This window comes from Macadamia integrifolia, unplaced genomic scaffold, assembly GCF_013358625.1.
Source record: "Macadamia integrifolia cultivar HAES 741 unplaced genomic scaffold, SCU_Mint_v3 scaffold530, whole genome shotgun sequence".
NCBI lineage: Eukaryota > Viridiplantae > Streptophyta > Magnoliopsida > Proteales > Proteaceae > Macadamia > Macadamia integrifolia.
The window spans coordinates 126609-179560 of NW_024870474.1; the positions used below are offsets into that span (position 1 = coordinate 126609).

The 52952-nt window shown below is 38.3% G+C and overlaps 2 protein-coding genes and 1 pseudogene across 3 annotated transcripts; 1 reads left to right on the plus strand and 2 right to left on the minus strand.

The window, feature by feature from the left end:
• Window positions 1-605: 605 nt before the first annotated feature.
• LOC122069073 lies at window positions 606-8857 on the minus strand. The gene is made up of 7 exons (XM_042633018.1): window positions 8848-8857; window positions 4869-5301; window positions 4665-4686; window positions 3328-3579; window positions 2307-2385; window positions 1171-1237; window positions 606-1064 (listed from the first exon to the last, which is right to left on the minus strand). Exons 1-5 carry the CDS (start codon window positions 8855-8857, stop codon window positions 2347-2349), a joined length of 756 nt encoding a protein of 251 aa, XP_042488952.1. The 3' UTR covers window positions 606-1064; window positions 1171-1237; window positions 2307-2346.
• Window positions 8858-23801: 14944 nt separating this feature from the next.
• On the plus strand, window positions 23802-26600 carry LOC122069068 (enoyl-CoA delta isomerase 2, peroxisomal-like). 2 transcript variants are annotated; one of them, XM_042633013.1, is made up of 2 exons: window positions 23802-24696; window positions 25142-26600. In XM_042633013.1, the coding sequence occupies exon 1, from the start codon at window positions 23976-23978 to the stop codon at window positions 24678-24680; it is 705 nt and encodes a 234-aa protein (XP_042488947.1). In that variant the 5' UTR covers window positions 23802-23975; the 3' UTR covers window positions 24681-24696; window positions 25142-26600. The 2 variants fall into 2 exon arrangements, with proteins under 2 accessions (XP_042488947.1, XP_042488948.1); XM_042633014.1 differs by having other exon boundaries at window positions 25155-26600.
• Window positions 26601-35141: 8541 nt separating this feature from the next.
• On the minus strand, window positions 35142-35763 carry LOC122069067 (annotated as a pseudogene).
• Window positions 35764-52952: the final 17189 nt, after the last annotated feature.

The window sequence follows — 52952 nt, forward strand, 5'->3', positions numbered from 1 at the left end:
CCCCCCCCCCCCTCTCCCTCTCCCTCTCCCTCTCCCTCTCCCTCTCCCCCTCCCCCTTTTTTCCCAATAGTAAGTCATATCCTATTTGAATACCAACTTTCAAGAAAAAAAAAAAAAGGGGGCCGCTTCTATTATGGGATTAAAAGAAAAATGAGCATCCTCAGATGATTTACAGTCATTTGGCAAATGGAATCGTTGAGAGCAATACTTTTAATAGCAGCCAATGCCCAAAAAAAATGCAGCAGAGGTTTGGCGAACCAGAAGGAGCTTTTATTCAAGGATAACCACTTGTTGCTGATCGTTATATGTGTCTATAACCGATGGTTATAGCTGTTATTGAGGTGCTCGGCAAAGATTTATCCTCTTGTACACCCTCAAGGACCTCAACTAAGCATGATCTAAGTTTTGACTGCAGAAGCATGGAAATACATTCTTCTAGCAAAACCAGATAGGTAGGCACCCTCTTTAAAAATCTAATCGGGAAAAATCATACACAACAATAAGTTAATAAAGGATGATCATAAGGTGAGACTGAATGAACAGATGAGGTGACGCACACCAAAATATATTAAGACGTGAAAAAGTAATGGTAAAAGAAACAAATGTGTTAACAGAGACAGTAAGTTAAACTTTAAATAAAACAATGCAAGTCAATTCAAAGATTAAAATTACATAAATGACAACTAAAAACTCAATTCTCTGCTAGCACCCAAAACAACTTGAGGTGTTTTTTCAGTACAGATTGAAACCATTCCCATTTTATGAATAGAGCACTAAACAGAAACATCAACCACTATGCAATTAGAAACCCCAACACTTCATGATTTTGGGTTAATACAAACCTAAACCCATTGATTGGAGCTTTTCCTTTGACCTTAAGGACAAGCCATGAAAAATAGTTTCTTTTAAAGAGATTAATCATATCTCATAATCTCATATATCATGTCAACATTACATTCCTCAAGGAAAACTTTGATGCTTCATTGGGAACCACAACTGCCTTCAGTAATGAGTGCTCTATCATTTTCTGCCATGTGTGCATTAATCTTGTAAATTATTTCAGTCTGCCACACAAAGACAAAAACAATTAGCTGAATACGATTCTGTAAGCAGATGAAAACCACATGGTATGAATTTTTCATGTGATGTGGCCAAAGGTATCAGACATACTTGTTCATAAGCATGGCAACGATCTGCTCTCTCTCCATGTGTTAATGATCCAATAGATTCATTGCAGCTGAAAACACAAACAACAACAAAGAATCATAAACCAACTTTCCAAGGGCCAAATGGATAAAATTCGTTCATCAGGAGAACACTTCCATCATATTATTTTACTCTTGGACCTTAATAGGACCCTGGCTTCTTGAGATGAGCTATTGAGCATCAGGCACCAGAGGCATGCATTTTTTATTATGGAAAGGGATTTTAAAACAGTGAAACAGTTGAATAAAAAGGTGGAAGAAGAAAAAGGGGAAGAAGGTGGTGGTTGTGCTTAGAGCAGAACCAAGGCTACGAGACTTTGGCCATGTGCTTGTGAATTGTGATGCTACTAACTCTTTCATTATGCAATGGTCAAGCATCCAGGAATTTCTGACTCCGAAAGAACTCCGTTGGCATTCTAGTGATCAGGTATTACAAGTGAACATCAAATTATATCAGTTCTGTGGTAAAAGGGGGCGGCTCAATTTAATTTTTTTTTTTTTCTATACTACACTGATACTATTGCTTTTTTTCACTTTACATTAACAAAACCACCTAGGTGAGGTATGCCTATCACACTATGCATAACTATGATGATCCCATTGTTCTTTCCAAAACTACAGTAATATGCAATTTTTAAAAGTTTGTTTGGTAAGAAAAAGATGAAAATTAAGCTGAAAAAAGTGGGACAACCAAAGACTGATCTAATGCACAAGTCCACCACCCCCCCCCCGCCCCCAATTAACATCTTCCATAGAGTGAATCAGCATCTTTCTTCCCAGCTATAAGCTGATGTCATTCAAAACGCACTTACAAGACCAAAGTTTAAGTCTAATATCAGATAAATTATGCTAGCTACGAGCCAAGACCAACCCAACATAATCATAATAACCATGCGACAGTATTAGACGACCACTCTCAAACACTTGCACTATTTTCCATCTCCTGAATTCTATGTAAATAGGCTTCTCCAAAAGATGAACAGACATTTGATATAATCAAAAAAATTTTGAAAAACAGATTCCGCCCCACCCCCACCCCTCAATTGCTAGCAAAGCATTTGAAATTCTTGTTTACTATAACAAAGGTAGGTGACAAAATACCTAGCCTCATTTAGTACAGTCAAAAACCTCTTCTGAAGTGCTAACACTTCTCCAGCAGCCTTTTTCCCAGCTTCCACACCTGAAATATAGTTATGAACATTAGAACAGGAAAGACTGATTAGAAAAATACATATAGCCTGAGAAATTGCACACTTTGATGCAGTCTAATAAAGATGATGAGACAAAAATGCCAAAAAAAAAAAACTGGTTGGTGATAGGCATTAATATTGATGAAGGATGCATAAAACCCAACAGCTTGTTCATACAATGCTATTAAGCACCCACAGATCTAGGTGTCACTTCTTGCAATATAACGGTAATGGATTCACGGTCACTGGCATAAAGGGTGGATCTTGTTCCCTATTACAAAGTCACAATCAGCATTTGGCAAGGTGTGGTACAAAGAAAAACCTACTTAGTTTTCTGTAGCCAACATTTATATTGAACTATTCATCCATAAAAGCATTCAAATTAGATTTCAACCAGTAGAAAAAAATGCAGTCAAGTAGTGTTGTATGATCAGCTGCACAACAATGCAAATATTCCTTCATGTAACGTGATAAAACCAAATATGGAATTTGGGTTGATTCTACTTCTACATGGACATATACATTCAGGGTAAACAGTTCCATCAAACTTGCACAACCATAGATGGCTGGCAGTGAGAAGTAATAATAATGATTTTTGGGATATTTAAAGTAAAAATGAATGGCAATGTAACTCCCATCTGGTAACTAACTACTTCTACCATGGTACAGGAATCCATAGTTCAGAACAAGATGCCCTGAATGTAGCTATCTAGAATTTTATTGTGTTGATGGCTTATAAATTTATGACTTAAGCAGGAAAATTACTTTAAGAACTTCCAATAATGGAAAACTCTAGCTGACCAATAAAAACTTGAACATAACCAGTCCAAGGGAACATAAATAGTAAAAAAAATAGAAAAAGGGTGTGGAAAAAGCATGTTACAAGACATGTTAAAAAACAGAGCATAAGTCAAATTTATCAAGAACTATACCTCTAATTTTCCAAGGACTTGCAATGATTTTGATTTCAGAACGATTCCTTTAGAAAGCAAACTGACAGCATGCATAGACATGAGAAGGGTAGCATCATTGTTTGAATGACATTTGAATTTTTCAACTCTTCGAGCAATTGAGAGTTTCATCTTGAGAATAACAGCAGCAATGTCTGTTCCCTCAAACACATGAAGAACAGCTTCTATGTTTCCTTTTTGATACTCAAGCCTCTCTAACAATGCTCTAGCCTCCTACAAATAGGAAAACTGTTTGAGCTTCATAAACAAATTCATAGACCAAAAGATATAGAGAAACCAGTTTTTGATTCCATAATGCGTGGAAAGCTACCCATTATTTTAAGAGAATAGGAGTTTAAGAAGACAAACAATTTTGTAACTTTTATTAGGGGAATATAATGTTAAAGGTGCATGATGGCAGGTCCAACTAAACAGATTTGTCGAAGGATGACCAATGCCTCGATTCAACAGCTTAGGATGCCATGATGTATGGTATGTTTTTTTACTCTGGTCAAGGCTAATGAAATGCTCCAGCTTTTTCTCTCAACACTCCATCCTTGTACAATATGTTGGGGTTAAAAGGTGCAGTGAAGTGTATTGTATATAGGGGTGACAATTGTTTTGACCTGAAATACTCTCTAGAGCCTTGGTCATGATTTTTGCTTATTGTTTCAATTAGCAATGCAAATGAGATTGCCCTTATACATGGACCACACTACAATTAGAATTAGTTAACCAGGCCTAAGAAAGTCCTATTGCAGCCTGTTAAAGAGCAGTCAAAGGATGAAGGAACTTTTCTTCTCATTTTTGCTCATATATATGAAATAAAAGGACATCCAAAATGGAGTACATAAACCTTGCCCTGTGTACTATAGAACAATATTATCCAAAATTACAGCAAAAGGATGAGGGAGACAAATCTTCCTTGTAGTATTTATTTATTTATTTTTTTTTGTAAGACTTGTAGTATTCAAGTAAGCTACAAGTAAGAAATCTTACCTAGACCAAGTATTTAAAATACTAATCTAATCAAGAGAAAACAATCTCCGACGCCATTCTGGAAAATTATGCAGTGAAAGAGAAAATGTTCAAAATATCCCAAACGTGTGATCAGTTGGGATATATTTTTTCTCAAGAATGTCCCGAATCTGTAGTCAGTTGACATAAGGGTACAATATTCTATATTAATGAAACAAAAATTAAAATAATAAAAGCATTGTCATCCTAATACACTTTAAAAATAAGAATAAGGTGAAAAGATGCAAGACACCTTCGTAAGAATTAGAATCGGAACTAATAATTCGGTGAACCATACATACCGAGTCCAGCGCGAAGAGATGCCTGAAGTAAAAAAATTCCAGAGAAATCCTAATTAAAACATAAGAATCAGACAGGGGTAGGGAGTGAAAATGCAGTCTACAAAACCTAATTCCGAGAAAGACTATAGAAAGAGAAGGTTAAGGGGAGGAAGAGAGAGATAGAGAAATACAAAGAAGATTGAATGTGGAGGGGATTAGACTCACAACTTGCTCAACTTTCTTTGATCCAAAGCTTGGAGTAGGGAGTCAGCAATGAAGAACGACAGAAGTAGCAGAGTCGTGCGTAAGCGATTTGGATCGTTTGATCCATGCCTGTATAAATAAACATTTAGGGAAGTACAATATAAACAAGTGCTCGAGGTAATGGTCGCTCCTGGCTTCTCTGATGGTGAAGGTGGCGTTCTCGCTCCAACAATCCTCAAGGAAGGGTAGGGATTGTGGAGGTGACGGTAGAGACGCCGACAAGGTTGAGGCCTCCAATCCACAAATGTAAGAAGCGAGGGAGTGGAGTAGAAGGGAAGGAAGTGGGGGTGAAGATTAGAAGAGAAGTAGCAGAATAAGGACGGAGATTGGAAGGGGAGAGAGACGTCCTTTGAAGATATTAATCTCCTACGACATATAATAGGAAAGCCACAAACTTACATAAGTCATGCAGTTATATGTATGATAGCATGATATTGATGAAAAATTCTACCAGTCTGATGTTGCTTACGCACAGACATAGTAAGACATAGTAAGACGCGAAAATAAAACTTTGTCCCACTGCCCCATGCGCTAAAGATGTTCCACGCATCCTCCCATTAGTCCTATATATTGGTGTTGCCTACACAAAACTAACAAAACTAGCAGAGTTCTTTTTCCCATATTTTTAATAAAGGTAAATCCTGTCAGTTTTTCTTTTATGGGTAAACAAAAAACTATTAAAAAAAAAGAGAAAGAGAAATACAAAGCCAAACCACTAGGCTAACCAAAGGCCAATGCCCAAATAAATGAACAACCAAGGGGAGGGGACAAACAACCATCAAGGGAATACAAGAAAACTAGGGTAGGGGCAAATTACATGCCAAGAAAATAATGGAACACTAAATAAAGGGAGAGGGGACAAACAAAAGAAAAGATACTACATCAAAATTAGGGGGAAGGAGAGACAAGTGGAAGATCCCAAGCCAAAGCAAGATGCTAATTTCTAAAAGAATCTGGGCACCTGGCACACCTATATAAGATTTTATTTCTCACCTCGAAGGTGATGGCATTTCATATTTGATCAATAGAATGGGAGGAGGATGTCCATTCCTTTTATTTCCCACCAAATATGGTGAATTACTGCACAAAAATTCAACATACCTACAATATCATAGGAAGTTTTGCCACTGAATTTATATAACATACACCTCTATTCCCAATCAAAAGAAATGATAACTCTAAGGACGGGCTAATATTTCTTAAGAATACCATTCCAAACCGACTTGAAAAAGGGATAAGAGAAGAAGGAAAAAAAAAATTGATCCACACTTTTAATGGAGTTCCAACAAAGGCAACAATTGTGAATGAATATATTTCTTTGAAGAAGAAACTCCTGGGTGGGGAGGGATTTAGTCATAGTCCTCCAAGCAATAAATGAATGCCTAGGGATGGAAGAACTAAACCAAATAGACCTAAACATGGAACAACATGAGCTCTAAGGCCCATCAGATTCTAAGCAGCAGAACTAGTGAATTTATTAGTATACTTATCCCATTGAACCAAATCCCCACTATCCCTAGGCCTAAAGCAAATATTAGGGATCTTATTTCAAACCTCTATGAGAGAGAATTACCAAGACCAGAAAGCCAATTTCCATTTCTGAAGATAGAGGAAACCTTAGCATACTTATCCGAACCAGCATCATACCTGATTCTTCACTATATTTTAAAGTAAAGATACCATTAGGATGCCAATTGTCAAGCCAAATAAATATGTCAGAGCCATCATCAATAGCAGATCAAATTTTCTCAGACACAAAATGTCTATATTTGAGTATTTTCCTCCAAACCCAAGAAATATTTAAAGGATAAGGGGCATTCCAAATGGAGTCAACCTTGAGGTATCTATAATACACCCAGTCAATCCAAATGCTCTTCTTTAGAGGTAATATTTCAAATAAGTTTAACAATCTCCGAAATATTACACTCTTTAACTCTACGAAGACCAAGACTACCTTCCATTTTTGGAAGACAAACCTTGCCCCAACTAATGGGATGGAGAAAAATTGCACTATCTTGACCTTTCAAAAGGAAGGAAGGCATAGGACATTCGATCTTTGAAGAGATAGAAGTTGGAAGCCCAGAAATCCTAGACTAGAAAATGTAAGAATTTTGCATAATTTATCTAATGAGCTTAAGGCCACCAGCAAAAGATAAAAGTTTACTTTTTCAAAGTTGAAGTATCTTCCAAAGCCTATCAAGAATAGGAAAACAGTGATGAACAACAAACTTCGAAGAAATCAAAAGCATTTCTAGATTTGTGATAAGAATGTGGCCCTCACGAATGCCCAAACATAGCAGATTTATGAGGATTAATCGAAAACCCAAACATAGCAGAGAAGGAGGTTAAAGTATCAGAAATAGCAAACATAGATGAGAGAGAGGTTTTAGCAATGATCATAAGGTTATCAGCAAACAAAAGGTGGTTGATCTTCATAGCCTTGCATTTAGGGACAAACTAGATGTAAATCCTGTCATTTTATTTCTTCTTCTTCTTCTTTTCCTTTTTCATTTTTTTTTTTTTTGTAAAGCTATTATCATTTGACATAAATACTACATTAAATAAACCTTTTGAAAACCTTTTCTTTTATCAGACCAATTCTGACCTTGCTTAGGGATTTTCTTCTTTAAGTTGATTCCTAAGATTCCGGCATCTCAATTATCTTTTTTATTTCCTGAGCTAATTTGAAGAACATGGAACCTTTCAAAAAGAATCATTTACTCATCTATTGGAGTGGCATTTGAACTATCTAACATGATGTTCTCTAAATACTTTGGTGGCAATATGTGTCTTAAACTTGATATTTGACACGGAGTGGGGGTTCCATTTTTACATTTTACGTAAGTTTGATTTCTTTCTAGTATGGGTATGCTGAATTCACCAGATTTTAGCATCTACCAGATTATCAGTGCTCATCAATTGTAATCTTGTGGGTTTCTTTGGTGTGGAAATGAGTCTTCATCAAGGTGATCCTCTATCTCCTTTGTAATTTATTTTGGCGGATTAGGTTCTATGTTGTGCGCTACGGGAACTTAGAGCTAACGGGTTGGTGGATGGAATTCTTGGCCCTATGAAAGTTTCCACACCCTCTCATATTTTATATGCAAATGATTTGCTCATTTTTATTAATGCTGGGTTGAAAGGGGTAATAAATCTTCGAAAATTCTTAGATATCTGTCAGGCGTATTCAAGTCATAAAATCAACTTGGATGAAATTGAATTTTTTCTAGGTTCGATTCGGCTGCATAGGAAAAAAATGATTAAAGAGGTCCTTAAGAAATCCAAAGTGTGTCAATCAAATATTTAGGAGTGGAGATTTTCGAAAGTGAAGGCATAACATACGAAGAGAGTCTCATATTAATTGGCATCAGAGGACGACATGATCAACTCAACATACAGAGGTGAAACTGTATAGCAGAGAAGAAACGATAGGATGAGAAAATAAGTATGTTACCAACAACAACAGAAGCAAAACTTTTCAGGCGACAAGACAGGAAGAAAAGTGCACCGAAAAGCTGAGAACACTAGTCAGATCACACCACTAGACATGTAAGGTAAGAAAATTGGAAAAGGGAGACGCATGAGAGAGAGCTGGGCCAAAACTAAGGAAGGCCCCAAAAGAAAAAGGAAGATACATTTTTTTTCATTAAAATATCATTTGTATTAAAAAAGAAGATAAAAATATAATACAAGAGGGATAAAATACCCAAGTGAAATACTGAAAATTAAACTGAGAAGAGCGGAGACAGATTTAATCCACCTTCGGCATTGCCATCAGCAAAAAAAACCATCAACCAACTCTCCTCCACTATGAGTTGAAGATTGAATTAGAGGGCTATAGCAGTCTATTTCTTGGACATGAAAGAAAATAAATGCAGAACGATTCATGAAGATCGATAAGCATGCACGATAAATACTACAAAAAAAGTTTTAGGCATACCTGAATCCATGGCTGAAGAATAAGAACTCCTCAATGTCTTATTGTATGCTCCTCGTACAACACGATCAATGTTGGTCTGGTCTACCCTCTTTCCCTTTTGTTTTTGGTCGTTAGTATCACTTAATGGGTCAGTTATAACTATATATAGGGGTGAGGGTAGGGACCAACCCTGCAATAAAATTAGGGTTTCCTCCCCATTAAGGAAACAATACCTTAGGTCCACATATAGTAATAAATATTTCATACCATTAAGGTGTGCTAATAGAATCCAATATCTCCATAGAGATCACTTACCAATAATATTGGATTCTTTCTGCTTACTCCATCTTTAGTCAACACCACTAAATCGGTTTTGGAAACAAATCTTTGACTATGCTAGCCCACCTAATAAAAAATCTTACAATCTCCCACTTAGGCAGCATATGTCACAAGTTTTAGATTTTTAAAATTTATTTAAAACGACTCTCCGATTTAGATAAACTGAATGTGGCCACAAACAAAACAGTGTCGAATGGAGTGCACCTTAAACCAAATGCCTTGGTCCGAATGAGAATTACAAACACCCAACCGTATTGATCATCACATCTAAAGCGGTATGAGACCACACACGTCAAAGTGCTCATAACATCACCGACTTGGGCTGAACAGTATGAAAGTGTGGTATGAAAATAACATGTAATAGTGATCATCATGTCTATTTTCAAATTGGTCCTGGCTCGAAAACCAAATGAGCCTTATGAGACAGATACCGAAGGTCTCATTAACTACAAGCGTCTCCCAAACGCTCAAGCTTCAATAAAGAAGCTCATTGGGACTGGGTCCGGATGTCCCACAACACTAGCACTAGACCTCAATCAAACGAGGCTTTGCTAGCGACTGGATATGTGTGTATTGACTGAAACCTCAGATACCGAATGAGGTAAATACACCACATATAACCTCAATTTTCTGTAGGAGATAAATAAATAAGTGTATACACATAAACAAATGGCCATAAAATGCATATATATTCTTGAGAACAATAATGATGTTTCATAAATATAATAATGTTGAACTCAGATGCAACTGGATATATGAGCAAAGCTCCCACTAATAAAATACATCAAAAGAACTAACAAGTTCCATATTAGTGATATGTTCTTAAAAGACTTTTGGAGTCAAGCCCTTAGTAAGATGATCTGCAATCATGTTTTCTGTAACAATCTGTTCCATTGTAATCTGTGACTCTTGAACTTTCTCTCTGACAAAAAATTACTTAATGTCAATGTGTTTAGAGTCTGAAGTACTTTTACGTTATGAGAGAAACGAACCGCAGCGGAGTTATCACAGAACATCCTCAATGGTTTAGATATAGAGTCAACAATTTGTAATAATATAGTTCTACAGAAATTTATGATTCATGAGCTTACTCCCACTGATCTTTAGATAGACCTATTCGATTCCTCCCATTTTCATAAAGAACCTTAGCTTGAACATAATTAACAATCACTGGCTTAGGAGGCTCATCAATTAAGATTAAAATTTATTATCATAATAGCCAGAGAAATATTAAAGGATTAGTTCCACTCCTTAAAATTGGAACCATTCAAATTTTTTTAACAGAAAATAGCTGAGAAGTCAAAGCTGACAAATATAATCATGCATATTTACCAAAATATACAATATGCAAGAACAGAAAGCATATTAAACTTCTCAACAATATAATTAAATCTGACTAATTGGGCTATTAATCAGATTTATCCCAGTATTGTTTTCAATAACTGTAGGAAAACAGAAACTGGGGAAAGATCCGACGTCATCGGGGTCACACCTGTGGTGGCAAGATCGCCCAATACGTAGTGAAATCTTTCACATGCAAGGCGAGACGCTCAAAACAACACCACTTTGAAGATTCCGTCACCTGTGGTGGCAAGACAAGAACCTCCAAAGCTATGAAGCCCAAAATGTCACCCTCACACTATCAAGCGAAACCGACCAAATGAAGACTCACCTGTGGTGGCAAGAGCACATCATTCGCCATATGGTCTCCTTGACTGCAACCCATCCTGAATAGTCACTAGTAATTTCACAATCACAGTAACTAGCCCACTAAGTGGAAGCGTAATCACTGAAATTATAAAATAACCTATAGACTTGGATTGCTACCAAATGCCCGTGGGTTTAGATTTTGGGTGCAAACAACAAGATGAACTATTTCAGTATTTAATTGATAAAATATTCAACATAAGCCCACAAAAGCAACCCATTATAAACCCTAATAGTCAATATGGTAATATCATAATTTAACAGTTATCAAAGTGAGTACATTCTTAGTATGACAGTTTTGTACTTCCAGCCATTACCATAAATAAATAAAAATCTAAATATGAAAGTTCATATCATTTATAATGATAACAAAAATATGAAAGTTCATATCATTTATTCATGATAACAAAAAACACATGAAATATGTTACTTTATCCATAATTCATTAGATATACAAAGTTGTATACAAATATGAACTTTCAACCCAAATGACTTTAATATCCAACACAAATATTAGCCCATAAACTTTAAAGTCAATCATAATAAAGCCCCATAATTTCTTCAAGTCAAAAGAAAATTATTTAGCTAATAGGGCACATGAACCAAATAACTTATAGGCTAAAAAACAACAATAAGTCTTTAATAAATAAAGATAATGTTGGTTTATATCCATAGTAAGTATAAACAACTTCATAAGCTTTATACCAATAAGTCACTAAAACTTCAATGAGTTCATTTAAATCATTCAAATATAATATATCTGTTTTATCTCGATGAATTTTTAATAAAATTGAACTGTATCACAAGTACAAATATGACATATAAATTCGGAAAAATATTACTTAAACAATGCACTTGTGATATTTTGAATCATAAATGGGTGTCAAAACTCATAATTATGTGTCTCGTGACGAAACCTGATGTCACGGATGATAAATATAACATCGAAGAAATATCAAAATAACCCAGATTGACTTAAAATTCATGAAACGACAAGTGTAGTATACATAATAAAACATGTATAATACATCTATTACCCTCAATAGGATAATAATTTATTCTCCCACTAATATAAGAGAGTGAAAACCAGATGACCCATTAAAAATATCAGTTATATGAGTCAAAATCAGTTCATATTAGAACTAGATCTAATTGTTGGCTTGAATAAACAATGCCAAAATAGTCAACAGTATAAATAGATTTCAGAAGTCATTTCAATAAATTAAAATTAAACAATTTCTAATTCCATTTGCATAAACTATTTATGGTCTATACAATTATTAGACTCAAAAAACTGGATTTCATTAAAACTATGCTGAAAATAGTTAATAAACCATCAACATGTACAAACAACGTAGGATGATCTTGTGTCATAACATCTCAAATGTGTGTATAGGTATCATCATTAATATTAATCTTTAAGATGTCAATTCTAGCACAAGAATCTTCACAAAAAATCGATTTAAATAGACCACACTAATAACAAAGTTTAACTTGGTAAGATTCATATGCATTCACTGTAATGACTATATCACTCAAGAGTTATAGCTGAAACTGTATCCTTATCCTTTAAGACAGGAATACACTGGTCCTCTCATTTTCTTGTATTAATTGTGAAAAGAACAATAACTTTTGAGATCCCCTTACCTTTGGGATCAGAATCCTTAGGTTACTGTCATTTTCTTTAACTTTGGTGACATCATCTTTAGGGAAATGTCACCTACTATGCTGCCCTAGGGAAAACCATGAAAGAACAAGATACGTCACTTTGGTGGAATCCACATCACCCTTTCATGGTTCCCTAAAAATACGTTTTGCAGCTAAACATATGCGAAAGCTTACACCCAACTTAACTCCAATATATCTATTCATCATAGAGTATTCTGAATATGACATGCAAACATAAAATGTCATTAATTTTCTGCCTATGTCATTCATAAATGACTTTTTTTAATATCATAGGAATGATAAACCAGTGCAAAAACATGCATAAATAGAAATACAATTCTGAAGCCACTAGAGAATAAAGACAAAACACTATAGGTGTTCCAAAACAGTTATGGAATACAAAATATAGGTCTCATTTTTTTTTTTAAATTCAACCCAGTATATTGAACATACATCCATTGGTCGAACCATAAACAACATTTCAGAATATATAATTACATCCTCCCACTGGTTTGACCAGTTAAGTAATTATCCACAACATCCCAAGTATATGATAAAGTAACATTATAAAAGACCAATGGTCTTTTATTATTCACAAGGTCTTGGGACTCCCAATATAATTGTTTTAAATCTAAAAACTTCATTAGACATTATGTGAAAATTGACCATTATCATATAAGACCATTTCAAATGATAAAATCCTTCACAATATCAATAACATAGTCAATTTTCAACATATTAATCAATGACCAATTGGTTCTATGACTAAATACAAAAATAATAGATATATATATATATATATATTTTAATAAATACTTTTCCGGTTAACATCGGTCAATGTTGATGACTTTTCTCAGTGGGTTTTTCGACGACCAATTGAAAAGCCCAAATGATTTAATTTTCGGGGTCAATGTGTCGAATATCTGAATTGACCAACCTAATCGGTTCAGTCATAGTACAATTTTGGTAGAACCGATTTATCTTAATTTTGGGTTGGTTTAGGATTTAATCATTTTAAGGGGACTTGATCAAGACATTGGATTTTATTATTATTATTATTTTACCTATGACACAATACCAATGCTAAGTCTCAAATGATCAAGTGTACGATCGATCTCAACCAATGTTGATTCAGATCATTGGATCTAATCAAACAATGCTTGAAACATACGTGTTCAACATTGTAGTGGTCTACAATATAATTTGGCTTACCAAACCGGATTTAATTTGGTTCAATTCAGCCTATTTCAAATTAGGCTCATAAGCTTCAACCCATTACACTTAAATAAACATGGGCAACTTAAAACAAACCATTAAACACCCATAGGTTCAGCCCATTTAACCTTAAAAACAAAATAACTTAAAGGATGGGTCTTTGGATCTATAAGCTTACCCTTCATCACAGACCGACATCAAAGCTGACATTCAGAGAAGTTGTAAACGATCAAAGATGTTTATCTCGGAATGAAGACCATTCTCTTTGATTGAACCATAATAATCGATTTATTAGCCCACAATATTTATGTATAGAAAATGTTGGGCTTGAGCCCATTAGTGTTAAATTAAGTTTTTTTTTTTTTAAACAAACCATTCTTTTATAAAAGACCATGGGCTCAGCCCATTAGTCCCTTTCTAAATTTAACTTAGTTCCTATAATATAAAACATATGGGCTTAGCCCATTAGATTAATTTTAGTTTAAAAAAAAAAAAAACCAAAACAAAAACACATGGGCTTGGCCCAATTCAAGTTTAAGTTTTAAACAAAAAACAAAATTGACTTATATTGTTCAATATCAACTAGATCCGATCGGATGCCAATTCTAATGGATCCGGCAAAGCATAAATGTATATGGTAATAAAATATTTTATTAAAATAAGGGTGAATCTGTCAAATAAAATCTGATCCGATCCAAATTCGAAACCGGACATTTAAGCCAATGGCCCAACGCCTGATTCTTTATTTCACCTTAGCATGTTATATTTAACTTTAAGATTTTAAAAATAAGAAACAGATGAAATACCCTGCAACCCTAGTACCCATATGGGATTGTGGGTCAAATGGCACGGTGCCCTCTTTGCGTCCGAGAGGTACAGGGTTCGATACCCTGCACCCACAATACCCATATCAAGTGAGCTGTGATTATATGCATTCGGTGGACCTTGGGTTTCCACCATCATCTGATAACACAGCATGTATGAACAATGCCCTTAAATGAGCTCACTTTCTCCTTTTTTTCTTTTTTTGTTAAACAAACCGTAAAAGCAAGTACGGACCGTAAAAGCAACTTTGTCACTTTTTTTTTTTTTAAAAATAATTAAACCGTAAACCGTAAAAGCAACCAACTTTTATCACTTTTTTTTTTTAAATTTGTACGGTTCTTAACATTTAGTAATAATATATAATATATTATTTTTCTCGTTTCTCCAAAACAAAATGACTCGAGGAGAAGAAATTGATTTTTATTACTGATGGTACAGCCGATCGATTTTTCATGAACGAGGCTCTGATACCATTGAAAGAAAATAAATGCGGAACGATTCATGAAGATCGATAAGCATGTACGACAAACACTACAAAAACAAGTTTTAGGCATACCTGAATCTATGGCTGAAGAATAAATACTCCTCAATGCTTTCTTTTATGCTCCTCGTACAACACGATCAATGTTGGTCTGGTCTACCCTCTTTCCCTTTTGCTTTTGATGGTTAGCCTCACTTAATGGGTCAGTGATAACTATATATAGGGGTGAGGATAGGGACCAACCCTGCAATAAACTTAGGGTTTCCTCTCCATTAAGGAAACAATATCTTAGGTCCACACATAGTAATAAATATTTCATACCATTAAGGTGTGCTAATAGAATCCAATATCTCCATAGAGATCACTTACCAATAATATTGGATTCTTTCTGCTTATTCCATCTTTAGTTAACACCACTAAATCGGTTTTGGAAACAAATCTTTGACTATGCTAGCCCACCTAATAGGAAATCTTACATGAATTTGATTCCTTCTCATGCGCCAGGAAAAGAGGTAAGAAATCTGAAAAAACTACTCATCAACCCATCCACTCTGCCCAACTCCCTTCTCTGAAATCCTCCCTCGATTCACTGTCTCTCACTCTCCCTCCATCTTCTGTTAGAGAAGCGGTGCTCTGGCTTTCACGCATGAGATCTGCGAAACACCAAGAAACACCCTATGCCCACCAATCGTTTGTTATAATGCTCAGCCCCCCTTCGCCAGGATGCCATTCAGTTAATAGATCACTTTTTAATATTCTTTATGGCTCATCTTCTTTCTCGGCAAAATCTCAATGCATGCAGGTTTAATCTTGTGAGGGTCTGCAGTGCCCTCACACCAAGGGCTATGGTAATTCTAAGGATGAATAAATTACAGCTGACATTACTTCAGCCCATGGGACATCTATTTGAGCATACACACAAGAAGTTGAAAGTTCCCTTCAAAGCTTTTTATGTAGAATTCAGGGTTGTCATTCAACGAGCCATCTAGGTTTCTGTGAGATTTTATACTATGATCCAGGTGAAGAAGGATCAAGTGTAGGTTCTATAGCTACTTCAGCACTAAGCACCCTCACCATTAGTGTTCCAGATACTAAGCTAATCACAACAGCCAGAAATTCACAATCAGTTTGATGTGCTTAAAAAGGGCAGGGGGGGGGTGACCAGAAAATGCTTACCCTGCTGTAAGAGAAAGCTTGAGACAGCCTCTATATTCCCCTGGGTGGTCTATTCTAACTACTCTGCCAAAAGCCATTTCGCATTCTGTCAAAAACAGAATGCAAACAGGCCTTCCTAACCAATTAAGGTGGAGACATTAAGGGCTGCGAGTGATCCCCCTACAAAAATAAACCATAAAATTAGTCCTGAATTATCATGAAGTTTTGTCCTGTTTGCATTTATACAGGTTCTAACCTCATTGTATTATCATCATAAGCTTGTTATAATACAATCTGGTATTTAAGCCAAGGGGAAGGTAAAATTATATGCTCTTTGAATAATCATACATGGTATACAGTTTCCTTCCTATGATTGATGATGTTGTTATCCTAGGTGAAACAAGAGGAGGATATGCATGGGTAACAAAATGTGTGACCTGCTTGACTATTAGGAAAATAATATTTTGATGTTGGAGAAATGTTCCCGGTCTTTCCACTCTACCATGAACGGTTTGGAGACTCTAAACCCTCCTACTTTGTTCCTTTCGGTAGAATCGTCTCTGCTTCCTGTACTGATCTGGTGGAGGTCGTTCTTCTATCTCTGAAGTACTCTAAAACTCTCTCTCTCTCTCTCTCTCTCTCTCTCTCTCTCTCTCTCTCTCTCTCTCTCTCTCTCTCTCTCTCTCTCTCTCATGTGCTCTAAAACCCAACCCTCTCTCAGTAATCGTGCAAGAAAATAAATCCTTCAATGCACTAGAGCACGAAGCAGAAGTTTCCAAAGTGTGAGAGATCATCAATAGGAATGAAACCATGCTTATCCAGCATGATGAGAATGTCGAGCAAGACCACGCCCAAGACGCCGTCGCTATTTTCTTCCCCAAGGTCAGACTATATGTTGTTATTTCTAAATTTTAAGTTCCATGAAATATTTGCTTAAAATCTTCTCTATTTTTGATAGATTTTGTTCTTTGATTTTGTTGGCAGACTGCCCAGACTTCAGCTGAAGAGGGTGTCCCTGTGGGGCTTGCCTGGGATTCTTGCGAGTTTATGTGCACATCTCTACGAAAGCGTTTTCTATGGAAAATAATCTTCTGCTTTTCTCATCCCTGTGTTTTCCTTGTTTTGCTACCTGCAGAACACGATACGTGGACAACTTTAAGACCAACGCACCGGATGTAATAATCCTCACCCAACCTTGACCGTTGATCTTAAAGTTGTCCACGTGTCGTGTTCTGCAGATAGCAAAACAAGAAAAAACAAGGTTGAGAAAAATAGAGGATTTTGATCCGTTTTCTACTTCCATAGGTGCGTCTAGATTCAGACGCCGCTTTGCAGTCTAAGCCAAATCTCAGTGTTAGAAGTAGTGTCGATCCCCATCGGTAGTTGGCGAATCTACAATGTGTATAGCAAGGATTAAAGTATCGGTATCGGTCGCCATATCGATCGGCCAAAATTACGATACGTATCGGAGGGTATCGTATCGTATCGGAGATACACTAAGATACGCTAAAGATACACACATAAATGGATAGGAAACATTTTTTTAAACACTTTTGCATAAAGAATTTGTTAAAAAAAGCTATTGATAACATGTATTATGCATAAACACTAAATTGAGGGTATCGTACTAAGAATTCAAGGTCTATAGTTGTCTCATAAATGTAAAATCCTTGTTCCCAACCTTGATTTCCACTTTAGTTAGAGAGAAATATGGCTGACAGCAACTTTGGAACAAAAACCCTTCAAAAAATCGTTTTTTTTTTCTGAAAAATTACTCATATTGGCCATTATATGACCGTAGCGCCGATACGTATCGATACTCACTGATACGTACCGATATATATATATATATCGATACTCACCGATACGTGCTGATATATATCGATATGTACCGATCGATACATACTGATAGTCGATACTCACCGATACGTACCAATACATACCGAAACGTACATTTTACCTCAATTTTATATTTTTCATAGAGTCGTATCGAGGCATGTCGTATCGTATCGATGTGTATTGATGCATATCGGTATGTATTGTAGGATATATATCGATACGAAATGATTTAAAAAATTCAATATATCGTATCGGTGTGTATCGTATCGACCGACTAAATTTAAGATACGTATCAAAGGGTATCGTATCGGTATCTGAGATACTTAAAACCATGGTGTATAGGTATTTGAGATTCCCCAAGTTATTTCTTCTTTTTGTAATCAAGAAAGAACTATTTATAATTAGTGAGCATTTGACTGAAAAGTGTTTGTTCAACGAGGCTTTTTAACAGACTATAAATAGCATATTTAGGAGCATCTTTTATGGTAGTTTATCTCCCAGTAGCATTCATTGAGGATTGGCTACGTCGTTCATTGAGAGAGAAAGTGCTCTTCAAAGGTAGCAAAAATCTAGAAACTGTTGATAAGTCATTTGCTAATGTTGATTTAGCTGTAAAATTCCATAGGATGCAAATCTTTGAAATGGAAATCCAAAGAAAAGACAACAAAGCAGAGCTCTCTGTATAGGAAGAGGGAAAGTCTTTAGTTTCTAAACACAAAAAGGATGTGAACATGCTAAAACAAGACAAAGTGTTTACCACAAGGAAAGTTCCTATATTTGGATTTTATATTGCGCCTATATGGTTTATAATGGAGGTGAGATCCTGCTTTTGTTGCTGCTAATTTTCCGTTGATTCTTGGATGAGCTTGACAAGCCATAGTTGCTTATTCGGTTGATAGCAACAAGCATAGGCATTACATTCCTTCCTTGTGTCAAGGCTCTACACCTCACGACTTTGGAGTTGTTTGTGTTGCCTTCTATTAGATCTTGCCCTTTTGAATTTCTTGAGTACTTGATAGCTTCATGGTTACTTGTAAATTCCAAACTATACTTTACTGGTCTTTAGCTCAATTGGTAGAGCACTTGGAACATGAACATGTTTAAAAATGTTCCAAGGGGATGGTCGTTCAAATCTACCAAGATCCTTTTTAACTTGGTGTTTATAGCATAGTAAGCTATAGCAATCATCTACATGAAACAATGTCGTTCTTAATGTATACAACAATGGACAAAGCCTGATACCTAAATCAAATTGATTGTATGATGTTCTTTAGTATACAAAATGGGGTTTTCTGATAATTTTTTTTTTTTTTTACTGGAATACCTCAGCTACACTGCACATCTTATTTGATCTAGCCTGCCATCCACTTTGTTCAACAATATGATTTAACTTTGAATTCATGTGCACTTAACACATACAAGGTATTTAGTCGAAACCACCAAACATCTTTGAAACCCTCCTCCCAAAGTCATAGATAATGCTGTCAAACTAAGCATCATTGCTTTTGAATTTTTATACATCATGTACATTGCCACACTATTATAGTGATAGGTGTAGTTCCACTCTTGCCCCTTTTTTTTTTTTAATTGAATTCAATTAAATTTGAATTGTTTTCGTTTCAATCTTGGTTTGCACTTTAACTAAGCTCAAACTTTATCTAATGCAAATGATGGAGACGTCAAGGTGTACAGACGCAAGAAGAAGAAGAAATAGCCATCTTTGTGGTTGGAAGAATAGAAAGAAGAAGAAGAAAAAGGAGGAAGAAAATGAGGCTCAATCCAGCCTTCCCAGCGTTGGATCAAGTCCCTCTCTCTCTTTCCAGATCTCAGCAAATCTTGTGGTCCCCATTAGTTGTTAGTTTAGTGGTTTATTTTTAGAATATTCTTTTCCTTGTTAGTCTTTTAATTAATTAAGAAACTACTTTACTAGTTGTTAGTTTTTAGGAAGTCTTTATTTTACTTTCCAATTGACCTTTTTATTTTTAATAACTAAGTTTATCATTTATGTAGTGGCCTAGGCCAGATGGAATCAATGAAAATTATTGAAAGCAGCCTTTGAGCAAACCTCCCCACCCCTCTCACGATTCTCTCCCTCTCGTTAATCCCTCTCTTTTCCCCTCTCTTTCTTGCCTCCTTTCTTTTTCTCAGTTTCTACACCTCTCCCTCTTTCTCTTGGCTGTCTCAATATTGCAACCTCTCTATTTTTCTTTTTCTAGTATTATTGTTGAAGACAAGTGCTTCTCCCTCAAGCAGCCAAGGATCGATCAAAGTACCATTGTTTTCCTGCACTACTGTTAGGGATACTGCTGCCTCTTCTTCAAGCAATCGAAGACTAGTTGCTGCACTTTATTCTCTGTTCTATTGTCAATAAAGGCTGCCCTCCCTTGAAGCAAACAAGAGCTGCAATAATTCTGGATGGTTTTCTTCTACAACACTCAATCTGGGCAGCAATCCTCAATCTCGATAGACCTCCATTTCTTCTTCTCTTCTCTGTTTGGACAGTAGACAGGTAAGTAATTAAACTAAACCCTCACCCCCATTATTCCCCTGTTATATGTTTGCAGCCCATTATCATTGAAACCAGCACTTGCCCCTTCGTGTATACCTGTTTTAGCTATTGTTTTAAGACATTTCTTCACTATTATATCTCCAAAATCCTTGTTGATTTTTTATTTTAGTTGGTTGCTAGAGGACATTGATTGTTTGCATATCTTGTTTAGTGTCTAGATTGATTTGTGCTGAATCTAACATTCGCATGACGTTTGTTCCCTTCCCCATGTCCCCACTTGAAGCTTTAGTAAGTTATTATGTGTTTTTCCGCTTCGATTGATATTGCTCCTAGCTACATGTTGATTTATCTTTATTTATTGTATGTTGAATCTTGTTTTGTTAAGCATATCTAAATCCCAACCTAATCCCAAGGCCCCCTTAAGTTTGTCTTACCTTAATTGAGTCACTCTTGTAGGGACCTTAGTCTTCTAGGAAATCCCCTACATCAGCAAATCTCATATATTTAATTGCACGTTCACTTTTTGTCCACACACACACACACTAAAAAATATGTTTGGCCACATGGGAAAATAAACCTTCTTATTGAAGGCTTTCATCTTGGACTCTTTTTGACATACTATTGCTCAATAAATACCAACTAATGATCTTGGATACTGGTAGATGTTGGTTTGGGTTTAAGTAGTAGGTTTGTAGGATTTTTTTTTTTTCTTAAACCGTTTCAAGATTAGGAATATTATCACCTAACACTACGTCACATGCATTTACTTGATCATTTCCTTATGAGTCTCATATTTGGCTTTCTCTTTCTTTGATCATGGATTTTATAATTTAAATATGGGTCTTTAACTCAACTAATAGACTGCTTGAGGTGTAGGAAATGGTTCCATACCTTGAGAGAATGATGGTTTGAATCCAGAAAGTCCCTTAACTATATTTTCATTTTAACCTTAATAGTAATGTCATGGGAATTTTTTGGGTTTTAAATAGGAAAAACATAACAATATTTTAAATGGATTCTATATGAGGGGAAGTGGTTGAATTTTTCAAATTCTATAGGAAGGGAAGGGGTTGACAAAGTTTAGTCGAAATAATATTAAGTTTGAGTTTAGTATCCCATGTAAATGGTAACTAATTGAGAGAGAAAGAGGGTGATCCCTCTCTAGAAACTAATTGCTTCATTGGATATCACATATGATTGAAATACACTTCATTTGATATAGACATTTTAGTCCCTCTTTCGTTCTAACGGCCACATATGCATTTGCACGCGCGCATTTGTCCTCATTGTATTATTCAATGTGATCTCTTTCACATTGTATTATCATAAGCATCTTTGCAAGCGCATATATTTGAGGGGTAGTCAATTGTGTTAAAAGTATTAAGTTACTACGCCACAAGTGTTGGCAAGGAAGAAACCTTTGTCCTGCATCCATCGTTGTCAAAACACCGAGGCAAACCACGATAGTTACCAGCAATCATCATGCCTAGGCCATGTCCTGAGAAGGCCTATGTTATATTCCACTAAAAATGTAATGTAACGGTATACCTAATGTAGGGTGAAAGAAATTAGCCAATTTCCAATCAACTACAAATAAGCCGAGCCACTGGAAACCCTTTGGAAAAACTAGAACATCTCAAAATTCCTATGTCGCTTTGTCCCATCTCAATCTTTCAATAATTAGAATCATATTGGGAAAATTTGGAACTTAGTCCTTGAAAATCTGTCTCTGTTCCTATCATTCCAAATATATCCTAATACCATAGAGGATCCATATCCACAAAGCACATGTATTTGGGAATAAATTCAACTTGGGCCGGTTTCAAAAAATCATTTTTTAACTCTAGGGAGGAATACATTTTATGTCAAACATGCCCACAAAGTACCTCCACATAAATCCAATAAATTCAGGGTGATTGGTGGTTTGTAATCTCGAAGTGATGCTACTTCTCTTCATTCAGTATTGCAGATGGACTGTGGCATCATTTCGTTGGCTGTCCCTTTCTTCAGAAGTGAAAAGTTTGGTTCTTCTATCAAGTTCTGTTTCTAGGATATTTTTGAGGCTTGTAAGGGAAGACCTATACAAGTTCCTGTCCTTCTCATTTTATTAGTCATAGATTTAGCCCTTCCAGAGTAATTCACTCAGGCATCCTACCAAAGATTAAGTTCAAAGAGTTATTCTCAGATCAGATGCTCTCGGATGTTTGTCCAGAATGACAAGGCTATTTTAAGTCAATCTAAAGTTTAGAAATGTGAACAAAGAACATGAACTGACTCTAAACGTCAATACAGAAATTGAAGAAGCTGATGCTCATTTAAATGTAGAAAAGTCAAGATATAATTTCGTCAAAATCAATGAATGGAAATGAAACATAGATATGAGCAATGAATTATTAGGTAAGTAGTTATGTTTTCTTTCTTTAACAAGAAAAATGATATCTATCCCAAAACAATTATTATTTTTTATAAAAAAAAATCATGGACCTTATTAAAGAATTTTAAATTTCAAAGTTGTGTAACAAACTTAAGAGACTTACGTACTCTATTTTAAATAATCTCTTTTTATCTCTATAAATTTAACTGGTTACATTCTCTCTCTCTCTATTCTTGATTTCCAAAAAAAACCCATTAAAGTGTTAAAACTGAACTGGGCTATCCGTATTCATTTGTGGAAGTATCAATCGGTTCTATAATACCAACCCACCTATTCACTTTCTTCCTTCTTCTATCTCGATTAAATGACCAAATACACATCTGAAAAGACCCAAATCCAGAGAGAACCCAATTCTAATAATCTCAATCAGTTATTGTATTTTTTGAAAAAAAACAACCAAAATAGATGGAAATTGGAGAAGATGAGCTCTGATAAAAAATGAACATCATTATCTTAAGCTTTCTATACTTTAATTTATATAATTATCAATATTTTAAGATAGGCAACCCACAAATCTTCGGAAGGTTCATTGGAGACGAGCCAAATCCTAATAGAATCATTCTTTTTGTTCATTGTTTGACCATAGTTTTCATACAAAGACTCATCATCATCTTCGTTAAATCATTACTTAAACCTTAATTTCGAATCATTATCCTACTTTTCTTGATTAGAAGGGAAGAAGTTGAAACGATTATGTCTAAGTGAGATTGTCTCTCACACCCATGATGTAACCATCAGAGCAAGTTATAGATAAGAATGATCGAATTTCTCCACCCTAAAAGTTTGGAATCAGTTACAATATAGTAAAAATAATTAACGATTTATATTAATTCTTAATAAATGAATGATTTATATTAAAGGAAAGTGAAAACAAGGTTGCAATACATACGTACTGCAACCATTCGCCCATTATTAAATGAGTCATATCCACTTCCTGAAACGAAAGAGTGTACGAAGATCAGAAGACGACGAAGACGATGTGCACGTTAGAGAAGCGCGGTAACATCTTCGTCCTAACCCTCATCGGCGAAGATGAGCACCGCTTAAACCCCAAACTCATCAAGCAGATCCTTTCGGCTCTCCGCCAAGTCCGCGCGGAATCAACCCGCGGCACCGCACTGGTCACCAAAAGCGAGGGCAAGTTCTTCTCCAACGGCTTCGATCTGGCATGGGCTGCAGCCGCCGGCAACGAATCCGCCTCCCGCATGGTCGATCTCTTCCAACAACTCGTTGCGGAACTGATTTCTTTTCCATTGCCGACCATAGCCGCCGTGATCGGCCACGCCGCCGCCGCCGGGTTCATACTGGCTCTGAGCCACGACTACGTGCTGATGAGGAGAGACAGGGGAGTGATCTACATGAGCGAGCTCGATATTGGACTCACCTTCGCTGATTACTTCATGGCGTTGATGAGGTCGAAGATCAATTCGCCGATCGCCCGACGAAAAGTGGCTTTGGCAGCTGCGAAGGTGAAGGCGGACGAGGCGGTGAAGATGGGGATGATCGATTCGGCGCACGATAGCGCGGAGGAGACGGTGGAGGCTGCGGTGCGCCTGGCGGAGCAGTTGATCGGGAGGAATTGGGATGGGGAGGTGTACGCCGATATAAGGAAGTCTTCGTTTCCGGAGTTGTGTGAGGTTTTAGGATTGATCGATAAAGCCAAAGCTTCCTCGAAGCTCTGAAATTTACTCTCATGAGGTAGAGAATCAAATAATTTCGCATTCCGTTTATCAATTATCACTTCGTAATGTCTTTACTCTGATCTATTAGAAAGGGGGTTGAAAGGTTACTGTTTCTAATTTTCCTTTTGAGATTTATCTCGGGGATGGCGAGTGGAGTGGGTTGAAATCGTCTGCAATTCCGATCTCGTACAATTCCGTGCAATACCACCTTCGCGGTGACACGTGTATTGATACCAATACAATGGTCCAGATCTGATACAACTAATAAAACATTAAATCAGTGAAGAGACATTTAAATCAGATCTAGACCATTGTATTGGTATCAATACACGTGTCACCGCCTGAAGGTGGTATTTCACGGAATTGTACGAGATCGGAATTGCAGACGATTTTTTTCTGAGTGAAGATGGTGGGACCTGTGATTACAATTTACAGATTACTATTTTCTCTCTGTGTGTCAATTACTCGGAGCAGAGGTGATCGGATCGAGGCAAGCGGCGCCGTCATCATAACAGTTTTCTTTGGGAATTTGTGATAAAACCGTGATAAGGACATTCACTTTGGCTCGATTCTTCTTCCAGTTCTTCAATAATGGTAAATTGGTAATGGATCTGTTAAGGGTGTTTGGTTCGGTAAATCAAATGGTGTATGCATCGGATTTTAATGTCTATCTTTTGATAGACATTCTTCTGAATTATGTTTCTTTTTGAAAAATTGTTTAGTTGTCTTACGGTTAGTACATGTTTCTCGCGGGTTGAGATATTGGCTTTCTTAGAGAACGTCTTTTCTCATTCTCCTTTTATACTAGGTGGTAAAAATGTTACTCAAATCTAAGTCTAAGTGTTGAGGTAAACTCAGATTTGGAACACATCCTTTGTAATATGATCATTCATGGGAAGTAGGATGCTCGCTTATGAGGGTCATCCTAGTGGAACCAAACAACTCCAAAAATTAGGAATTATCATTCTAAAGAATGTCATCCCAAAGATTTACTGAACCAAACACCACTTTATGTATTGAGCAAAAGATGCCACATAGGCATGCCCCTATTATTAGTCATAAGTAATTGTAGGTTTTAATTATCATGCCGTGTTTTAGTGAAGGTAGAAAATTATTTTAATTGATACAGTAACAATAGTGTTGTTTCCACCAAAATATATATATATATATATATATATATTTCATCATCTTTATTATTTTTTTAAATTTATTTTCTCCTTCTCTTTCACACACGTAACAAATGGCATCAAAGTTAGGAATGAGAGAAAGGGTGGAGAACTTGGAAAGCATTGTTTGTTTACTTCAGTTGAGGCAACAGGAAATCATGAGGAAACTTATCAATATCATGGAAAAGCTTACCATGATGGCTGAGAAAACCGAAGGCAAGGGAGAAGAACAAGAGTAAGAAGAAGAAGATGAAGAAAAAGATGATGAAGAAAAAGAAAAAGATCATGAAAAAGAAAAAATGAAAAAAGAGAAAAAGGTGAAGGTATCATACATCACTTCCTTCAAGGAAATGCTCGTCTCTACAAGTCCTGACATGTCAATTCAAATTTTTTCTATCAAAATATAGGATCCAGGAGGACAATTATTGTTTTTATTTCTTTCAATTTATTTGTCCTTGAGGACAATGACATTTTTAAGGGGGATAGAATGTTATGTACTGAGCAAAAGATGCCACATAGGCATGCGGCAATCTCTCTCGGGTAGTTATCTTATTATTAGTCCTAAGTAATTGTAGGTTTTAATTATCATGTAGTGTTTAGTGGAGGTATGAAGTTATTTTAATTAATACAGTAATAATTGGTCATCATTGGAAGGGAAGTTATGTAATCATGGATGAGAATGGAAGTTATGTAACTGTGGATGTATGTTATAAATTAGTAGAAGTTTAATAGAAAAAAAGACTTTTGAACCAAACCAAACTCTATGAGTTAAGGTAGGTTTCCTTATCAAAGCCAGATGTCAAGCTTCATTTGTAAAGCCATCACTTTTTCCTTAATTTCTCTCTTGATCCCTATTTTCTCTCCAATTTCATCATCTTTATTATTATTATTTTTTTCTCCCTCCCTTCCAGCACGATCCTTCAAATGCAAGTATGAAACTACTACCTCGAGTGTTCCAAGAGAATTGTTGGATTATGCAAATTGAAACCTTGTATTCGACCTCTCCAAAACATAATTACACCGTAAAATTTGGATTTTTAAGATCTGATAGGGTTGAAATTACAATTCTAAAACCAAACTGTTTCCATCTTTTCTAAATGTTTTCTTTTATTTTTCTTCATAGAAGGTTAATTTTGTTGGAGAAATTAATTCGAAGGATTGTTCCTCACGGTGATTAGAAATTTAGAACATGCACAAAAGCATTGAGAGTAGGTGAACATTGTACCAGATGTGGAGCTCTCTCAAAAATGATAGATCATGTGATTCCTCATTGCCCCATTGCTCGTGCCTCTTGGTTCAGCCTCCCACAGACTCTGACTTCTCAATTCTAGACTAGATGGGATAATGAGTAGTTAGCGAAAATTCAAGCTTGTGCGCTTTCATGGCCTGGTTAATATCGTTGGTGAGAAGCGATTTCATAATTGTGAGGAGGGACTGGTCTCCTGTAGATGTGATTGCCTCATCAAGAGTTTTTTTAGGCCCAAGCACATGGACATCATCCCCTCATCCACCCATTCTAATCAACAAGCCTTGGATGCGGGTAAAGAAGGATAGGATGTGTAGAATAGGTCTGATTAACCGAGATAGTTATGGGACCCCATTCTGGCTAAGTACATGAAGAGTGCTTGTGCCATTAATCAAGCGGGAGAGGCCATTGTAGTGAATCCAGTGCGCTAGTTGCAGCCTATGCTTGTAGAGTAGGCATCAGGTTTGTGGTCTAGGGATCAACTCCTATCACATGTATTCCCCCATTCCCATCCCTTACCCCACCTCCTCCCCCCACCATTTTCCTATCATCCCCCCTCCCCTCTTGTGTGTATGAGTAAAGTCCCCTTGGGCAGTTTCTATAGGATGTAAATAACAAAAAAGAAAAAAAGAGGGAGGCCATTGTAATTTGAGATGGGATGTTATTTGACATCTAGCATCATAGTTTCTTACATGTAATTTTTCTTTTATTCTTAGAAAATTTAACTTTATGGCTGATTTCTTAGCTAGGAAGGCCTTATCATTACTACAGATGATGATCTGGTCCAATTGCACTCTATGACTGAAGGAACCATCTGGCCCTTGACATATGCATACTTCTGGCTTTCTCAATAGATCTCCATTTACTAAAAAAAAAAAATAGATACTAAGAAGTAAGAACCATATTCCTTCGGATCGAGCTCCTCTACAGGGAGAAATCTGGCGAAGAACTCTACAGAGAACACGTGTCACGATCCCAAAGTCTTTCTCTTCATTTTATGCAATCTCCTACTTAGAATAACAACACCCATCATAGCGACAACGATGGACAAAGTGAATGATGTTTTTCCTATTAATAACAACAGATAGGATCTTGCCATACAATCATTGAATCAAAAAATTAAACTATTGATTCCATCAACTGTGAAGAATTTTCCGCCATTATATTCTTCCTGTATCTTTATTCCTGCAATCCCGATCACGAACACAATGGATCTTCTAGGTTTCTCCCACTAGCTTCCTTAATGCTCTCTTGGTGATGGAACCAATAATGAGATTAACGTTAAGGTAGGAGGAGGACCTAGAGTCCTATTATGTAAAGTTTTGCACCCTCCCATTAAGGTGTGCAAATAAGGTAGGACTCTATTCCCTAATTTGACGAGGAGTGGGTTTCCTATTTGGAATCCAATTTTATGAGATTAGTATCGGTTAATAACCTAATTGGTATATGGGACAATAATAGAGAATATTCTTACAATCTCCCACTTGAACCATATGACCACATAATCATAATCTCAAATATAATTTGGATTCTAACATTATACTGCAGTATTTGAAAGTAAACCCATCAACTTTATGTCATCACAATCATAATACCATATTTGAACAAAACTACTAATATGGATCATGGCGGTTATACATCATATAACGACATACTCCCTTCCATAGTCACAACACTAATAACTTCATCCAAACAGGTGCAAAAGTAGGGAATAGACTAGAAAAGTCTATAACTAAATGGTCTAACATAATATCTCACATATATTAAATAAAATGTGTACACACGATAATAAAGTGAGAAATATTCAGAAACAACAAATATCATGATTATTTAAATAAATAAGTAAAAATGTCTAACATAATATGACCATTACATCAAACTTTACATAAACCCATGTCCATTACAAGATCTGTAAAATGTTTAGGCGCTAATGCCTTGGTCATAGGATCAGCAATCATTAGACTTGTCTTGATGTGTGTAATAGACATTTCTTATTTCTAAACTGCTTCCTTCACAAAATTGTATTTTACTCCAATATGCTTCGCTCTACTTGAATGCTTATCATTCTTGGAGTAATATACGGCAGCAACATTGTCACAATACATTTTAACGGCTTCGAAATGGTGTCGACAACCCGAAGTCCTGAGATGAAGTTCCGTAACCAAATTGCCATAGATGTGGCCTCAAAGCATGCCACAAACTTTGCTTCCATAGTAGAAGTAGAGACACAAGTCTGTTTCTTGGACTTCCAAGAAATCGCCCCATCAGCAAGTAGAAAGATGTATCCTGATGTAGATTTTCTACTGTCGAGGCATCTTGCATAATCAGAGTCTGAATATCTGATCACTTCTAACCGATCAGATGCTCTATAAGTAAGCATGTACTCCTTAGTCCCTTTTAAATACCTCATCACCTTCTTTGCTGCATCCCAATGATCCATGCCAGGATTACTCACATATCTGCCTAACATACCGACGATAAAACTGATGTCTGGATGGGTATAAGTCATTGCATACATAAGACTCCCTACTGCAGAAGAATATGGAATATCCTTCATTTTTGCTCTTTCCAGATCATTCTTTGGGCATTGATTTAGACTGAACTTATCTCCTTTGATAATGGGGGAAACACTTGATTTGCAATTCATCATACCATATATTTCCAAAACTTTGTTAATATAGGTTTTCTGTGATAGCCCAAGTATCCAACGAGATCTATCACGAAATATCTCAATACCGATAACGAAAGAAGCTAAACCCATATCTTTCATTTCAAAGTTCTTAGAAAGAAAGGTCTTTGTATCACTCAACAAACCAAAATCATTACTAGTAAGTAAAATATCATCCACAAATAAGACCAGAAATATGAACTTACTCCCACTAAGTTTCAGATATATATACCTATCAAAGGTGTTCTCAACAAATCCGAAAGAAACAATGATATGGTTAAATTTAATATACCACTATCTGGAAGCTTGTTTAAGTCCATATATGGATTTCTTAAGTTTGCACACTAGATTTTCTTTTCCTTGATCACTAAATCCCTCAGATTGGTTTATGTAAACTTCCTCATCTAAATCCCCATTCAAGAATGCAGTTTTCACATCCATTTGGTGAAGCTCTAGATCATAATGAGCTACTAATGCCAATATGATTCTCAGAGAATCCTTATTAGAGATAGGAGAGAAGGTTGCATGGTAATCAATGCCTTCTTTCTAAGTGAATCCCTTTGCAACTAGTCTAGCTTTATGTCTCTCAATATTACCATTCGAGTCGCGTTTGGTTTTAAATACCCATTTACAACCAATCGCCTTAAAGCCCGTTGGTAATTGAACGAGAGCCCAGACATCATTGTCACTCATGGACTTTATCTCATCTTTCATGGCATCTACCCATTTAAGAGAATCATTATCGTTTATGGCCTGTGAAAAGGTTAATGGGTCATTCTTGATTCCAATATCAAACTCTGATTCTTGGAGATATACTATATAGTCATCAGGAATAGCAGACCTTCGAATCCTCTGAGGTCTTCCTTGAATTTTCAGTTGAGAAACATTCATAGTATTATCAGTGGTAACTACATTATGGAGTGATACATCTTCAATAGTTTGTTGTTTTATAGGATCATTTTCAATAGTTACCTGTGGGACGACATCATCATGATGAATATGCACATCTTCTATAGTTTGTTGTTCTACTAGATCATTATAAACAGTCACCCGTGGAACAACAACGTTATCACGATGTACAAAAGTTGGTAAAGAAATTTGATGTTCTTCAAATACCACATTACGTGGTTTCTCACTCTCACTAATGTTACCATCCTCTAAGAATCTAGCAGTTCGAGTTTTCACAATTCTGGTACTATGTGCTGGTGCATAAAACATGTAACCCTTTGACCACTGACAATAACCAATAAAGTAACAACTTATGATTTTAGGGTCAAGTTTTTTTTCATGTGAATTATACAATCTAGCTTCAGCAGGACAGCCCCATACATGTAAATGCCCTAAACTAGGTTTCCTTCTATTCCATTACTCGGAAGGAGTTTTAGGAACTGACTTACTAGGAACCCGGTTCAAGACATACACAGTTGTTTTTAATGCTTCGCTCCACAAGAATTCAGGCAATGAGGAGTTACTCATCATGCTACGTACCATATCTGTGATAGTACGATTGCGTCTTTCTGCAACCCCATTTTGTTCAGGTGTACCAGGAGTTGTGTATTCGGGGGTTATACCCTTCAACTTAAGAAATAGGGCAAATGGTCCTTCATTTTGCCCTACATCAGTATGTCTACCATAATATTCATCCCCTCTATCAAATCTCACAGTTTAAATATTTCTGTCTAACTTATTTTTGACTTCAGCACAGAACACTTCAAAAGCATTTAAAGCATCAGATTTTTCTTTTAATAAGTAGACATAACAATATCGTGAGTAATCATCAATAAAGGTGATGAAATATTTTTTCACCAGTTATACAAGAATCAAAATGGCCACCAATGTCAATGTGTATCAATTCCAAAAGTGAATTGGTCCTTTTGGCAGTAACTTTATTTGTCTTAGATTGCTTACCTTTGATGCAATCTATACAAGTGGTGAAATCAGTGAAGTCTAGATTTGACAATATTTGATGCTTCACTAACCTCTCAATTCTAGGTCTAGAAATATGACATAAACGTCTATGCCATAGGGATGAGGAATCATCATTGTTGGATTTACATTTTGATCCAACATTCACATGCANATGAAATATTTTTCACCAGTTATATAAGGATCAAAATGGCCACAAATGTCAGTGTGTATCAATTCCAGAAGTGAATTGGTCCTTTTGGCAGTAACTTTATTTGTCTTAGATTGCTTACCTTTGATGCAATCTATACAAGTGGTGAAATCAGTGAAGTTTAGATTTGTCAATATTTGATGCTTCACTAACCTCTCCATTCTAGGTCTAGAAATATGACCTAAACGTCTATGCCATAGGGATGAGGAATCATCATTGTTGGATTTACGCTTTGATCCAACATTCACATGCAGTGCAAGAATGGATTTAGAAAAATTAGAATCTAAATAAGACTATCACATAAATATCCAGTGCAAACTAGATTGGTGTCTTTTAAAACGTTTACAACCTTATCACCAAAATTAAACTTAAAACCTTCACAATCAAGTCTCGATAATGAAACTAAATTTCTAGTAATAGAAGGAACATAAAGAGTATCCATAAGGTCCAACTGGAATCCGGTGTCCAAAATGAGTCTATAAGTGCCGATGGATCGAACTTCAGACTCTTGCCGGTTTCCCATGTATACGACGCTCTCACTTTGATTTGGTTTCCGAGTTGTAAAAAAGCCCTGTATAGAATTAGAAATATGAACAGTTGCTCCTGAATCAATCCACCAAGTATTACAAGGAACATCAACAAGATTGGTTTGAAAACATACTAGGATAGAATCATTACCCTTCTTTTCGAACCAAGTCTTGCATTTCTGACAGTCTTTCTGAAGGTGTCCTACTTTCTTACAGAAGAAACACTTTAACTTGTCAGTTTTTTTTTCCTTGTCATCAGACTTTGGATTGGAGGCTTTCTTTGATGCATTGTTCTTTTTAAAATTTCCTCTCTTCCTTTTATTCTGGTTGGATACAAAATTGACCTCTTGGCCTCCCTCGTCATTCAATCTCCTTTCCTCTTGGACGCACATACTCTGAAGTTCATTCAGAGTCCACTTATCTTTATTTGTATTGTAGTGGATCTTGAATGCTCCAAAACGAGGAAGAAGTGAAGTCAGAATGATTTGGACAAGGCAACCTTCATTCATTATCAATTCGAGGGGTTTTAGTTGTGCACAGATACTTGCTATTTCAGAGATATGGTCTCTTATCCCATTAGTACCAGTATACTTCATTGTTACTAGTTTGGTCATCAAAGTCCCAGCCAAAGATTTATCAGCAGTAGCAAAACGATTCTCTACATTGATTAGGTATTCCTTTGCATTTTCAGAAGTTGGTATAGAGCTTTTGATAGTCTTGCTAATCGTCTTCTTGATATATAAAAGGCAAAGACGGTTGGAACATTCCCACCAATTATGTAATGTAACATCAAGAAAAATGTGTACCTATGGATACTCTCATTCAACTTAATCACATAATCATTGATGCCCCAAACGCATTTAAAATTGAGAATTATACACTTTCAATTTAAATTTAACATAAATTGTCATCCAAGCATCATAGGTATTCTAAAATAATGCATAAAGACATAGACAACATCTATTTCTATCTATTTCTACCATAAAAGTATTTAAAAAAAAAATAGAAATTCAGTTGGTAATATAGAGCATAAGTAAAAATAGATGTACAATCCATTAAATACGTACAAAATTAAGTAGAGAGTACAAAGAAACCATATCTATTATGATTAGAATCAGAAATAAGGCACAAAGAGAAGATGGACTCACATAATGGGTTTATTTCATTAAATCCCATAATATGGGCTTTCATAATGGGTTTAGTTTATTAAACCCCTCATATGGGGTTTTTTTTTTTAAGTAGGGTGCCACAAACCCAAAACCCTAAATTACATTATACAAAATAAATCCTTGGATAAAGTATAACAAATAAATCCTAATTTTACAATTAGAGTTTAAATATTTTCAATACTTATGAGTCTCATACAAATAATATAAAGAAGATTTTGCAATTGTTCGTATAATATTGGTCATAAATCATATGGATTAATATCAAAATTAATACAATTCATCCCATTCAAGCTGATCCGATCAATCGGATCATACAAACATAATATGGGTTGAGTACTGCCGTGAACAGTAATCGGCACTGTTCATGAACAGTGCCATGAACAGTGATCGGCACTATTCATGAACAGTAACCTAACCTCACCCATCTTCTTTAACATAAAATGGGAACTATTCATGAACAGTACTAAATACCATTCATAAACAGTACTCTCCATGTGATTCAAGAATGTATTAGCGTAACCATACAACTCTGATACCACTTGAAGGATGTTGTTCATATTAATAACAACAGATAGGATCTTGCCATACAATCATTGAATCACAAAAAATTAAACTATAAGGGTCGACGCATACCGTTCACCATCGACTGTGAAGAATTTACCGCCATTATATTATTCCTGTATCTTTATTCCTGCAATCTCGATCACGAACACAATGGATCTTCTAGGTTTCTCCCACTCGCTCCCTTAATGCTCTCTTGGTGATGGAACCAATAATGAGAATGACGTTAGGGTAGGAAGAGGACCTAGAGTCCTATTATATAAAGTTTTGCACCCTCCCATCAAGGTGTGCAAATTAGGGTAGGACTCTATTCTCTAATTTGACGAAGAGTGGGTTTCCTATTTAGAATCTAATTTTATGAGATTAGTATCAATCAATAACCTAATTGGTATATGGGACAATAATAGAGAATATTCTAGAAAATATTCTTACAATTCGAGCTTTGCTTTTTAAGGGCTTTGATTTTTTCAAAATATCCAAAAGCATCTATGTTCCATTCTTTGAAGACCAACCTGTAATTTTGAATATTCCCCCATAAGTTTCTATATATGCTATTGATCATGAATGTTTAATTGACCATCCATTGCGTGCTACATTTATACAAGGAAAATTTACAACGCCACCCTCTAAAGAATGCCACAATTATAAGAACACCCACTCTGTTTCGCCAAATTAAACTTAAACCTTCTACCATCAGTCATTGTTAAGGAATATACCTTATATACTGATGTCAGCTACTATATTTTATTTTAAATACCAAAATGCCCTTACTAAATATGAAGAACCTAAAATACCCATATAATAAGTTATTATTTCTTATCGGTAGATTTGGACCACCGGAGATCATTCAGTGTATCGGAGATCACGACAGCATCATCATCGACAACCAGCTAGACCATAAGCAAAACAAGTACTTCCATTATAGAATATATTTCTTCCATAAGCAAAACAAAATCTCAATTAACGGTTGTTGGGTAGTAGCCCAAGAAGTCATAGACCTTCACTCGGTCACCAGTGAAGGAAATCATTCTGCCTGTTAATCTTCTTTTGTAGCTGAAGCATCCTATAGAGTAGAGCCTCAGTAGTTAGGGGACAACCAGGAACATAGATATGAACAGGAACAATCCTGTTGTAGCCCCGAACTACAGAGCATGAATAGTGGAAGTACCCGCCACCATTTGTACAACTTCCCATGGAAACGACCTATCGAGGATGGGCATTTGATCATAGAGCTTGCGAAGCGCAAGAGCCATCTTATTGGTAAAGGTGCTCGCAACAATCATACAATCGAACTGCCTAGGGCTTAGGCCTGAAAATAATTCCAAATCAATCGAAATTGTAGCGGGCGGCACCGTTGTGCATCATCTCGACCGCACAGCAAGCAAGGCCGAAGGTCATAGGCCAGATGGATCTATATGGCCTAGTTCATCAGATCATCCACCTTTGAGATCACATACTACGCTACCTTCGACAACCCCGTGATCGAAGCTGGTGAGGCCGGGCAGGTATATGGGGCTGGCAATGTAGACGAAGATTCTGACGCTGACAACACAGGAAGCGTTGTGTGGATCGATGCCGCCCTTTGCAATCAAACTAGGGCAAGACGTGCCACTTTAGGGAGGAGCGCCATAGCCTCGTTTTTCGTTGCATAGCATAAGAAATCGCTAGAGTTGCAGCTTTATTTTATTTTATTTTATTTTTTGAATTAAAACATGAGTTTTAATGACTAGGGTATAATGGTCATTTTAACTCTTCACTCAATAATGACTGACGATGAGGGGTCTAAGTCTAATTTGGTGAAATAGATGAGGTATTCTTATAATTGTGGCATTCTCTAGGGGGTGACACTATAAATTTCCCTTTGTACAATCATAGTGTTGTAACCATATAGATTCAAATCTAAATGGTCTATGTCATTTGGCCTTGCTCCCTATCAACCAAAATTGGGGAATGGTCAGACCCCATTGTTGGCAGAACAAATACACAAGCTTCATTAAATTCTTGCCTCCAAGCCGGGTTACATAAGGCTCTGTTTAACCTTCTTCTAATATTGGCATCGCCCGCCCAATGGTCTGTGGTATCCCATATTAATAAAATTACATGAGTTTAGGAAAATCTGAAAAGTATTAGTGTCTTTGGATGTGGATTGAGACCCACCGGATTTCTCATACCATGATAAAGGAGAATTAAAATCCCCTAAACATATCCAATTTCCTTGCCGAGCTTGGCCTATAGCTGAGAATTATCCCACACCAATTGTCTCTTGTGGTTCAATGATCTCCATAGACACATATGAGGTAGAAAATACTCCAATAACACTACATCAATGAACCAATCATCAGAAGATAAAGCATTGACAGTAGTGCTATCTTTCCATGACAGACAAGACGACCAGAAGTTCCCTTTCGTCTAACCCCAGGGGATAGCGTAGTTGATGAGCAACGAACTTGGTACAAGCCGTAAACTCAGACGTCCTAAGTTACACTCCCACTAGGCACACCTTGGGCTACTCACACGGGGGTGTTTAGTACTCTTCACAAATTTCAGTGAAAGTTGAATGAATCTCATTCAACCCCGATATGATCTGATCAATGTGATTATGGGGTTAGTATGGGCCCGCGGGACTAGTCTACCCGCCGTTAGCAAAAAAGAGAAGCCCCCTTCGTCAATAGTGTAATAAGCTGTGTATTTCTCTTTTGACCCCATTTTGAAAACACAAAAAAGTTGTATCAAAGAAATGAGAAACAACACACATGACTTCAAAAATCCGACATGAACAAAATTAAAGGGGTTCTTTAACTTAATGGTTCTCACCCCCACCACCTCTTTGGTGAATTGGCATATTACAGGTTAAGAGTTCAAGTTATTAGGGAGAAGTTGCCTTCTATTGTTGGTGGTATAACCTTAACCATGGTTCTGAGTATCATTATCACATCCGCACGGCCGATACATTTTGTTACCGTCAAGCATCCAATAACATTAAGATATCAATATGATTAAGGGTGTTAAAATTTATCCAAATTCCAAAACCGTTTATCGGAATTGGAACCAACCATTTATGATCGAATCAAACTGCATCGTAGAAAAACTATCCAATTATGGTTTTATAGGTCATTTTCTTGATTCAGTTTGGCTTGGTTCAGAACTGTAAAACTGATGGTTAATCGTAAAACCATAAACCCGACGGTTATTCGGCATCAATGGTGTTAGTGGATTCAATGAAAATTATTTTTCTAAAATTCTAGTTTTTGTTTGTAAGTTGATTAATGTTCTTATTAATAGCCTTGGTCTCCAAACCACATCATTTGGCTCTATAAAATCGCATGTAAATTGAATGAGAACCAAATTAAATACATTACAAATTGAATTTGCGTATTGTTTTTCAAAACTGACACTATAAACCACATATAAACCAGTTGTGTGAACCGGATAACAAAACCCAATTAAAAATCAGTAAAACTAAAATCAGATGAAAATGATTCTAATTTCAACTTATTTTGTTGCGGTTTCGATTTCTCCTTATCAAAATGTAAACCAGACTAGAACAGGACCAAATAACAAAAATTATACTGTTTTGACACCCCTAAATATGATCCTATGTAATGGTTAAAAAAAGTGGATCATTTTTGGAATTACGCCGATACCAATCCTATTCTAGCCAATCTGTATCGGAATCAGCCAAACGAACTCCAATATGGTATGCATAACAAACTTGACTCTACTCATAAGGTTTTCAATCAGTTTGATTTTGATTCAGTTTGATTTTAACGCCAATTTTGACTTCGGTTTTAAATGAACAACTTTTTTTTTTATTCATACTTAACGTTAAGAACACATGACAGGAGTAGAACACATCTCCTGAAACCATGGATTGACATTAGGCCAAATCACCGAACACGTTACTAACAATGCCCTCCTTACCATGGAATCAACAATGCTCTTAATCTAGATTACATCATTAGAGGATAGAGTTACTTCGGAGGTTCTTGCTTTGTTGTCTAGTAAGTGAGCCAAATAGATTATAAGCCTATCTTTTTTTACTAATGTAGAAATATTCAAAACCTTAAATTGAACTACTAATGTCATAAAGATGAGAAAATATTTCCCAAGGCTAAGGATTCTCAATAGGTTTGGAAAGCAGATGTTGAGAGAGTTTTGCCAACATTCAACTCTTTTAATACCTTTCTTTACTGCTTCATCAATTTCTTCTTTGATAGCCCCTTCTTCAGCTTCATCTGTTGTACCTACAAAACCGTGGTTGAAGGATGTTGAATTGTTACTTTCAAATATACTTAAGCGGCCCATCTTGCTTCCTTGTTTTTGGGTTTAAAGCTGCCATTTATGGCAATAATGTTTGAAGTTAGTGATGGTGGGGGAGGAGTTGGCTGATGTGCTCAGTGTAATATCAGAGGGTTGGTGGGTATGGGATTAGGTTGTTCCAAGTTATAATGTCCAACCTGGAGGTCTTTGACACATCTTTAGATTTGATTGATGATTTGTATTGGATTAGGTTTTGCTTTGATGAAAATGGAGTTACTCCTTTTAAGCCAGGTGATATTAATTGTAATGGAAAATGTCACAATGAAGTTGGTTTGATCTTTTAAGGTGAGGGATAGGTTTGAAATGGTTTGTGTGAGGAAGCTTAAGATATTGGCCTATTGGATATGCTTTGTTCTAAGTCCTAGGGTCCTACAGCCTACATTCTCTTTGTGAAACTGCAGGATAGGAAGAGATGCCATTCTGTTGCAAAGGCAACATAGATCGTTTCTGAATATAGATTTTTTATTTTCTAGAGGTATGGTAAAGGATTATTGAGTATTGTCCAGAGGAAAGTAGATAGTTTTGGATATATATTTCTAGAGCTTTTTCCAGAAGGAATTGTTGGTGTGTTGATCATGGAGAGTGGATAATTTTGAAATGCAGGATGCAAAGGTTTTAGTAGATGGTATTCCTGATTTGATATTGGGGGAGAATAGAAAGTCGCTATGGAGATTGGTGCTGAGAGAAATTTTGGATATGAGGGAGGTGATTGAGTTAAAAATGGATTGGATGAGGGGTAGCTTCCAAGTTCAATATGAATGAGATCAGAAACTTTTCAAATGATGGGTGTGGTTGTGTCGTGTGTGGTATTTTGAAATTTTCAATATTTGGAATCCATGGATATTTTCAAATGTCAATAGAATTACCATCTCCCGCTTTCTAGAAAATTATGCTTTATATAAAATGGGAAAGATGGATTTGAGGCTATTCCAAAACTAGGAACCATTGGGCTATTTAGATTCAGTGTTGAGAATAGAGTTAGTGCGGATGCATTTGCCCTAATGAGTTGTGCCCAAATGATGTTTGGTTGAGATAACAGTTTTCATCATTGTTTTGCTATGAGTGCTTTATTATGGTCAAGGCTTTTCCTGATTCCCAATCCACCTACCCATTTCGATTTACAAATCGGCGACCAAGAGATGGGGGGAGAAATATTTTGTTTGGGAGGTAGAACCATTCCAGAACCTAGCATTGACTGAGTCAATTTGGGAGCAGATTGATTTTTGTAAGAGAAAGCTGGACATTAGGTATGTGGGGCTAGTGCTGAGAACTAACTTGATGAGAGTTGTTCTTTTTTTTTTTTTTTGATGGAACTGAAAAATATATTAGTGAAATAGAATTACGTACATCCGTCCCAGTGATTTATATATAGCCTTTCCATTCTATGCATTGCTTGGTATGCCCACCTATATAGCAAAAGAACTACATCCTGAGATGATTTGAAACAGAAGTCGAAGTGCTGCCATTGTTTATATACAGCCAAAAAAATAGGAATCACACTTAATGGCCAGACATATGAGGATAGGCCAAAAGTTAGTTTTGTCAAAAAGGTGTTGTTACTCCATATCTCCTTACTTCCCAGTTCCTTTCTGCAGCCTCCTTGAGTCCTGAAAGTACCGCCCTCGCACATCCCTCAGAAGGGTCTCCTGTCATTATGTAATCAGTCATTAGGAGAGGACATCTACCATTTGAAATAAAGCAAACAGCCCATCCCGTTATGTTATTCTTTGTTTTAATAGCACAGATCATGATTGGTTTGTCTAGCAAGGGGAAATTGTGAACTTGGTTGGGTGGGAAAGTATGATCATTCACCTCGTCAAAGTGAGTTGGTGAATAAAGTTGAGAAACCCACCACATGGCATGGCCTATAATTTGATTGGGATTTAGTTTGGTATTCTCAAATAGAATCTTAAATCTATAGTATCATATAAAGTAGGAAAATATAATGAAAATAGAGAAGAAGCGGTTCAGGTCCTCCCTTGACCGAAGCAGGTTTTAAAAAAAAATACATTATTAAAGCTTGAAAAGATGAGCCAGATAGGGTGGAGGTTTGGACTCCCAAAGGGCTTGCAGCCCAAATGTGCTTTGTGATCTCACAGGAGAGGAATAGATGCCAAAGAGTTTCATGATGTGTCCCACAGAAGGCACAAGATGTGTCCACAGCAGTCCATTTTCTGCACATCCTTGGTCGGAAGTCCGTCATGCATTAACCGCCAAAAGAAAAACTTAAATTTGGGATGGATATAGAGTTTCCATAAGAATCGCCACCAGTGTGAGCAAGGAGCAGAGCAAGTACACCTATTTGATATTCCAATCAAATTAGTATGCGGTAAAGAAGTTAAAATTTTGCTGCTAACTTGGTGGTGAGGATTCCAGAATTAGATAAATGGCACCTCCAACGGTCAGGTTGGGGTGAAATGGGTGTATGCAAAGTAGAAGACACGATAGACAAAGGAATCATAGAAGTAAGAAGGGGAGTACTCCATTGTTGATCATGCACAAATTCAGAGACAGGAAATCCTGAAGAAATGGTACCAGGGTTAACTAATGTGGCCAATTGTTTTTTTATGGATGGTACCCAGGGGTCCCACAAAAAATTAGTGTGGTTCCCATTACTTATTTCCCTAATAACCATTCTGGAGAGGGTGGGGAGAATGTGGGCAATACTATTCCATGGAGGGGAGCCCCTCTTTTTACAAGAGGATGGGTGAAAGATGGATCGGTTTGGAAAATGCTTCGCCTTAAGTACTTTGGCCCAAAGCGAAAGCGGTTCCATTAAGAGTCTCCATCCAAGCCTTAGAAGAAGTGCTTTGTTTTGAGTTTCAGTCTTTCTAATGCCCAAATCACCCATGGCTTTGGGTGAATAGATTTTATGCCAACCAATCAGATGTAATTTATTTTTTGTGGGTAGATCCCCATTCCAGAAGCGTAAATGAATGGAATCTAGTTTATTTGTGATACATTTAGGAAAAAGAAACGAAGACATTAAGTAAGAAGGGATAGATGCCAGAATTGCTTGTAGAAGTGTCGTTCTTCTTGCAAAAGACAACGTGTTAGCTTTCCACATAGATAGCTTGGCTTGGACTCTATCAGTGATAAGCTTGAAATTCTTGCTTCTATTTCTAGAATGAAATAAGTGAATGCCTAGGTAAATAGTCGAGGGGTCCATAGTCTCGATGCCAAAAATATTGTTGATCCTAGCCTTATCCGAGGGTGACACATTAGAGCTAAAAGCAATGCTACTCTTATTCAGATTTATGGTTAAGCCAGATAAGTCAGAAAAGATACCCAAAATGCCCTTAATGTTTGTTACATTAGCCACATCAGCTCTGCAGAAAATAAAAGTATCTTCTGTGAAGAATAAATGGGAGATCTCTGGCGCTTTTTCTGTCACCTTAATGCCTTTGAAAAAGTTTAATTGGCGATAGGTGAGAAGGAGGCGCTAGAGACCTTCCATGGCAATTATGAATAAGAATGGCTAAGAGGGCATCCTTGGCGTCGACCTCTAGAAGGTTCAAAAAAATTGAAAGCACTCCCATTTAATTTAATAAAGAAAGTTGTAGATCCAATAATGTAATAATCATGTCTCTCCATCTGTCCCCAAAGACAAGGGAATCAAGAATACCTCTAAAAAAACCCCATTCAAGCTTATCATATGCCTTAGCCATATCAAGCTTGAAAGCAACCGAACCCTGTTTACCTTTAGCAGATTTGAGAAAATGGAAAATCTCCTGAACCAATATGATATTATCAAAGATCTAGCGACCCAAAACAAAAGCAGATTGGTTAGGAGAGATAAATCTGGAGAGAAAGGGTTTCAGTCTACAAGCAAGGATTTTTGAAATAAATTTGTAAGCCACATTGCAAAGACTGATAGATCTAAAATCACTGACTGTAATAGAATTGTCTTTCTTAAGGATGAGACACAGAAGGGTATTGTCACACCCCGTTCACACTGAACCGGGCCAGTGACCGAGTTAACACCGATTAACCCAAACCTGCCAGGATCATCAGATACTGTATTCCACCACAGCATACACACAACTAATATAAACTCATCAGATCACCGGAAGACTAAGTTTTACCTGTGAATAATCCCATAATACTTGATACCCAGATAGTGATACAATAATTATATACATTTGGGCCCGAAGGCATGATATTTACACAAAAAGAATAAAATTCAAATATCAAGTACATAAGGAAATCCACCAAAACAATCAGAGTACACAGCTCGGCTCGGTTTCAAGGCTGGAGCTCAGCTCGGCATCGAGGGTTGAGCCCAGCTCGGCATCAAGTAGTAGAGCTCAGCTCGGCCTCAGAAGTGGAGCTCAGCACGGCCTCAAAACTGCTGTCCCACAGCACATCTCTCACACGAGCAGTCAGTGCCGTGCTCTAACTCCTCAGGGGTCCACCAGTCCTCTTCAGGAAACTCGACTGTGGGACCCACCCCGTGCTCCTCAGATGTATGACCTGTAAAATCATCTAAAAAGGGGCGTATACGTGGGATGAGCTCACTAGCTCAGTAAGTAGAAAGATGGACCACACAGCAGTCCACACATCACAACACATCATATGCACTACATGCCATGCTATACATTTTAAATCACATCCACCTAAGCAACATTACTAAGTCCTTGGTTTTAGTGCTACTACAACCACAGTGCGTGTATACTCCAGGTACGAGCCGCGAACTCCCTCCCGCGATACGCCCATAGGGCTGTCGGAGAAGGCCCACCGTGAGTACTCGAAAAAGTAAAGACAATGCCGTCCACCGGCTCTCAACAGAAATGTAAATGACTAAAAATAAAGGTGCTGACTCCAGCAATTTAAAAGCAGTACGATTGGCCCTCTTGAATGTACCACCGGGGTTGCCGGCTGTCCTACATGACCTGCCGGGCGTTATGTCTAACCGCCACAGTGACCCGACGACCGCGACCACTGCTTCCCCCCAAATGATAACCCAACACCTTAACCCCTGTTGGGAAGGGTCGTAGCACGGGATGGTGAGAATCCTAATACCGCATGCTCCTATATGACAATAGTACGATTGCATAGTGCCTCCGTGTCCCATTCCACGGGCCACCAATGCACTCGTTTCCAAGCCGACTACGGCATCTAGTCTATCAATGCATCATGCACCATGATGTCCACATTCAACATATAAACATCTCATTCAATTGGCATTTAGAAAGTAAACATAACACATATGCATCACAATGTGAGGAATGACTAATCTACATAGCATATTCATGATGGCATGACTAGATTAGATATAATTAAATGAATGCCAAACAATGCCTTGAAACAAGGCCAAATGTCCTCTCCCTACTTACTTGTAGCGTACAAGGATTCCCGCTCGGTACGGGTGAGATCCGGTGCGAATCGGGTAGGATTTGGTGAACCTAACATAATTGAGTGGGGTTAGTACTTCACCATTTTAGGATCAAAATTAATGAAATCCGATGACAAAATCGTGTTTAGAACGTCAAAAGAAGGTCACACGTCCGATTTGGGTCCAATCGGACATAAGGATCACCCTCGGGGCCACACGGGTGGGTCAGACAGGTGGGCAGTCTGGCCCACCGGTCCTACCCACCGGTTGGGACCGGCGGGTAGGGGCCCGCCGGTATGGCCCGCCGGTTCCACCCACCGGTTGGGCCAGGGGCCCCTGCTAGGACCGGTGGGTAGGGGCCCACCGGTATGGCCCGTCGGTTGGGCCCCAAGGCCCCCCTGCCTTCTTAGGTGGGTGCCCACAGGCAGGTAGGGGCCCACCGGTTGCACCCACCGGTCTTGGCGGGAAACACCCTGTTTCTTCTCCATTTTCTCCATTCTTTGGGGAATCAAATGGGGGCTTTTCCCATCCATTCTTCACACCTTCAAGGTCTTATAGGATAGTTCTAACCTAGATCTAGGTTAGATTCAAGTGATGGGAAACCATCTTACCTTCTTTGCTCAAGAACGACTTCAAACCCTCCAAATCACTTCAAACCCACAATGCTTCTTCCACCTTGTCAATATCTCTTCAAATCCTTCAAGATCAACACATAAATCATCTATTAAACCTTAGATTCATCATTTCAAAGGGGATTTACAAGATCTCAAGAAACCATACTCGAATCAAGGGTTTAAAGCTTGGGTATGGTGGATGTTCACAAAACCCAACCTTGCTTACCTCTAACTGTAGATCTAGAGTTGAAGATCACTCTCCCAGCGCCGGAATGGGAAGATCAAGCTTCGGCGCCGCTGAAATCCTTCTTTTCTTCCTCTTCCTTCTCTTCCCTTCTTCTTCTCTTTCTTTTCTCTCTCCTCTTTACTATCCTCACCAACGTACGGGTGACATAAATGGAAAGAAAAGAAAAACATAAAGCTATATATATAATTCCCAAATAAGTGAATAGTGCACATGGATGGGTCACTCAGGTGGGTGGGTGCACCCACCTGTCCGCCCACCTGAGGGCCAAAACTTGGGATTTTGACCGGGTTCGGGCCTCGGCGTGAACCCCACCCCCGGCATACGATGTAGCATACGTATATACCTTAAAATACGGCTACAATACCTACTTTATCCGTACATAGCCTTATGGTAGGTGCATGTACACGGCTTGGGCACTCCCGTCTCTTCTGGCACTGGCTCGGACTTGTCGGGCCAGCCGGTGTTTAAGGTCACCCGTGCCATCATAGCCCATAAGGAACCCGCTCTAACTTCCTCTGGCTCAGTTCCTGCATGGTTAAACCGGTTCAACCGCTTAATCAGACCGGGTTTAAGAAGCGGGGTATTACATTACCCCCCCTTTTGAAAAATTTCATCCTCGAAATTGCGTACCTGGTTGATAAAAAAGGTGAGGGTACTTGGCTCGCATTTCATCTTCTACCTCCCAAGATGCTTCTTCAAGTGAGTGACCAACCCATCGCACCTTTACATAGGAAATGGAGCGGTTGCGAAGGGTTTTCACCTTCCGGTCCAAAATTTCAGCTGGCTATTCTGTATAGGTCATATCAGCTTCTAGGTACTCTGGTTCCACGGGTAGTACATGCGATGAATCATGCACGTATCTCTTCAGCATGGATACATGGAATATATTGTGAACATCCCCAAGTGAAGGTGGCAGAGCAAGCATGTAGGCTACTGAGCCAACCCGGGATAAGATCTCAAATGGTCCAATGTATCTTGGGCTCAACTTCCCCTTTCTGTGAAACCTTTGCAACCCTTTAGTAGGAGATATCTTGAGAAATACCTTTTCTCCTGGTTGAAATTCAATGTCTTTTCTGTGGTTGTTCGCATAGCTCTTTTGACGGGACTGAGCTGCTTTAATCCGTTCTCTAATAACGTCGACTTTGTCACAAGTCATCTGTATCATCTCAGGTCCTAAAATTCGACATTCACCTACCTCATCCCAATACAAAGGAGTTCTGCACTTTCTGCCATATAATGCCTCATATGGAGCCATCCCAATTGTAGCTTGGTAACTGTTGTTATATGAAAACTCCATAAGAGGTATATATTCTTCCCAACTGCCACTCATCTCCATTGTATATGCCCTGAGCATGTCCTCTAATATATGTATGGTTCGCTCCGACTGACCATCCGTCTGTGGGTGAAAAGCCGTACTCAAATTCAGCTGTGATCCCAAGGCACGCTGTAAGCTTTTCCAAAATCTGGAAGTGAACCTTGGGCCCCTATCTGAAACAATGCTCACTGGCACTCCATGTAAGTGCATTATATTGTCCATGTAAAGTTGTGCTAGTTTGGCCATGGAGAACTTGGTCTTGATAGGAATAAAATGAGCAGTCTTGGTAAGCCGATCCACGATTACCCATATCGCGTCCATTCCCTTAGGTGTACTTGGTAGTCCGGTGACGAAGTCCATTGTAATCCTTTCCCACTTTCATTCTGGTACGGGGAGTGGCTGAAGAGTACCATAAGGTCGATGCCTCTCAGCTTTTACTTTCTGGCAGGTAAGACAAGTCGCCACATACAAAGCTATGGTGACTTTCATGTTTGGCCACCAGTAATTTTGTTTGAGATCTTTGTACATCTTGGTACTTCCTGGGTGAAGTGAGTACTCGGAGCTATGTGCTTCTCGCACTATCTTGTCTTGTATATCCAAATCATCAGGTACACACAATCTGTCTCGAAACATCAATGCCCTATCATTGGCTAAAGCAAAATCTGGGTCGTTCATTGTTTGATCTTGAACCTTAACTCTGATCCGCTGCAATTCAGGATCCAAAGGTTGCTTCATTATCACCTCTTGCCTAATTTCCAGATGCACCTGTAGAGCCGTCAAGGATACAGCCAACCATTTAAGGTTTTCTGGTTGAGGCTCAAGCTCTAAGGTTGCCCCTTCATATAAGAGGGTTTCATCCATTAGCATCGCCTCTTGCACGGGTGGTGGGCTGACTGCTAAGTATGAGAGCGACACAGTCTGTGTCTTCCAACTCAATGCATCTGCCACTACATTTGCCTTGCCGGGATGATACTGAATATCGCAGTTATAATCCTTCATGAGTTTAAGCCATCTTCTCTGCCTCATGTTCAAATCCTTTTGGGTGAAGAAGTACTTCAGGTTTTTGTGATCACTGTATATCTCGCACTTCTCCCCATACAAATAATGTCGCCAGATCTTAAGGGCAAAAATGACTGCAGCTAGTTCCAAGTCATGAGTGGGATAATTTTTCTCATACTCCTTTAGTTGTCGGGATGCATACGCTATTACCTTACCGCGTTGCATGAGAACACAACCCAAACCAACTTTGGAAGCATCGGTATAGACTGTCATTCCACCTGTGCCCTCAGGAATAGTCAGCACAGGGGCAGTCACCAACCTTTCTTTCAATTCCTGGAAGCTCTTCTCACATTCCTCTGCCCAATCAAATTTCACACCCTTTTTAGTCAACTTGGTCATTGGTGCTGAAATCTGAGCAAAATTCTCGATGAAGCGACGGTAGTATCCAGCCAAACCCAAAAAGCTTCTAATTTCAGTAACATTCTTGGGGCTTTCCCATTCCACTACTGCTTTCACCTTAGCAGGATCTACTTCGATTCTGGCTTTAGACACTACGTGCCCTAGGAATCCAACTTGTTCAAACCAGAATTCACACTTGCTGTATTTGACAAAAACTGTTGTTCTCTCAACCTCTGTAACACCATCCTCAAGTGTTGAGTGTGCTCCTCTTCGGTCTTGGAGTAGATCAAGATATCATCAATAAAAACAATTACCCATTTGTCGAGCACATCCTGAAATACTCAATTCATTAGATCCATAAATGCTGCCGGTGCATTGGTTAACCCGAAAGACAACACTAGGAACTCATAATGCCCGTATCGAGTCCTAAATGCTGTTTTGGGTATATCACTACTCTTTATCTTGAGCTGATAATAGCCAGACCGAAGGTCTATCTTTGAAAATACTCTGGCTCCCTGCAACTGATCAAATAAATCATCAATGCATGGCAATGGATACCGGTTCTTAATGGTTAGCTTATTCAACTCCCGGTAATCTATGCACATACGCAAACTACCATCCTTCTTCTTGACAAACAACACCGGGGCACCTCAAGGTGAAACACTTGGGCGAATAAACCCCTTTCTAATAATTCCTGCAACTGCATTTGCAACTCCTTCAATTCAGCTGGTGCCATCCTATATGGAGCCTTAGATACCGGAGCTGCTCCAGGAGTCAAGTCTATGGCAAACTCCAACTCTCTATCAGGTGGTAAATGCATCAGATCATCTGGAAAAACATCCGGAAACTCTTTAACCACCTTTACCTCTTCTAGAGGTGTAATCCTTGCATCAACATCAAGCATCGATGCCAAGTAACCATGACATCCACTTTATAGCAATTTTACCGCTTGAAGAGCAGAGACAAGGACCTTTTTCACTCTTTTCATGGGATCTGCTCGATACACCAATTCTTTCCCTTCGTCATCAGTCACCCTTATCAGCTTTTCAGCACAAATCACATTAGCTCGATGAGCCGACAACCAATCCATACCCAATATAATATCAAAATTCTGCATATTAAACTTAATGAGTTGTGCATCGAGGTTCTTCCCACTAATTTCCACTGGGCACGGCCCATACACTTCCTTCAACTGTGCAACTTTACCAGTAGGCATACTAACAATCATTCCATGGTCTAGGATCCTAGGTGACATCCCAAGTTTCTCTACAAATCTCTTAGATGCGAATGAATGAGTAGCTCCTGAATCGAATAAAACATAGGCGGGAATGCCTGATATGGGTAGGATACCTAGTATAACAATGCATATAATTTCAGCAGGTCATCAATATTAATCATAATGAATTTCTTAATTTAAATTGTACCTGCAACTACTTCTGTACTGGCCTCAGCTTCCTCGGCTGATAGAGCATACATCCTTCCCTGCGGTTGATTCCCTCGAGGTAAGGGAGGTCGGTACGCAGAGGGTTGACTGGAGGGCAAGGCTGGTCTGGCCCGACAGTCTTTCGCATAATGCCCATATGAATGGCAGTTGAAGCAACGAATCTGAGATGTCGAAACTGGAGCGGGGCCCCTCTGCACTTGACCTGTTGCAGATGGAGGTCGGGGTGGCCTTGGAGTCGTAGGTGCCACACTAGTGTTCGGGCTAAAAGAGGTGGAACCCGAATCACCCACTGGCCTAGGAGGGTAGCCAGATGGCCTATAGGGCTGCCTATACATAGGCCCAGAACTGTATGATCCGCAGTATGCCTTGGAGGAATTTCCCATATCCGAGAATGGATTTGTTCTCTTCCACAGTCCAGGGGTGAGGGACTGTTCACCCTTTTGCTTATCTTCCATGGTCTTGGCCTTCTGCACAATCTGGCCATATTCGGTCAAATCTAAGACCTCAAGTACAGACCCAATAGATGCTTTTAGGCCTTTTAGGAACCTTGCTGTCTTCTCTTCAGCTGTCCTCATATGCCTTGGGGCAAAATGGAACAAACTCTCGAATTGCTGTTGGTACTCAAGGACAGTCTTACCTCCTTGAGCTAAGGCCATGAACTCAGTCTCCTTTCGGTCTCTGAAGCTGCGCGGATAATGGTTGTCTAAGAACAACTCATTGAACTGCTCCCAAGTGGGTTCTGGATGAGCAGCCAACAATATCGGCTTGGAGGCTTGCCACCAAGAATTTGCCTCTTTCTTGAGTTGCAAACCAGCACAAATGAGTTTCTGTGCATTCGTGCACTCAAGCACCTCAAATATCTTCTCTAATTCTTGGATCCATTGATCCGGTTCCAGAGGATCACTCCCCACCTTAGAGAATACAGGTGGTAAGTTCATCTTGAATGACTCCACTACCCTTGACGTATTACTCGTCGGCGGGAAGTTAGGAGCATAGGCCGGATAGTAGGAGTATGGAGGAGGCATCCCATACTGAGGAACACCGAATGGTGGGATTGGAGGTGTACCCCCCACTTGTGGTCCCGTTCCCGACCCTACAGGCGGGTCCTGTGGAGTGAGTACCCCGGGAGGTTGACCCGGTTGAGAAAAGTCCAACTGTTGCTAGATAGCAGTCATAAATGCTTGCTGTTGCTGAAGCATTTGTTGTTGAAAAGCTTGTTGGGACTGCTGAATTATTATAGCAACATCTCCCGGTGTAATAACCGGTGGAGGGTCCGGGAGTGTAGTCATAGGTGGGTCCCCATGTGCTCCACCCTGACCAAGAGTCTCTGGAGGTAGTGGAGGTGAGGTATACCCCACAGAGCGGGACCTCCTGGGATTTTGTGGTCGACCGACCGGACGAGGACCCCGCGAGGTACCTCGGGCATTACTACCGGATCTAGTACGTACCATCGTATCCCTGTACCTGGAACATATCACACACCATACGGGTTAAACACCGCAGAATTGATTTTGGCACACAAGTTTATGCCCTCACATAAGGTGTGGTAGTGTATGATAGCCTGTAAATAACCGCAGCTTAATTCCAAGATACAGGGCAAAGGCCCCAACAGATATGTCAATGGTCCCACTTGACCATAGCACATTAATCATAGGAATAATAATCAATAATGAGGATCAATGTAATCATGCTAGGAGGAGGGAAGGAAAGAAAAAGAGAAAAGAAAAAAAAATTTCAAAATTTCCAAATTTTCACAACCGGTGGGCTGCACCGACAGGTAGGGGCCCGCTGGTCGAGCCCGCCGGTCCTAGTGCCTCACACCGGCGGGTGGCACCGGCAGGTAGGGGCCCGCCGGTCATACCCGCCGGTCTTGCCTGTGTAAAAACACGAACAGGGCCCTACAGGCCCTGTTCTGTTTGCCTCTTTCCCCATCTCCTTTCTCTTTCTTCCTTTCTTCCTTGGGCGATCTTGGAGGTCTCCTCAGCGCTTCTACTCGCGAGTCTACTCATCCACTCGGCGCTTTAGAGAAGAGTCAACTCACCCTCCTTCAAGTAAGTTCTTCCTTCTTCTTTTCTCAGAATTTCCATTTGGGGTAGAATGCATGCATAAGGTTTACTTTCTAGGTTTCCTTTTCATATTTTTCACCATAGAATAGTATTTCCATGTGATTGTGATGCTTCTACTGTGGTCATTTGTAGTTTATAGGAATTGTATCTCTTCATTTGGAGAAAACCCCAATTCGTGCCCTAGGTTTCCAAATTTGGGGGTTTCTTAAATTTTTTACTCCTTTTCTTCAATTGATGACTCTTTTGTGATGCATTCCATTTGATTTATGCTAGATATGCTTTAGATTTCATGAATCATCCATTATGCTTGAAATCCCCATGTATTTCCATGAAAATCCCTCTTTTTGTATTGGTTTCCTTGATTTTCATCCCATACTTGTATTCATAGAACTCCATAGTCTATTTGGGTATGTTCTTGCACTTTCGTGACCCCACTACTATGTCATTTCGTCTTAGTCCTTTGGTTTCCGGTTGTTCTCCATTATGTTCGAATTTGCGCATTGGACTTGAATTCCCTCGTTTTATTTATGCTCTTTGTTTTTGCTGTCATTTTACTGTTTTCGCATGTTTCTCTGCGTTGTCACCTACCGTGCATCATATCCATTAGCTCCCTATCGTTCCTAGCTTGTCACCGTTCTCGGTTTGCATGAATTTGGTTTTGGATTTCCCCTTTTTAATGCTGCTGTCATTTTCCTTTCTGTACTCACCCTATTTTCTTTTCTTCTTACCAGAATGTCATCTCGCACCGGTAAAGGACCATCATCCTCTGGCGTACGACGCAAGACCACCGCTTCTAAGTGGAAGAGTGCGGAGACCAGCTCTTCAGCCCCTTGCACAGGGAGACCCGCACCTGCCCAGTCTGACCCTTCAGACTATGATGAGGAGCACTTCCTTAGTGCAGAGGCAGCAGCCAACTGGCCCAACTTCCTGAAGGGGTCAGTGATGATGGAGAAGACCGTGGTAGTCGAGGACTTCCACAAGGCTAGGCTTCAGGAGAGGTTCTCAGCATTGGGCTGGGACTCTATTCTTCATGTAGACCGACCGTGCTACGAGCAGCTAGTCTGTCGGTTCTATTGTAACCTGGAGGTGTCGTATCCGTACGGGGAGTTCACCATTAGCAGCTTGGTGAAGGGGGTGGACATCCAGTTGACGGTGGGCACCTTGGCCAGCATCCTGGGTATATCAGCGGCTGGACATCGATACTACAGTCCTCCCAGGAGTAAGCCTCTGGGACCGTTCATGAGCCTGGCGACGCTGGACTTCATCTACGAGACTATCTGCGGTAGCAGCACCCGTCCGGAGTCCGAGACGTCTTTCTACCTTGAGGTTCGCTTATTTGCCCGGTTGGTCCAGTTCAACCTGCTCCCCAGAGGAGGTCATCGGAACCAGGTGGGTTTCATGGCGGCTTTCATCGCTTTCTGCATCTTCACGGCCGCAGAGGGAGGCGGCTATTAAGAAATACAAAATTAAATTGAATGTCCACAAACTTTGATGACATCACCTTTGAGAAATGACACATTTACTGTTGAAAAAACACAATCGAATTGAATATACCACATTGGTGGATTTCCCTCAATTCTGTTATGTTTTTCCCATTGGAGATATATCTATGTATAAGAATATACATTTAAATGTGTCATTAGGACATAAAAATCATACAAGAGTCACAATCGTAACTACATCCCTATCTTTTGGGCTAAAAATACACTGGTCCCCTTGCAAATCCATATATATTGTGAAAATAACAACAACTTTCGAGATGCCCTCACCTTTGGGCTTAGAAACCTCTAGATTACTGTCATTTTCTTTGACTTGGATGACATGATTTTTTGACAAATGTTATCAACTTTGTTGCCCCAAGGAAAACCATAGAAGAATAAGATGTGCCACTTTGATAGATTATACCTCACCCTTTCATGGCCCCTAGAAATGCATTATGCAGCCAAGCATGTATGAAAGTTTGCACCCAGTTTAATTTCAACATCAATTATTTATCATAGGGAGTTACAAATGTGACATACAAACATAAAATGCCATTAATTTTTTATTTATGTCATTCATAAATGACTTTTCAATATCA

Coding starts and splice junctions, on each gene's coding strand:
- LOC122069073 (XM_042633018.1), bottom strand. Junction 4,687..4,868: donor CAAAGAAAGTTGAGCAAGTT/GTGAGTCTAATC, acceptor TTTTTACTTCAG/GCATCTCTTCGCGCTGGACT. Junction 3,580..4,664: donor ATCTCTTCGCGCTGGACTCG/GTATGTATGGTT, acceptor TCCTATTTGTAG/GAGGCTAGAGCATTGTTAGA.
- LOC122069068 (XM_042633013.1), top strand. CDS start 23,976: ATGTGCACGTTAGAGAAGCGCGGTAACATCTTCGTCCTAACCCTCATC.